We start from the raw sequence: 56992 nt of genomic DNA, 5'->3' as shown, positions 1-56992 counted from the left end.
ACTCTGTCAATGACATTTGCTTACTGTGTATCGCAAATGAAAGGACCAATCAAAGTCATTATTTACTTGGTTCTTTATGTTTCTACACAACACTACAGATAACGTTCATAATATTTAGCCGTCTTTGTTGAGTGTAAACATCTAAATAAACGAGTGCTTCTTGTAAACGTACACCAGCGTTCTTCCAGGAAGCACAGTGCATTCAGAAAGTATTCAGACCCCTTGACTTTTTACACATTCTGTTACGTTACAACCTTTTTCTAAAATGGATTAAATAAAAAAATCCTCATCAATCTCCACACAATAACAACACAACAACACTATACCCCATAACGACACTATACCCCACAACGACAGAGCTGAAACAGGTTTTTAGACACGCTGGCAATTTTTTTGTTGGCAAAAAAAACAAAACAGAAATATCTTATTTAAATAAGTATTCAGACCCTTTGATCATCCTTGAGATGTATTTACAACTTGATTGGAGTCCACCTGGGGTAAATTCAATTGACTGGACATGATTTGTAAAGGCACACACCTGTCTGTATAAAAGGTCCCACAGTTGACAGTGCATGTCAGAGCAAAAACCAAGCCATGAGGTCGAACAAATTGTCCGTAGAGCTCCGAGACAGGATTGTGTTGAGGCACAGATCTGGGGAAGGGTACCAAAACATTTCTGAAGCATTGAAGGACCCCAAGAACACAGTGGCCTCCATGATTCTTAAATGGAAGAAGTTTGGAACCACCAAGACTCTTCCTTGTGCTGGCCGCCCGGGCCAAACTGAGCAATCGGTGTTGAAGGGCCTTGAAGGGCCTCAAGGAGATGACCAAGAACCAGATGGTCACTCTGACAGAGCTCCAGAGTTCCTCTGTGGAGATGGGCAAACCTTCCAGATGGACAACCATCTTTGCAGCACTCCACCAATCAGGCCTTTATGGTAGAGTGGCCAGACGGAAGCCACTCCTCAGTAAAAGGCACACGACAGCCCGCTTGGAGTTTGCCCAAAGGCACCTAAAGGACTCAGACCATGAGAAACCATATTCTCTGGTCTGATGAAACCAAGATTGAATTATTTGGCCTGAATGCCAAGCATCACATCTGGAGGAAACCGGGCACCATACCTACGGTGAAGCATGGTGGTGGCAGCATCATGCAGTGGGGATGTTTTTCAGCGGCAGGGACTGAAAGTCTAGTCAGGATTGAGGGAAAGAAGAACAGAGAGATCCTTGATGAAAACTTACTCCAGAGCGCTCAGACCGGGGCAAAGGTTCACCTTCCAACAGGACAACGACCATAAGCACACAGCCAAGACAACGCAGGAGTGACTTCGGGACACATCTCTGAATGTCCTTGAGTGGCCCAGCCAGAGCTCGGAATTGAACACGATTGATCATCTCTGGAGAGAACTTCAAATAGCTGTGCAGCAACTCTCCCATTCCAACCTGACAGAGCTTGAGAGGATCTGCAGAGAAGAATGGCAGAAACTCTGTAAATACAGGCGTGTCATACCCAAGAAGACTCGAGGCTGTAATCGCTGCCAAAGGTGCTTCAACAAAGTACTGAGTACAGGGTCTGAATGCTTACAGCTGAAGTCGGAAGTTTACATACACTTAGGTTGGAGTCATTAAAACTAGTTTTTTAACCACTCCACAAATTTCTTGTTAACAAACTATAGTTTTGGCAAGTCAGTTAGGACATCTACTTTGTGCATGACAAGTAATTTTTCCAACAATTGTTTACAGACAGATTATTTCACTTATAATTCACTGTATTACAATTCCAATGGGTCAGAAGTTTACATACACTAAGTTGACTGTGCCTTTAAACAGCTTGGAAAATTCCAGAAAATGTCATGGCTTTAGAAGCTTCTGATAGGCTAATTGACATCATTTGAGTCAATTGGAGGTGTACCTGTGGATGTATTTAAAGGCCTACCTTCAAACTCAGTGCCTCTTTGCTTGACATCATGGGAAAATCAAAAGAAATCAGCCAAGAAATCAGCCAAGAAAGTGAGAAATTTCCAAATGCCTTAAGGTACCACGTTCATCTGTACAAACAATAGTACGCAAGTATAAACACCATGGGACCAAGCAGCCATCATACCGCTCAGGAAGGAGATGCGTTCTGTCTCCTAGAGATGAACATAGTTTGGTGCGAAAAATAACAAATCAATCCCAGAACAACAGCAAATGACCTTGTGAAGATGCTGGAGGAGTAAAACGAGTCCTATATCGACATAACCTGAAAGGCCGCTGCGCACGGAAGAAGCCACTGCTCCAAAACCGCCATAAAAAAGCCAGACTACGGTTTGCAATTGCACATGGGGACAAAGATTGTACTTTTTGGAGAACTGTCCTCTGGTCTGATGAAACAAAAATAGAACTGTTTGGCCATAATAACCATCGTTATGTTTGGCGGTAAAAGGGGGAAGCTTGCAAGCCAAAGAACACCATCCCAACCGTGAAGCACGGGGATGGCAGCATCATGTTGTGGGGTTGCTTTGCTGCAGGAGGGACTGGTGCACTTCACAAAATAGATGGCATCATGAGGACGGAAAATTATGTGGATATATTGAAGCAACATCTCAAGACCTCAGTCAGGAAGTTATAGCTTGGTTGCAAATGGGTCTTCCAAATGGACAATGACCCCAAACATACTTCCAAAGTTGTGGCAAAATGGCTTCAGGACAACAAAGTCAAGGTATTGGAGTGGCCATCACAAAGCCCTGACCTCAATCCGATAGAAAATATGTGGGCAGAACTGAAAAAGCGTGTGCGAGCAAGGAGGCCTAGGAGGAATGGGCCAAAATTCACCCAACTTATTGTGGGAAGCTTGTCGAAGACTACTCGAAACGTTTGACCCAAGTTAAACAATTTAAAGGCAATGCTACCAAATACTAATTGAGTGTATGTAAACTTCTGACCCACTGTGATGAAAGAAATAAAAGCTGAAGTAAATCATTCTCTCTACTATTATTCTGACATTTCACATTCTTAAAATAAAGTGGTGATCCTAACTGACCTAAGACAGGGAATTTTTACTTGGATTAAATGTCAGGAATTGTGAAAAATTTTGTTTAAATGTATTTGGCTAAGGTGTATGTGAACTTCCGACTTCAACTGTATGTAAATGTGACATTTCCGGGGAAAAAAGCCCCGTTTTTGCTTTGTCATTGCGGGTTATTGTGTGAATGTTGATGAGGGGGAAAAAACTATTTAATCAATTTTAAAATGAGGCTGTAATGTAACAAAATGTGCAAAAAGTCAAGGGGTCTGAATCCTTTCCGAAGGCACTGTATATATTTTACTTCAAGATGTTTAGGGTTAGTTCTTGTTTCCCCCCTTCCACCGTGCTACCGTTGACATAAGAGGATGCCTCCTCCTCTTCATCTATGATACTATTGGAGTCTTCAGTCTTGACCCCGCCAGCCTGGTCCTCAGGAAGTGAGATGTGGCGTCTCTTCTTGTGTCTCCCAAGACTCTGAGAAGTGGTAAATCTCTGGCCACATTCGACAAGGCTGTAAGTTCTCTCTACTGTATATGTTAAGGTCTGATGATCTTGTCAAACCCTTCCCACAGACAGAACAGGGGTAAGGTTTCTCCCCATGCGTCTCCTTTGTGTGTCCAAAAGTGTAGCTTCATGAGGTCTGCTCGTCTAAAACTCTTCCCACAAACAAAACAGCTGTGCGGTTTCTCTCCAGTGTGCATTGTCATGTGTCTTTTCAGATCAAATAACCGTTGCCAGTCTTTCCCACACACAGAGCAACTGTATCTCTGAGCTTTGAGATTCCCCTAGGTTTCTTTAGGTTCTCCTGATGTAGAGGCTCTCCCCTCCGAAATCCCGTCTGTGTGAATGAGAAAACATAGGTTAAAAGGTCCAGTGCAATCAAAAATGTGATTTCCTGTCTTTTATACACATTTCCACACTATGAGGTTGGAAAAATACTGTGAAATTATGATAATAATACAATTCTTGCTTGAGAATTTGCTCTTATCTACGAAGATATGTTTATTTTAATTGAAAACAATCACAGCAGGGTACTTAATAAAATACAATTTCATATGGAGTTAAAAATAGTGGCATTGGATTTTTAAATAAAAGAGCGATGTTCATTCAAAGTCAATATTGTATTAATGTTATTCATGGCTGTTCTGCTTCCACTTACCGAGACGATGAAGATCCCAACCAACCGCTTCTCCATCTGAATTAATCAGACCACCAACTTCCTCTTCTTCTCCCTCCCTCTCTCCTTCAATTGGAACAGGGTTTTGAAACTCAACAGGTGGTAAACCAGCATGAGTTTTCTGATGTCTCTGAAGTTTTTGAGAACTAATGAAGCTCTGGCCGCATTTAGTACAGCTGTAAGGTTTCTCTCCTGTATGATATCTGTGGTGGACTTTAAGGCTTGCTGATCTTGCAAAACTCTTTTTGCAGACAGAGCAGGAGAAAGGTTTCTCTCCAGTGTGTGTCCGGAAATGCTCCTTCAAGTAACGTGCTTCAGAAAAACTCTTCCCACACACAGAACAGGAGTGGGATTTCCCTTCTATGTGTAACAGTCCGTGTTTACGCAGGGATGAAGCACATCCAAACTTCTTGTCACAATCAGGGCAAGGATGTCGTTTCTCCCCAGTGTGCACTGACCGGTGGTCTTCAAGATACGCCTTCTCGCTGAAACTCTTCCCACACACAGAGCAACTATAAGGTCTCTTTCCTGTGTGAGTCTTCTCATGCTTCAGGAGTTGTTTAGACAAGGCAAAGCTTAGCTCACACACAGAACAGTGGTGGGGTTTCCCTGCATGTTGCAGAGAGTGGTCCTTTAACTGATCTGGACGGCTGAAACTCTTTCCACAGACAGAGCAGGAGTGGGGTTTTTCTCCTGAGTGCATCAGGAAGTGTTCCTTCATGCGTGATTGTAAGCTAAAACCCTTCCCACACACAGAGCAGGAGTAAGGTTTCTCTTCTATGTGTAACCACTGGTGCCTTTTCAAGGCTGAGGCGAAACCAAACCTCTTGTCACATTTGGAGCAGACATAAGGTTTCTCTCCAGTGTGCACTGTCTGGTGGTCTTGGAGATGTCTTTTTACACGGAACTGCTTTCCACACACAGAGCAAGGGTATGGCTTTTCTCCTGTGTGTATTCTCATATGTATTAGCAGTTTTGATAACTTTTTGCAGTCTTGTCCGCACACTGAACAGCAGTGAATTTTCTTAGCTGTGTGATTCCCCTGGTGTTGTTCAGGTAGTTCTGATGTAGAGGGACTCCCTTCACTGTCAGTGCAGTGGTCATGTCTCTCTGCTGTGGGATAAGATGGCATGGATAAACTATGCAAACATTTGGAACTGTAACAAAAAATATTTTTTCTCCTTTGAATAACTGAAAGTAATACAAAGATGTATAAAAAATGTTTTGCAATTCAACCCCTTACAGAATAAGTCCCTTTTAAACTTACCAAAAGCAGGATCCTTTTCCTCCTCTTTCACTTTGATAACCAGTGCTGATGTAAAACCACACTCTTCTACAGCTACAGACACTGGACTCTCTCCTGTGTGTGTTCTCTGGTGTTTGGTAAGATTTGACGATGAAGAGAAACTTTCCCCGCACACGGAGCAACTGTACAGCTTCTCTCCTGTGTGCAACGTCTGGTGTTTTTTCAGGTTTCCATTCTCACTGAATTGCTTCCCACAGACAGAGCAGGAGTACGGTTTTTCTCCTGTGTGAGTTCTCATATGTGTTTGTAGTTTTGATAACTTGTGACAGTTTTTTCCACACACTGAACAGCAATGAATCTTCTTAGCTGTGTGATTCCCCTGGTGTTGTTCAGGTAGTCCTGATGTAGAGGGACTCCCTTCGCTCTCAGAGCAGTGGTCAGGTCTCTCTGCTGTGGTAAAGACATAAGTATGGATTAACTCAAATTAGTCAACACCCTAAGTCAAAATGTTTGTTCCTGACTAAACAGAAAATAATAAATATTGTAAAATTATACGGTCCATACTTTTCCCGAAAATGCTACATGTTAGCTTTTCCCATGAGATAACCTGGCACAGTTAGCCCTAAGCTAACCACCAGAGGGATATTTTAAACTTCCAAATCAAGGTTGCTCCACTTAAAATCAAATACAATGTTATTGGTCGTGTACACACAGTATTCTGCCGTTGTTATAGCAGGTGCAGCTAAATGCTTATGTTTCTAGCTCCAACAGTGCAGTATTACCTAACAATACAAAACAATACATACAAATCCCACCAAAATGTATCAGAACAGTCCGGAATATATATAGAATGGTGTGTATAGACAGTATATACAGTATATGAATAGAAAAGGTGTGTACAGCAGTAGTTATATAGGATGGTGTGTATAGACAGTAGTTATATAGGATGGTGTGTATAGACAGTATGGACAGTAGTTATATAGGATGGTGTGTATAGACAGTATGGACAGTATATGAATAGGAAAGGTGTGTACAGCAGTAGTTATATAGGACAAACTACTGACTAGAATACAGTATATACATATGAAGTGGGTAAAACAGGATGTAAACATAATTAAAGTGACCAGTGTTCAATGACTATGTACATAGGGCAGCAGTCTAAGGTGCAGAATACAGGGCGGTAGCCGGCTAGTAACAGTGACTATGTACATAGGGCAGCAGTCTAAGGTGCAGAATATAATACAGGGTGGTAGCCAGCTAGTAACAGTGACTATGTACATAGGGCAGCAGTCTAAGGTGCAGAATAGAATACAGGGTGGTAGCCAGCTAGTAACAGTGACTAAGTTCAGGGCACGGTACTGGGCGGAGGCTAATAGTGGTGACTATTTAATGGTCTGATAGAAGCTGTTTTTCAATCTCTCTGTTCCAGCTTTGATGCACCTGTACCGTCTCCCCCTTCTAGATGGTAGCAGGGTGAACAGGCTGTGGCTCGGGTGGCTATAGTCCTTGATGATCTTCTTGGCCTTCCTGTGACACCGGGGGCTGTAGATGTCCTGGAGGGCAGTGTGCTCCCGGTGATGCGTTGGGCTGAACGCACCACCCTATGGAAAGCCCTGCGGTTGCGGACGGTGCAATTGCCGTAACAGGCGGTGATACAGCCCGACAGGATGCTCTCAATGGTGCATCTGTAGAAGTTTGAGGGTCTTCGGGAGCCAAGACAAATTTCTTGAGCCTCCCGGGAGGTTGAAGAGGCGCTGCTATGCCTTCTTCACCACACGGCCTGTGTGACTGGATCATTTCAGGTTGTCAGTGATGTGACGCTTCTCACCATCTTCACTTCTCTGCCGTCTCCAGGATCCGCTCCTTCATTTTGTTGACGTTGAGGGAGAGGTTATTTTCCTGGCACCACTCCACCAGGGCCCTCACCTGGTAGGCTGTCTCGTTGTTGTTGGTAATCAGGCGATCCCAACACAACAGGCTGAAATTTCAGGCGGCAGTTTCAAACAGCTCTTACACAAAAAAGGGTATTATCATAATTTTTACATTTTCACAGTATGATTCCATCCTCAGCGTGGAAATACAGGACCAGTCAAAGGTTTGGAAAACTACTCATTCAAGGGTTTTTCTTTATTTTTTACTAATTTCTACATTGTAGAAAAATAGTGAAGACATCAAAACTATGAAATAACACATGTGGAATCATGTAGTAACCAAAAAAGTGTTAAACAAATCAAATTATATTTTCTATTTTAGATTCTTCAATTTTCTGTTTGAGATTCTTCAAAGTAGCCACCCTTTGCCTTGATGACAGCTTTGCACACTCTTGGCATTCTCTCAACCAGCTTCGTGAGGTAGTCACCTGGAATGCATTTCAATTAACAGGTGTGCCTTGTTAAACGTGAATTTGTGGAATTTCTTTCCTTCTTAATGCATTTGAGCCAATCAGTTGTTATGACAAGGTAGGGGTGGTATTCAGAAGACAGCCCTATTTGGTAAAAGCAAGTCTATATTATTTAAAGAAAAGCTCAAATAAGAAAAGAGAAACAACAATCCATCATTACTTTAAGACATGAAGGTTAGTCAATTCAGAAATATTCAAGAACTTTGAAAGTTTCTTCAAGGACAGTGGCAAAAACCATCAAGCGCTATGATAAAACTGGTTCTCATGAGGACCGCCACAGGAAAGGAAGACCCAGAGTTACCTCTGCTGCAGAGGATACGTTCATTAGAGTTACCAGCCTCAGATATTGCAGCCCAAATAAATGCTTCAGAGTTCAAGTAACAGACACATCTCAACATCAACTGTTCAGAGGAAGACAGCGTGAATCAGACCTTCATGGTCGAATTGCTGCAAAGAAACCACTACTAAAGGACACCAATAAGAAGAGACTTGCTTGGGGCAAGAAACACAAACAATAGACATTAGACCGGTGGAAATCTGTCCTTTGGTATGGAGTCCAAATTTGAGATTTTTGGTTCCAACCTCTGTGACTTTGTCAGGCGTGGAGTAGGTGAACGGATGATCTCCGCATGTGTGTTTCCCACTGTGAAGCATGGAGGTGGTGGTGTGATGGTCCTTTGCTGGTGACACTGTCAGGGATTTATTTAGAATTCAAGGCACACTTAACCAGCATGGCTACCACAGCATTCTGCAGTGATACGCCATCCCATCTGGTTTGTGGTTAGAGGGACTATCATTTGTTTTTCAACAGGACAATGACCCAACACACCTCCAGGCTGTGTAAGGCCTATTTTACCAATTTTATACAGGACCAGTGCTCAGCATATGTGGGAAGACTGTTGGACAAGCATGCCAAGGGTGTGCAAAGCTGTCATCAAGGCAAAGGGTGGCTACTTTGAAGATTCTCAAATATAAAATAAATGTTTTGGTTCCTACATGATTCCATATGTGTTATTTCATAGTTTTGATGTCTTCACTATTATTCTATAATGTAGAAAATAGTGAATGTAAAGAAAAACCCTTGAATGAGTAGGTGTGTCCAAACTTTTGACTGGTACTATATCTATAAAGCACAATATGTATAAAAATAAAATATTGGCTGATGTTGAATTTGTTACAGGAAATAATCACGCTGTCAGCTGGTTGTGTTAGCATAGGGCTAGGTTTTCTCATGTTGTCAGCTGGTCGTGTTAGCATAGGGCTACGTTTTCTCATGCTGTCAGCTGGTCGTGTTAGCATAGGGCTACGTTTTCTCATGCAGTCAGCTGGTCGTGTTAGCATAGGGCTACGTTTTCTCATGTTGTCAGCTGGTCGTGTTAGCATAGGGCTACGTTTTCTCACGCTGTCAGCTGGTCGTGTTAGCATAGGGCTACGTTTTCTCACCCTGTCAGCTGGTCGTGTTAGCATAGGGCTACGTTTTCTCACCCTGTCAGCTGGTCGTGTTAGCATAGGGCTACGTTTTCTCACCCTGTCAGCTGGTCGTGTTAGCATAGGGCTACGTTTTCTCACCCTGTCAGCTGGTCGTGTTAGCATAGGGCTACGTTTTCTCACCCTGTCAGCTGGTCGTGTTAGCATAGGGCTACGTTTTCTCACCCTGTCAGCTGGTCGTGTTAGCATAGGGCTACGTTTTCTCACCCTGTCAGCTGGTCGTGTTAGCATAGGGCTACGTTTCCTCACGCTGTCAGCTGGTCATGTTAGCATAGGGCTACGTTTTCTCACCCTGTCAGCTGGTCGTGTTAGCATAGGGCTACGTTTTCTCACCCTGTCAGCTGGTCGTGTTAGCATAGGGCTACGTTTTCTCACCCCGTCAGCTGGTCGTGTTAGCATAGGGCTACGTTTTCTCATGGTTAAAGCTTAAGCAAGAGGTCACAAGTATGGACCCATTAAACATCAAAGCTACAGTACAAAATAAACACTTTTTCTCACCAAAAGCAGGATCTTCCTCATCTTTCACTTTGACATCCAGTACAACAGACTCCTCTACCGCTGCAGACACCTGCTGCCGTGATCCCTGTCCAGGAGCTTGGCTCAGGCTAGTCACAGCTCCGGCATGGAGACAGGACTCTTTTGCTGATGAGGAGAATTTCTCTCTGCAGAGAGAGCAGGGGTGAGGTTTCACCTTAGTGTGAACTCGTTGGTGTCTTTTGTGGAGTGGTGAAGCTGAGAAACTCTTATCACACTGAGAGCAGTGGTACGGGTTCTCTCCGGTGTGCTGTTGCATGTGTATCTTGAAAGTACACGATTGGCTGAATTCCTTCCCACATTCTGAGCAGCTGTATTGTGCGGCACTAGTGTGGGATTTTTTGTGTCTTGCTAGAGAGCTACGGTGAACAAAGGTATTTTTACAGGATGTACACTGGTAAGGTTTCTCTCTATCAGCATAGACAAAAACACCAATTTCCTCCTCCTCCTCCTCCTCTTTGACATTAATTGCCAGCTCCTGTTCCTCGTCTTCGATCTTGATATTCATAGTTCGACTGCCTGATGACGCCGTATCTGAAATTCCCAGTGTACACTGGTTGCTATGGTTACTGGCATGGCTGCATTGACATTTGAGAAGACCTTTGGTCGAAGCAAAATCCCTCCCGCTATCAGAGCACTCGTAAGGTTTCTCTCCAGTGTGCATAGTCTGATGCTGCCTCAGCCTCGATGGTGATTCGTATCTCTTCCCACACTGTGAGCATTGGTAAGGTTTTGGTGTGGGTGCTCCTGTATGGCGTCGTACGTGTCTCGATAGAGTTCCCTTACAGCCAAAGCTCATCTCGCAGTAGGAGCACTGGTGAGGTCTCTCCCCTGTGTGCTTTCTCATGTGCATCTTCAGTTCATATGCAGAGAAACATTCCTTTCCACAATCGGAGCACGGGTGCTTCTTTTTCGCGTCTGGCTGCTTCTCTCCAGGGTGGGTCATCTGATGTCTTTCCAGGTGGGGCTTCAGTGTGAATCGCTTCCCGCACACAGAGCACTGGTAAGGCTTCTCTCCTGTATGTGTTCGGAGGTGTCTCTTCAGTTTGGAGGGGTGAACAAAGTCTTTTACACATACTGGACAGACGGAAGACTCCTTAGCAGGTTTTGTGTGTGTTCTCAGGTGTCTGTTGAAATTAGATGGGTGAGCGATCTCTATTCCACATTCTGGGCAGCGCCAAAGCTTCTTAGCTCTAGGATTCTCCTGGTCCTGTTCAGGTTCTGCTGGTGCCCCATCACTGGAGTTAGAACTCTCTCCTCTTTCAACTGGAAAATAAGGGGGGGGGGGTCATTCAACCTCAAAAAACACACAAAAAAGGCTTTCAACACTCGCCCTCTCAGATTGTTCTGAAATCGTTTCTATAGTTACTAACAGATAAGAGAAGCGTTTCTGAAACGCAAATTATTTTTGTTCAAATGTAATTTGATCTCTGAGAAATTCAGCTAATTTGATTGCACCCAAATTGGCCATTCTAATTGAAGGGATTCATATAATTTTCAGTAAATATAGTACCGGACGTCCAATTTAAAATGGTCAAAAGTCATCCGCAGACACCAATCTCACCCAGACAGCCAGTGTTACAGTATCAGTTCTTTACAGTGCCTTGAAAAGTATTCACCCCCTTGGTATTTTTCCTATTTTGTTGCATTACAACTTGTAATTTAAATAGATTTTTGGGAGGGGGGTTTCATTTAACGGACAGACACAAAATAGTCCAAATTGGTGAAGTGAAAAAAAAATTACTTGTTTCTAAAAAATAAAAAACTGAAAAGTGGTGCATGCATATGTATTCACGACCTTTGCTATGAAACCCCTAAATAATATCTGGTGCAACCAATTACATTCAGAAGTCCACCTGCGTGCAATCTAAGTGTCACATGATCTCAGATATACACACCTGTTCTGTAAGGCCCCAGAGTCTGCAACACCACTAAGCAAGGGGCACCACCAAGCAAGCGGCACCATGAAGACCAAGGAGCTCTCCAAACAGGTCAGGGACAAAGTTGTGGAGAAGTAAAGATCAGGGTTGAGTTATAAAAAAAATATCAGAAACTTTGAACATCCCACGGAGCACCATTAAATCCATTATTTAAAAAATGGAAAGAATATGCCACCACAACAAACCTGCTAAGAGAGGGCCGCCCACCAAAACTCACAGACCAGGCAAGTAGGGCATTAATCAGAGAGGCAACAAAGAGACCAAAGATAACCCTGAAGGAGCTGCAAAGCTCCACAGCGGAGATTGGAGTATCTGTCCATAGGACCACTTTAAGCCATCCACTCCACAGAGCTGGGCTTTACAAAAGAGTGGCCATAAAAAAGCCACCGTTTAAAGAAAAAAATAAGCAAACATATTTGGTGTTCGCCAAAAGACATGGGAGACACCCCAAACATATGGAAGAAGGTGCTCTGGTCAGATGAGACTAAAATTGAGCTTTTTGGCCATCAAGGAAAACGCTATGTCTGGTGAAAACCCGACACTTCTCATCACCCCGAGAACACCATCCCCACAGTGAAGCATGGCCGTGGCAGCATCATGCTGTGGGGATGTTTTTCCATCGGCAGGGACTGGGAAACTGGTCAGAATGGAAGGAATGATGGATGGGGCCAAATACAGGGAAATTCTTGAGGGAAACCTGTTTCAGTCTTCCAGAGATTTGAGACTGGGATGGAGGTTCACCTTCCAGCAGGACAATGACCCTAAGTATACTGCTAAAGCAACACTCGAGTGGTTTGGTCTTGGAATGGCCTAGTCAAAGCCCAGACCTCAATCTAATTGAGAATCTGTGGTATGACTTAAAGATTGCTGTACACCAGCGGAACCCATCCAACTTGAAGGAGCTGGAGCAGTTTTGCCTTGAAGATTGGGCAAAAATCCCAGTGGCTAGATGTGCCAAGCTTATAGAGACATACCCCAAGAGACTTGCAGCTGCAAAAGGTGGCTCTACAAAGTACTGACTTTGGGGGGGGGGTGAATAGTTATGCATGCTCAAGTTCTGTTTTTTTGTCTTATTTCTTCTTTGTTTCACAATAAAAAATATTTTGCATCTTCAAAGTAGTAAGCATGTTGTGTCAATCAAATGATCCATTTAATAAACACAGTACACCAGTAAAATGTATAAAATTATGTGGCAGCAGTAGGAACAGCGGCATCTCGTGGGAAAAACCTGGTACTTGCACACAAATTTATGGTAAATAATGCAAGTTATTTAAATGGTTAATTTCAACGAACAGAGGAATAAAAACATCACTAGATTCAGAGGGAATGCATTACATAGTATGGAGAAGCAATACTCCAAGCCGCAGCTTCGTACTACTTGTCAGACAGAGAACTGATACTGTACACTGGTTAAGGTGAGATTGGCATTGGGGTGTCGGTTGGTGCCTATTTATCATTATATATTGGATTTCTCATACACTACATGTTCAAAAGTATGTGGACAGCTGATTGAACATCCCATTCCAAAATCATGGGCATTAATATGGACTCACTTCCACCAAACTTTACAGTGGGCACTATGCATTCGGACAGGTAGCGTTCTCAAACCCAAATTAGTCCGTCGGACTGCTAGATGGGGAAGCGTGATTCATCACTCCAGAAAACACGTTTCCACTGCCCCAGATTCCAATGGCGGCGAGCTTGGCATTGCGCATGGTGATCTTAGGCTTGTGTGTGGCTGCTCGGAACTCGGTAGTGAGTGTTGCAACTGAGGACAGATGATTTGTATGCACTCTTCAGCACTCTGCGGTCCTGTTCTGTGAGCTAGTGTGGCCTACCATTTCGCGGCTGAGCCGTTGTTGCTCCTAGACGTTTCCACTTCACAATAACAGCACTTACAGTTGACCGGGGCAGTTGAGCTCTTCAGTACGGGCCATTCTACTACCAATGTTTGTTTATGGAGATTGCATGGCTATGTGACTGATTTTATTTTATAAATGTTTCCAATTTAATTTTACATGTTTTATTTTTTTTTACCCCTTTTTCGTCAATATCTAATTCGTAGTTACAGTCTTGTCCCATCGCTGTAACTCCCGTACGGACTCGGGAGAGGCGAAGTTCGAGAGCCATGCATCCTCCGAAACATGACACCACCAAGCCACACTACTTCTTTTTTTTATTTTTTATAAATCTTTACCCCATTTTCGTGGTATCCAATCGCTAGTAATTACTATCTTGTCCCATCGCTACAACTCCCGTACGGGCTCGGGAGAGACGAAGGTCGAAAGCCATGCGTCCTCCGAAGCACAACCCAACCAAGCCGCACTGCTTCTTAACACAGCGCGCCTCCAACCCGGAAGCCAGCCGCACCAATGTGTCGGAGGAAACACCGTGCACCTGGCCCCCTCGGTTAGCGCGCACTGCGCCCGGCCCGCCACAGGAGTCGCTGGAGCGCGATGAGACAAGGATATCCCTACCGGCCAAACCCTCCCTAATCTGGACGACGCTAGGCCAATTGTGCGTCGCCCCACGGACCTCCCGGTCGCGGCCGGCTGCGACAGAGCCTGGGCGTGAACCCAGAGACTCTGGTGTCGCAGCTAGCGCTGCGATGCAGTGCCCTAGACCACTGCGCCACCCGGGAGGCCCGCCACACTACTTCTTGACACACTGCTCGCTTAACCCGGAAGCCAGCCGCACCAATGTGCTGGAGGAAACACCGTACACCTGGCGACCGTGTCAGCGTGCATTGCGCCCGGGCCTGCCACAGGAGTCGCTAGAGCGCGATGGGACAAGGACAACACGGCCGGCCAAACTCTCCCCTAACCCGGGTCAATTGTGCGACACCTTATGGGTCTCCCAGTCGCGGCCTGGGAACGAACCAGGATCAGTAGTGACACAGCTAGCACTGCGACACCTTATGGGTCTCCTGGTCGCGGCCGGCCACAACACAGCATGGGAACGAACCAGGATCAGTAGTGACACAGCTAGCACTGCGACACCTTATGGGTCTCCCGGTCGCGGCCGGCCATAACACAGCCTGGGAACGAACCAGGATCAGTAGTGACACAGCTAGCGATGCACTGCCTTATACCGCTGCGCCACTTGGGAGGCCCTGCCTGATTTTATACACCTGTCGGGTGCAGCTTAATTAGCCAAATCCACTAATTAAAAGTATGTCCATGTAGTGCATCTTACTCAATGGTAGGAATAGGTTTGGTCCAGATCAGATGTTGGTATTTATTGACTAGTATGTGAATCCTATAAATCAAAAGGGCCAATTTGGATGCAATCAATTAGCTTCATTTCTCAGAGATGAAATGTAATTTCAACAAAATAATGTTGCAGGAATGCTAATCTTACCTGTTACTAACTACAGACACTATTTCATAAGAATCATTGTGATGGTGGGTGTCATGGCTGAAATGACATGGAATGATTCAGGGGTAAACAAAATGTATTACTATTTTCCAGCTATTATCGGTCATTGTCCTGTGTTTTTATTCCATAAACAATTAACCTTTTATTGAATTAAACAGATAGTGTGACCATCTGTAGATGGACTATCAACAAACTCTTCTGTTGATAAGAAACTGCTTGCCAATGTTACGTTAGGGTTATGTTTAGAATAAGGGTAAGGTTAGGGCTAGTAGATAGTCTGTAGATTATATACAGGTGGATTTAAAATTAAACTGCTATGTGTGTAATGGAACTGTATAATCTCTGAGATTTCATTAATTAAGCATGTTTATTTACCAGTATTATCCACGTCCCAGTCTTCCTCCTCTTTGACTACAATGTTAAATCTGGGTATTTCACTGCAGTTGTCGATGTCTCTATGGTTAGAGTCAGGAATCAGTGACTCTGGAGGGTTGGGTTCAGTGGAGGAGCAGGAGAGAGGGGGGTTGGACGGGTCAGCAGAATGCTAAAACAAAGAATAAGACGTTAAAGGGGCAATCTGCGGTTGCTACATTCATTTCATGACATATGAATTACTTCTATGTACCCATTGATTCTTGAAGAATATAACTTATAAATGCCTCATGAGCGTAGTTCAACTGTGATGCCCCATCAGAACCCAAAATATAAACTTGTTTTACTCCGATGTTTGTAAACAAAGTACATGTAAACAAACACTATATAACCTCAAAACGTGGTTAAAACTATCATTTTCATATCATGGATGGTCAGTCCTTGCATCAATAGCCCTGTTTATGAATTTGAGAGTGGTTACATTTCTTCAGCCCATCCCTCAACTTTTTATGAGCTTTAAAGAGGGTAAGCAAGACGCTTTGTGATTGTTTCAACTTATGATTGCCGCTTTAATAAATAGCTAAATGATTTTGCTAAGTAGCTAATACTTTAGGCATAGCTATCCCGACTGGTTTAGCATTAGTTATAGTCATTCTCACCTCATTCATCGTGAATTCTTCAGAAATAGTTTCCTATGAAAGAGTTTGGTCACTGAATTAAACTAAAGCAGATTCTTCTCAAGTCCCCGACAGTTCACCACGAGGTCACATTAGCTAGCGGATTACTTTCCATACAAAACTATTCGACAACTCAGTTAGATAACTATTTAGGCCAACGGTAGCGATAATTTACTTTAGACCCGATAACAAAACTATATGAAATGGCCGTTGAAAACATCGCTAGCTCCACGTATATAGTCCAGGTTGGGCAATATCAAAGTCTAATTTAAACGGTATTAAATGATATCAGACACATTTCACACTAGCAAACTAACTCATCTAATGTTTGCTAGCTATCAACATGAGCATATTCTTTCTTCCAGGCCAGCTTCCGGGTTAGATTCTTCTGTCAATCTGCAAAACAGCTCTACGGGACACTAGCTTGTTACTAACGTTACAGTTAGAACATATTGAACATTTTTACCGGTACAATTAATAATATATGCATGGTTAGCTACCAGCTAGCTACATTCGTGTCTTCCTGCTTCCGGTCTTATTTCCGGTCCGTCCTAGACTCTGCTCCGACTCATTCTGCGTTACCGCCACCACCAGTTCATCTTAATCTATGGCATCTTGGCGGTACGCAAACAAACGTTTAAGTGCATGCCGCCACCTACTGTACTGGAATGTACGATCAATCCTGATCTGACCAATTCTGTACCACCATGAAAATATCATAACAACCAAATACTAACTTCTACCAGCCCCCCTCCCCTCCCCTCCCCCCCTCCCCTCCCCAACCCTCATTAAACTAAATCTACAGTACATTGGGAAAGAATTCAGACCCCTTGACTTTTCCACCTTTTGTTACGTTACAGCCATATTCTAAAATGTATTAAATATTTTTTTTCACTCATCAATCTAAACACACAATACCCCATAATGTCAAAGCAAAAACAGGTTTTTAGAACATTTTGGAAATGTATATAAAAAAAACTACTGAAATATTACATTTACATAAGTATTCAGACCCTTTACTCAGTACTTTGTTGAAGCACCTTGAACAGCGATTACAGCCTCAAATCTTTTTGGGTATGACGCAACAAGCTTGGCACACCTGTATTTGGGGAGTTTCTCCCATTCCTCTCTGGAAATACTCTCAAGCTCTGACAGGTTGGATCGAGAGCGTTGCTGCACAGCTTTCAGGTCTCTCCAGAGTTGTTTGATTGGGTTCAAGTCCGGTCTCTGGCTGGGCCACTCAAGGACATTGACTTGTCCCGAAGCCACTCCTGTGTTGTCTTGGCTGTGTGCTTAGGGTCATTGTCCTGTTGGAAGGTGAACCTTCACCTGAGTCTGAGGTCCTGAGCGCTCTGGAGCAGGTTTTCATCAAGAATCTCTATGTACTATGCTCCGTTCATCTTTGCCTCGTTTCTGACTAGTCTCACAGTCCCTGCCGCTGAAAAACATCCCCACAGCATGATGCTGCCACCACCATTCTTCACCGTAGGGATGGTGCCAGGTTGTCTCCAGATGTGACACTTGGCATTCAGGCCAAAGAGTTCAATCTTGGTTTTCATCAGACTAGAGAGTTTTGTTTTTAGTTTTTAGGAGCCTTATGGAAAACTCTAAGTGGGCTGTGAGGAGTGGCTTCCGTCTGGCCACTCTACCATAAGGGCCTGATTGGTGGAGTGCTGCAAAGATGGTTGTTCTTCTGGAAGGTTCTCCCATCTCCACAGAGGAACTCTAGAGCTCTATCAGAGTGACCATCAGGTTCTTGGTCACCTCCCTGACCAAGGCCCTTCTCCCCCAATTGCTCAGTTTGGCCGGGCAACCAGCACTAGAAAGAGTCTTGGCAGCTCCAAACTTCTATTTAAGAATGATGGAAGCCACTGGTCTTGGGGACCTTCAATGCTGCAGAATTTTTTTGGTATCCTTCCCCAGATCTGTGCCTCAACACAATCCTGTCTCGGAGCTCTACGGACAATTCCTTCGACCTCATGGCTTGGTTTTTGCTCTGACATGCACTGTCAACTGTGAGACCTTATATAGACAGGTGTGTGCCTTTCCAAATCATGTCCAATCAATTGAATTTACCACAGGTGGACTCCAATCAAGTTGTAGAAACATCTCAAGGATGATCAATGGAAACAGGATGCATCTGAGCTCAATTGCGAGTCTCTTAGCAAAGGGTCTGAATACATATGTAAATAAAATATTTCTGTTGTATTTTTATTTGCTAAAATTTCTAAAAACATATTTTTGCTTTGTCATTATGGGGTATTGTGTGTAGATTGCTGAGTTTTTTTGTTTTTTTTAAAATCCATTTTTAGATAAGGCTGTAACTTAACAAAATGTGGAAAAAGTCAAGGGGTCTGAATACTATCCGAAGGCACTGTATATCATACTGAAACACTCCCCCCTTAGTATTGTTCAGCAGGTCAAGAACCATTTCAACAGTAACATCCGTTACCCCCAATATCTCTGTCTCCACAATAACCTTCAATCTGGCATTTTTGCTTTCCACAACCCGAGCCGTATTGATAACCTTACCAATAAAAGCTATGAAGTCAACTTGAGTCGTATTGATAACCTTACCAATAAAAGCTATGACGTCAACTTGATTCATTATCAAAGTGTCCTGGTACCCATGCCAGGACCAGCAGAAACACCGGCCCCGACATCATGACTCATTTTATATCTCTGAGCCTCTTTCTGCACCTGGCATCTACCAAACGCTGCACAATTGTCACGCCCTGACCTTAGAGATCCTTTTTATGTCTCTATTTTGGTTGGTCAGGGTGTGAGTTGGGGTGAGCATTCTATGTTTTAGTTCTATGTTTTCTATTTCTATGTGTTTGGCCGGGTGTGGTTCTCAATCAGAGGCAGCTGTCTACCTTTGTCTCTGATTGAGAATCATACTTAGGTAGCCTTTTCCCACCTGTCTTTTGTGGGTAGTTGTTTTCTGTTTTGTGTCTGCACCAGCCAGAACTGTTTCGCTTTCGTTCTCCTGTTTGTTGTTTTTGTCAGATGTTTTTTTTTTTGTTGATTAAATCATGAACACTTTAAACACCTTGGTCCACTCTTCCTTCAGCCCACGAGAATCGTTACAACAATGCCCCTCCCCCCACACACAATTACAACACAACCTTCACATTGCTTCCACATTTGCAGTAATCATGTTCCCCTTCACACTTGGCACATCGCTTCCTTCCTTTACATTGAACAGCTACATGTCCCATTCTTTGGCATTTAAAACACTGCAATAGGGACAAATTCTCTGACATTGAAACTGATGAATCCTCTCTGTACATGTCTGAGCAGCACTGATAAGCTTTCACTTCTTTGACCCTCTTTCCTACTGATGAACCTTCTGGCCTCAATCTCTCTGCCTCCCTTCACATGTTCTTTAATATCATCTGTAGACAGAGATATTGGGACACCAGTGGCGACTCCCCTCAACCTAACAGAAGCACCAGGAACATGGTTTTTCATCTTCTTCTCGTCACCACTTTTCACTCCAACACATTACTGCTCTTACTTCCTACCTTCCCCACCAGTTCAGGAGCACATCAATGTGCCCCGTTACAGGAAGCTGGCTGCTCTTACTTCCTACCTTCCCCACCAGTTCAGGAGCACATCAATGTGCCCCGTTACAGGAAGCTGGCTGCTCTTACTTCCTACCTTCCCCACCAGTTCAGGAGCACATCAATGTGCCCCGTTACAGGAAGCTGGCTGCTCTTACTTCCTACCTTCCCCACCAGTTCAGGAGCACATCAATGTGCCCCGTTACAGGAAGCTGGCTGCTCTTACTTCCTACCTTCCCCACCAGTTCAGGAGCACATCAATGTGCCCCGTTACAGGAAGCTGGCTGCTCTTACTTCCTACCTTCCCCACCAGTTCAGGAGCACATCAATGTGCCCCGTTACAGGAAGCTGGCTGCTCTTACTTCCTACCTTCCCCACCAGTTCAGGAGCTCATCAATGTGCCCCGTTACAGGAAGCTGGGCGCATGACGCAACGTCACTATTTCACAGGAGAGACGTTTGAACGTCAACAAAATGTTTTTTCTTTTCTTCTTCTTGAACATGTCAACTTTTCATGCACCTTAATAACAAACGTATATAATATGTAAATATAAATACAATAACAAACGTATATAATATGTAAATATAAATACAAATGTGAAATCACAAAGCTGTTTAGACGCAGAGAAAATACAGAGCCTCGCCGTGATTGGTGGTGATTTTTGTATTAGCACTTCATCCCAACTGTAATATCTGTCAACCAGGGAAAAGCAGGTGGATTAAATTAGGGGACGCTGAGTTCAAAGTTCAAAGTTGGTTGAAGATTAATGTCCTGAATGGACAACAGTAGTGTCGGAAAAAAACTGGAACAACCAATGAAATTGTCTAAAATTGGAGTGGAGGTAAACGTCTATGGATGATAACGATTCGCTTCTTGTTCGGATGCATTTGTTGAGTGAGGATGCATATGTAGGGAAACCCGTTTGAGGTGTTGAAAACGTTGAATATGTGAAATACACACTGGGGAAAGTGGAGTCTGTCAGAGTGACCAGGAGTGGCCTTATTTTGATTCGTTGTTTTTCTGAAGAACAGAGGAAGTTTGCAGTGGGCTTCAAGAGAATCCGGACAACAGAAGTATCGTGCTTTGAACTTGGGAGTAGAACACTCGTCAGAGGAGTCATCTGGGGTGAAGACGGATGTTCAGGTTGAATACATGAAGACAATTCCTGGTGTGGTTGGTTCCCATCGTCTGAATGGAGAAACAGAAGAAAGTCTGTCGATCCTGTTGTTTTATGATGAAGAGCATCTACCTACACATGTGAAGCCTGGTTATGTCAGATACACTGTAAGAGCTTTCATTCCCAAACCACTGCAGAGGAAGTAAAGGATCTGGCCATGTTTCAAGTGTATAAGGAAGAACGGTGTGTAGAAGGACGACAGTGTGGCATTTGTGGTGGGGATCACAATCCTGAGTTCCTGGAGTGCCCTGTAAGGGTGAAGGAGATTGAGGGGGCATAAGTTAGAGCAGTCAATAGAATCTCCTATGATGGAGTGCTCCATCAGATGACCTGGCCTCCACAATCACCCGACCTCAACCCAATAGAGATGGTTTGGGATGAGATGGACCGCAGAGTGAAGGAAAAGCAGCCAATAAGTGCTCAGCATATGTGGGGATTCCTTCAAGACTGTTGGAAAAGCATTCCAGGTGACTACCTCATGAAGCTGGTTGAGATAATGTCAAGAGTGTGCAACCCTGTCAGCAAGGCAAAGGGTGGCTACTTTGAAGAATCTCAAATCTAAAATACATTTTGATCTATTTAGCACTTTTTTGGTTACTACATGATTCCATATGTGTTATTTCATAGTTTTGATGTCTTCACTATTATTCTACAATGCAGAAAATAGTACAAATAAAGAAAAACCCTTGAATGAGTAGTTGTGTCCAAACTTTTGACTGGTACTGTATATGTTTAAGTAAGAATAGATTTTTAGCATTTATAGCAATGGTTATCAACTGCATTGAAGGAATGTAACGTAAGTCACAGAAAATAGAGGTTGTGGTGGCAGCTGCAGAGGTATTTGTGTGTGAGAGACTTGACGTCAGAAAAGTTACAGGGTGTGTTAAGTGGTGGTGTCCCATCCTTTCAGGTTGTTGACCTGAAGTAGGACTAAATAGATTTAAATAGTGGAGTAGGGTGGTGTTTCCTTTTCTATTTTACTGAGTGTTAGATGGGATAGGGAATTTGTTTATTTTTCCAAGCAAAGTATAAGGGAGTTATACTCCAGTCCAGTAGGTGGCGGTAATGCATCATTTACTGGATGCCAACTGCTGTTAAACCTCATCGAAGAAGAAGCAGCCCATGATTGGTTGAGATAATAAGGGGGCTGGGACATTAACGAGAAAGAGTCCATTCTGTCGCTCAAGGCTTCTCTGTCAAATGGCACCTCCTGCTCTCTGTTACCGTGGAGATTTGAAAGATCCATTGGATTTAGTCACATGTTCATCGTGGACAACATGCAACGTGTAGCTACAGGTCTCAATAATAATGTTGTCCAGTGGTGACTTCAGCACATCAACCTTGTTGGGGAAAACACATTTTTTTAGATGAATGCCAGCAAAGCCACTACAATGTAACTGTAAACAATACATTAAAATGAACTATAAACGGTGACAAACGTTGCACACAAACTTTTAGGGTCTACACATGAATCTGTCCGAGTGGAACTGATGGCCGACTAGCTTCAATAAGGATGGTTTCTACTGACTCCTTGTGGATTTGTCTAACTGGATAAGAACGGCATTCTCCTTCAATAATAATGAACGTCGACACGAGTTTTAACTTTTGAAGCCATACACACACACATTAGTACATTCACGTTCAGTAAATTCACAAAATTATTGTTCTTTTATAATTAACACTTAGCTCTAAAGTATAAGCAACTGCAAGAAAAAGAGCTGCGATGTGGCCTATTCATTCAGCAATTACGAAATGGGCAGCGACAGAAATTCAGATGATGTTGAGGCCTTAACCGCAGAGAAAGACAGAAACCCAGACTCAGCGGTTAGCCTGCTATTTGAAGTATTTTATTAGGCCTACGCGGTCTAAAAAGGAAGGACAATACAATCACAAGGATTCACTTTTATAGACGGACAGACGCACTGAAAAGGGAAAACAACCCTGCAATATGAGCTGGAATTACATGGGTATATTACTGAACTTTTTGATTAACAAAAATATTTGAACGGGAAGAGACTGTCACTGGCAAACATGGTTACGAGGAAGGGATACTATAATATAATATGTTGTTGGGTCTCTATCTCAACCCCCCCATGGAGAAAATCACCAGAGATAATTATTACACACAAAGTAAGGAAAAACAATTAAATGCATCATTCTTATATTACCTAAAATTATTAATAAGATACTAATGAGATAGACCTATATAAGCAATATAACAACGCAGATGTACAAACTATGGCAAAAAGCTCTGGCTACATTCAGCACAGCTGTAAGGTTTCTCTTCTGTATGAACTGTATTGTGCATTTTAAAGGTCTGATCTTGCTAAAGCCTTCCCACAGACAGAACAGGGGTAAGGTTTCTCTCCATGCGTCTCCTTTGTGTGTCCAAAAGTGTAGCTTCATGAGGTCTGCTCGTCTAAAACTCTTCCCACAAACAAAACAGCTGTACGATTTCTCTCCTGTGTGCGTTGTCATTTTGTCTTTTCAGATCAAATAACCGTAGCCAGTCTTTCCCACACACAGAGCAACTGTATCTCTGAGCTTTGAGATTCCCCTAGGTTTCTTTAGGTTCTCCTGATGTAGAGGCTCTCCCCTCCGAACTCCCGTCTGAGTGAATGAGAAAACATAGGTTAAAAGGTCCAGTGCAGTCAAAAATGTGATTTCCTGTCTTTTATACACATTTCCACACTATGATGTTGGAAAAAAAATACTGTGAAATTATGATAATACCCTTTTAGTGTAAGAGCTGTTTGAATTTTCAGCCTGTTTTGGTGGGATGGAGTTTTGGCCTGCCTGGTGACATCACCAGACGGTAAAGTAGTTAACAGACCAATAAGAGAGTTCCAAACCTCTTTGCTAATAACAGCTAGTTTTCAGGTTTCCCCTCCCTACTCAGACAACTCCCTGACAGTCCCAGCAAAATCCTTGCATGAGATGTTGCTTGTTTATTTTTTACCATTTTAATTGAAAACAATCACAGTAAGGTACTTACTTTTTACCCAGAAATGATTTCATATGGAGTAAAAAATGGCTGCATTGGATTTTTAAATAAAAGAGCGATGTTCATTCAAAGTCAATATTGTATTAATGTAATTCATGGCTGTTCTGCTTCCACTTACCGAGACGATGAAGATCCCAACCAACCTCTTCTCCATCTGAATTAATCAGACCACCAACTTCCTCTTCCTCATATTCTCCCTCCCTCTCTCCTTCAATTGTAACAGGGTTTTGAAACTCAACAGGTGGTAAACCAACATGTGTTTTCTGGTGTCTCTGAAGTTTTTGAGAACTAATGAAGCTCTGGCCGCATTTAGCGCAGTTGTAAGGTTTCTCTCCTGTATGATATCTGTGGTGGACTTTAAGGCCTGCTAATCTTACAAAACTCTTCTTGCAGACAGGGCAAGGGTGTCGTTTCTCTCCAGTGTGCACTAACTGGTGGTCTTCAAGATACCCCTTCTCACTGAAACACTTCCCACACACAGAACAGTAGTGGGGTTTCCCTGCATGTTGCAGAGAGTGGTCCTTTAACTGATCTGGACGGCTGAAACACTTCCCACACACAGAACAGCAGTGGGGTTTCCCTGCGTGTTGCAGAGAGTGGTCCTTTAACTGATCTGGACGGCCGAAGCCCTTCCCACACACAGAGCAGGAGTAAGGTTTCTCTTCTGCGTGTAACCACTGGTGCCTTTTCAAGGCTGAGGCGAAACCAAACCTCTTGTCACATTTGGAGCAGACGTAAGGTTTCTCTCCAGTGTGCACTTTCTGGTGGTCTTGAAGATGTCTTTTTACGCGGAACTGCTTTCCACACACAGAGCAAGGGTATGGTTTTTCTCCTGTGTGTATTCTCATATGTATTAGCAGTGATGATAGCTTTTGGCAATCTCTTCCGCACACTGAACAGCAGTGAGAGCTCTTTGCTGTGTGATTCTCCTGTTTTGTTTTAGGTTCTCCTGATGTAGAGTGACTCACTTCACTGTCAGTGCAGTGGTCATGTCTCTCTGCTGTGGGATAAGATTGGATGGATAAACGATGCGAAAATGTGGAATTGTCACTATAGTTTTAAAAGTTATGTATACATTTTTTTTTTCTTCTATTCAACCCCTTACAGAATAAATCCCTTTAACTTACCAAAAGCAGGATCCTCCTCCTCCTCTTTCACTTTGATAACCAGTGCTGGTATAAGACCATGACTCTCTCTTGTGTGCGTTCTCTGGTGTTTGGTAAGATTTGACGATGAAGAGAAACTTTCCCCGCACACGGAGCAACTGTACAGCTTCTCTCCTGTGTGCATTGTCTGGTGTTTTTTCAGGTTTCCTTTGTCACTGAATTGCTTCCCACAGACAGAGCAGGAGTACGGTTTTTCTCCTGTGTGAGTTCTCATATGTATTTGTAACTTTGATAACTTGTGACAGTTTTTTCCACACACTGAACAAAAGTGAATCTTCTTAGCTGTGTGATTCCCCTGGTGTTGTTCAGGTAGTGCTGATGTAGAGGGACTTCCTTCACTGTCAGAGCAGTGGTCATGTCTCTCTGCTGTGGGATAAGATGGGATGGATAAACAATGTGTATTGTGGAACTAACTATATACAGTGGGGAGAACAAGTATTTGATACACTGCCGATTTTGCAGGTTTTCCTACTTACAAAGCATGTAGAGGTCTGTAATTTTTATCATAGGTACACTTCAACTGTGAGAGACGGAATCTAAAACAAAAATCCAGAAAATCACATTGTATGATTTTTAAGTAATTCATTTGCATTTTATTGCATGACATAAGTATTTGATCACCTACCAACCAGTAAGAATTCCGGCTCTCACAGACCTGTTCGTTTTTCTTTAACCTGTTATGGCTGCAAGGGGCAGTATTGAGTAGCCAGTTAAATCGTGCCCATTTCAAACGGCCTCGTACTCAATTCTTGCTCCTACAATATGCACATTATTATTACTATTGGATAGAAAACACTCTCTAGTTTCTAAAACCGTTTGAATTATTTCTCTGAGTGAAACAGAACTCATTCTGCAGCACATTTCCTGACCAGGAAGTGGAATGTCAGAAATCGATGCTCTGTTCAACTTCCTGCCTATACATGGGCATGATACGTAAGAGTCTACGTACACTTCATACACCTTCCCCTGGTTGTCAAGAGGCGGTGAGAGAAGAAATGTTGTGTTTATCTTGGTCTGAGGTGGAATAAAAGCTCTTTGTTTGACGTGACCGTCCACTTCCTGTTTCTGGAGCGCGCGAAAGGGGACATGGATTTGCCTTCTGTTTAGCTGTCGTTATGAACGACTAACATCTCCGGGATAGATTTTATTTGATACATGTGACCATATCATCGTAAAGTATGTTTTTTCAATATAGTTTCATCAGATTATTGAAAAATTTTCGGGAGTTTTGCCGTGTTCCGTTCTCTGACTTTGTTGACGTTGGAGAACTTTGTTCCACTTGGCAAGTGCGCTTCCTAAATCGAGAGGGAAAATGAAGGTTCTAAATCCAAACACCGACTGTTCTGGACAAAGGACACCTTGTCCAACATTCTGATGAAAGATCAGCAAAAGTAAGAAATATTTTATGATGCTATTTCATATATCTGTTGAACTGTGTACTAGTCGTGGGCGGCCAACGTTTTGGCTACTCTAAGCTATACCGAAGCTGCATAACGTAATGAAGTTATTTTTAGAATTCTAACACTGTGATTTCATTAATAACTAATGGATCTATCATTTCCTATACAACATGTATTTTTTAGTTATGTTTATGAATAGCTATTTGGTCAGAATATGTGTGTCAGAAAAAGTGTCAGTAAAATATCCGAACGTTGTGGGAAATAGTAGCTACGTTAGCATAATGGGTAACCACTGATTTCAGCTCTAAATATGCAAATTTTTGAACAAAACATAAGTGTATGTATAACCTGATGTTATAGGACTGTCATCTGAGGAAGAAAATCAAGGTTAGTCAAAAATTATATATCTTTTGCCTGTTTGTTACGATCGCTTACTTTTGCTACTGGGAAATTGCTTGTGTTTTTGGCTATTGTGGCTACGCTAATATAACGCTACATTTTGTTTTCGCTGTAAAACACTTGATAAATCGGAAATATTGTCTGGAATCACAAGATGCCTGTCTTTCAATTGCTGTACACTATGTATTTTTCAGAAATGTTTTATGATGAGTAATTAGGTATTTGACGTTGGTGTCTGTAAATATTATGGCTGCTTTCGGTGCAATTTCTGATTGTAGCTGAAATGTAAACTATGATTTATACCTGAAATATGCAAATTTTTCGAACAAAACATATGCTATACAATAAATATGTTATCAGATTGTCATCTGATGAAGTTGTTTCTTGGTTAGTGGCTATTTATATCTTTATTTGGTCGAATTTGTGATAGCTACTGATGGAGTAAAAAACTGTTGGAGTAAATAAGTGGTGTCTTTTGCTAACGTGGTTAGCTAATAGATTTACATATTTTGTCTTCCCTGTAAAACATTTTAAAAATCGGACATGTTGGCTTGATTCACAAGATGTGTACCTTTCATATGCTGTATTGGACTTGTTAATGTGTGAAAGTTAAATATTTAAAAAAAAAAAATTTTGAATTTCGCGCCCTGCACTTTGAGCTGGCTGTTGTCATAAGTGTACCGGTGTCGGGCTTGCACGCCAAACAGGTTAAGAAGCCCTCCTGTTCTCCACTCATTACCTGTATTAACTGCACCTGTTTGAACTCGTTACCTGTATAAAAGACACCTGTCCACACACTCAATCAAACAGACTCCAACCTCTCCACAATGGCCAAGACCGAGAGCTGTGTAAGGACATCAGGGATAAAATTGTAGACCTGCACAAGGTTGGGATGGGCTACAGGACAATAGGCAAGCAGCTTGGTGAAAAGGCAACAACTGTTGGCGTAATTATTAGAAAATGGAAGTTCAAGATGACGGTCAATCACCCTCGGTCTGGGGCTCCATGCAAGATCTCACCTCGTGGGGCATCAATGATCATGAGGAAGGTGAGGGATCAGCCCAGAACTACACGGCAGGACCTGGTCAATGACCTGAAGAGAGCTGGGACCACAGTCTCAAAGAAAACCATTAGTAACACACTACGCCGTCATGGATTAAAATCCTGCAGCGCACGCAAGGTCCCCCTGCTCAAGCCAGCGCATGTCCAGGCCCGTCTGAAGTTTGCCAATGACCATCTGGATGATCCAGAGGAGGAATGGGAGAAGGTCATGTGGTCTGATGATACAAAAATAGAGCTTTTTGGTCTAAACTCCACTCGCCGTGTTTGGAGGAAGAAGAAGGATGAGTACAACCCCAAGAACACCATCCCAACCATGATGCATGGAGGTGGAAACATCATTCTTTGGGGATGCTTTTCTGCAAAGGGGACAGGACGACTGCACCGTATTGAGGGGAGGATGGATGGGGCCATGTATCGCGAGATCTTGGCCAACAACCTCCTTCCCTCAGTAAGAGCATTGAAGATGGGTCCTGGCTGGGTCTTCCAGCATGACAACGACCCGAAACACACAGCCAGGGCAACTAAGGAGTGGCTCCGTAAGAAGCTTCTCAAGGTCCTGGAGTGGCCTAGCCAGTCTCCAGACCTGAACCCAATAGAAAATCTTTGGAGGGAGCTGAAAGTCCGTATTGCCCAGCGACAGCCCCGAAACCTGAAGGATCTGGAGAAGGTTTGTATGGAGGAGTGGGCCAAAATCCCTGCTGCAGTGTGTGCAAACCTGGTCAAGAACTACAGGAAACGTATGATCTCTGTAATTGCAAACAAAGGTTTCTGTACCAAATATTAAGTTCTGCTTTTCTGATGTATCAAATACTTATGTCATTCAATAAAATGCAAATTATTTACTTAAAAATCATACAAATGTGATTTTCTGGATTTTTGATTCCGTCTCTCACAGTTGAAGTGTACCTATGATAAAAATTACAGACCTCTACATGCTTTGTAAGTAGGAAAACCTGCAAAATCGTCAGTGTTTCAAATACTTGTTCTCCCCACTGTATATTTTTTCCCTTTCAATAACTGAAAATAATGCAAAGATTGATTTTTTTTTAAAGTTAGGCAATTCCTGCCCTTACAGAATAAGTCCCTTTAACTTACCAAAAGCAGGATCCTCTTCCTCCTCTTTCACTTTGATAACCAGTGCTGATGTTAGACCACACTCTTCTACAGCTACAGACACTTGACTCTCTCCTGTGTGCAACGTCTGGTGTTTTTTCAGGTTTCCTTTGTCACTGAATTGCTTCCCACAGACAGAGCAGGAGTAAGGTTTTTCTCCTGTGTGAGTTCTCATATGTATTTGTAGTTTTGATAACTTGTGACAATTTTTTCCACACACTGAACAAAAGTGAATCTTCTTAGCTGTGTGATTCCCCTGGTGTTGTTCAGGTAGTCCTGATGTAGAGGGACTCCCTTCACTGTCAGAGCAGTGGTTAGGTCTCTCTGCTGTGGGATAAGATAGTTTTTCATTTCAATCCTATGTAAAAATGTGGAACTGTAACGATATATACTTTTCCCTTAGAATAACAAAGTAATATAAAGATTGATAAAAACAAATGTTTTTCTATTCAAACCCTTACAGAATAAGTCCCTTTAACTTCTCTAGGGTAGGGGACAGCATTTCCACGTTTGGATGAAAAGCATACCCAAATTCAACTGCCAGTTACTCATCCCCAGGAGATAAGATATGCATATTATTAGTAGATTTGGATAAAAAAAACACTCTGAAGTTTCTAAAACTGTTTGAATCATGTCTGTGAGTATAACAGAACTTATTTAGCAGGTGAAACCCCGAGGACAAACCATTCAATGTTTTTGTTGTTGTTGAGGTCACTGTCTTTTCAATGAGTTTTCATTGGGAAACCAGATTTCTAAGCGAATTGCTTGCAGTTCCTACGGCTTCCACAACAGTCCTGAGAAATAGGTTGAGGTTATTCCTTTGTGTAATGAAGAAATACGGCCATCTTGAAGTTTAGGCACTCCAGGTGTCCTGGACATGCGCTTCAATCAAACAGAAGGCATGCTACATATCGTTTTAATCCTGTATGGAATTGTATCGATTATTAACGTAAAAATACCTAAAGTTGTATTACAAAAGTAGTTTGGCAAAGTTTACAGGTAACCTTTGAGATATTTTGTCGTCACGTTTGAGCAAGTTGGAACCGGTGTTTTTCTGGATCAAACGCGCCAAATAAATGGACATTTTGGATATATATCGACGGAATTAATCGAACAAAAGGACCATTTGTGATGTTTATGGGACACATTGGAGTGCCAACAACAGAAGCTCGTCAAAGGTAAGGCATGAATTATATTTTTATTTCTGCGTTTTGTGTGGCGCCTGCTGGGTTGAAATGTTTTCTCTCTTTTGTTTACTATAAGTGCTATGCTCAGATAATAGCATCGTATGCTTTCGCTGAAAAGCCTATTTGAATTCTGACATGTTGGCTGGATTCACAACCAGTGTAGCTTTAATTTGGTATCTTTCATGTGTGATTTAATGAAAGTTTGATTTTATAGTAATTTTCATAGTAAATCATTTTAATACAGTAGCGTCTTGCCTAAACTCAGATTTTTGGATATAAATATGAACTTTACCGAACAAAACATATGTATTGTGTAACATGAAGTCCTATGAGTGTCATCTGATGAAGATCATCAAAGGTTAGTGAATCATTTTATCTCTATTTCTGCTTTTTGTTACTCCTCTCTTTGGCTGGAAAAATGGCTGTCTTTTTCTGTGACTTGGCTCATACCTAATATAATTGTTTGGTGTGCTTTCGTCGTAAAACCTTTTTGAAATCGGACACTTAGGCTGGATTTACAACAAGTGTAGCTTAAAAATGGTGTAAAGTACTTGTAAGCTTGAGGAATTTAAATTATGGGATTTCTGTTGTTTTGAATTTGGTGCCCTGCAGTTTCACTGGCTGTTGACGAGGTGGGACGCTACCGTCCCACATACCCTAGAGAGGTTAACTTACCAAAAGCAGGATCCTCTTCCTCCTCTTTGATAACCAGTGCTGATGTAAAACCACACTCTTCTACAGCTACAGACACTGGACTCTCTCCTGTGTGTGTTCTCTGGTGTTTGGTAAGATTTGACGATAAAGAGAAACTTTCCCCGCACACGGAGCAACTGTACAGCTTCTCTCCTGTGTGCATTGTCTGGTGTTTTTTCAGGTTTCCTTTCTCACTGAATTGCTTCCCACAGACAGAGCAGGAGTAAGGTTTTTCTCCTGTGTGAGTTCTCATATGTATTTGTAGTTTTGATAACTTGTGACAGTTTTTTCCACACACTGAACAAAAGTGAATCTTCTTAGCTGTGTGATTCCCCTGGTGTTGTTCAGGTAGTCCTGATGTAGAGGGACTTCCTTCACTGTCAGAGCAGTGGTCAGGTCTCTCTGCTGTGGTAAAGACATGAGTATGGATTAACTCAAATTAGTCAACACCCTGACTGAGTCAAAATGTTTGTTCCTGACTAAACAGAAAATAAATACTGTAAAATTATAGGATCCATACTTTTCCCGAAAATGCTACATGTTAGCTTTTCCCATGAGATAGCTTAGGGCTAACTGTGCCAGGTTAACCACCAGAGGGATATTCTAAACCTCCAAATCAAATAAAATCAAATGTTATTGGTTGTTTACACAGAGTATTCTGTCGTTGTTATAGCAGGTGAAGCTAACTGCTTATGTTTCTAGCTCCAACAGTGCAGTATTACCTAACAATACAAAACAATACATACAAATCCCACCAAAATGTATCAGAACAGTCTGGAATATATATAGAATGGTGTGTATAGACAGTATGGACAGTACATGAATAGAAAAGGTGTGTACAGCAGTAGTTATATAGGATGGTGTGTATAGACAGTAGTTATATAGGATGGTGTGTATAGACAGTAGTTATATAGGATGGTGTGTATAGACAGTAGTTATATAGGATGATGTGTATAGACAGTAGTTATATAGGATGGTGTGTATTGACAGTATATGAATAGAAAAGGTGTGTACAGCAGTAGTTAAATAGGATGAGCATTGACTAGAATACAGTATATACATATGAAGTCGGTAAAACAGTATATAAACATAATTGCACATCTATCACTCCAGTATTAATGCCAAATTGTAATTATTCGCCTCTACGGCCTACCTCACTTTATTAAATTTTTTTTTTTTTTAATTTGACCTTTATTTATCCAGGTAGGCCAGTTGAGAACAAGTTCTCATTTACAACTGCGACCTGGCCAAGATAAAGCAAAGCAGTGCGACACAAACAACAACACAGAGTTACACATGGAATAAACAAACATACAGTCAATAATATAGTAGAAAAGTCTATATACAGTGTGTGCAAATGAGGTAAGATAAGGGAGGTAAGGCAATAAATAGGCCATAGTTGCGAAGTAATTACAATTTAGCAATTAAACACTGGAGTGATAGATGTGCAGAAGATGAATGTGCAAGTAGAGATACTGGGGTGAAAAGGAGCAAAAACAAAATGGGGATGAGGTAGTTGGATGGGCTATGTACAGGTGCAATGATCTGTAAGATGCTCTGACAGCTGATGCTTAAAGTTAGTGAGGGAGATATGAGTCTCCAGCTTCAGTGATTTTTGCAATTCGTTCCAGTCATTGGCAGCAGAGAACTGGAAGGAAAGGCGGCCAAAGGAGGAATTGGCATTGGGGGTGAGGAACAGTGAACGGAGGAAATGTCATGCTGAAACAGGAAAGGGCCTTCACCAAACTGTTGCCACAAAGTTGGAAGCACAGAATCGTCTAGAATGTTATTGTATGCTGTAGCTCTAAGATTTCCCTTCACTGGAACTAAGGAGCCTAGCCCGAACCATGAAAAACAGCCCGAGACCATTATTCCTCCTCCAACAAACTTTACAGTTGGCACTATGCATTCCGGCACAATTCATCAATCCAGAAAAAGTGTTAGCACTGCTCCAGAGTCCAATGGCAGCGAGCCTTACACCACTCCAACCGACGCTTGACATAGCGGATGGTGATCTTAGGCTTGTGTGCGGCTGCTCGGCCATGGAAACCCATTTCATGAAGCTCCCGACAAACAGTTATTGTGCTGAAGTTACTTCCAGAGGCAGTTTGGAACTCGGTAGTGAGTGTTGCAACTGAGGACAAGACGATTTTTACGCTCTACAGCACTCGGCAGTCCCGTTCCGTGAGCTTGTGTGGCCTACCACTTCGCGGCTGAGCCGTTGTTGCTCCTAGACGTTTGCACTTCACAATAACAGCACTTACAGTTGATCGGGGCAGTTGAGCTCTTCAGTACGGGCCATTCTATTACCAATGTTTGTTTATGGAGATTGCATGGCTGTGTGCTTGATTTTATACACCTGTCGGGTGCAGCTTAATTAGCCAAATCCACTAATTAAAAGTATGTCCATGTAGTGCATCTTACTCAATGGTAGGAATAGGTTTGGTCCAGATCAGATGTTGGTATTTATTGACTAGTATGTGAATCCTATAAATCAAAAGGGCCAATTTGGATGCAATCAATTAGCTTCATTTCTCAGAGATGAAATGTAATTTCAACAAAATAATGTTGCAGGAATGCTAATCTTACCTGTTACTAACTACAGACACTATTTCATAAGAATCATTGTGATGGTGGGTGTCATGGCTGAAATGACATGGAATGATTCAGGGGTAAACAAAACGTATTACTATTTTCCAGCTATTATCGGTCATTCTCCTGTGTTTTTATTCCATAAACAATTAACTTTTTATTGAAATAAACAGATAGTCCATATGTAGCTGCTATACAGATGGTCACACTATCTGTTGATAAGCAACTGCTTGCCAAGGTTACGGTTAGGGTTATGTTTAGAATAAGGGTAAGGTTAGGGCCAGGGTTATGTTTAGAATAAGGGTAAGGTTAGGGCCAGGGTTATGTTTAGAATAAGGGTAAGGTTAGGGCTAGTGGATCAGAGTCTGCTAAATGACTCACTACTGTAGAGGCTCTGGATCAGAGAGTCTGCTAAATGAATCACCACTGTAGTGGCGTTGGATCAGAGAGTCTGCTAAATGACTCACTACTGTAGTGACTCTGGATCAGAGAGTCTGCTAAATGACTCACTACTGTAGTGGCTCTGGATCAGAGAGTCTGCTAAATTACTATGTAAATGTATTAGTTGACATGCTACTGATAGTCTGTAGAAAATCAACAGGTGGACTATCCAAATAAAGTGTTACCAATTAAACTGCTATATATGGAATGGAACTGTATAATCTCTGAGATTTAATTAATTAAGCATGTTTATTTACCAGTATTATCCATGTCCCAGTCTTCCTCCTCCTTGACTACAATGTTAAATCTGGGTATTTCACTGCAGTTGTCGATGTCTCTATGGTTAGAGTCAGGAACCAGTGACTCTGGAGGGTTGGGTTCAGTGGAGCAGGAGAGATGGGGGTTGGACGGGTCCGCAGAATACTAAAACAAAGAATAAGAATGAATTAGTTATATATACCCATCAGAACCCAAAATCTAAACTTGTTTTACTCCGATGTTTGTAAACAAACTAAATGTAAACAAACACTATATAACCTCAAAACATGGTTAAAACTATCATGTTCATATCATGGATGGTCAGTGCTTGCATCAATAGCCCATATCATGGATGGTCAGTGCTTGCATCAATAGCCCTGTTTATGAATTTGAGAGTGGTTACATTTCTTCAGGCCACCCCTCAACTTTTTATGAGCTTTAAAGAGGGGAAGCAAGATGTGATTGTTTCAACTGATGATTTCCGCTTTAATAAATAGCTAAATGAATTAGCTAACTAGCCAATACTTTAGGCATATCCATCCCGACTGGTTTAGCATTAGTTATAGTCACTCACCTCATTCATCGTGAATTCTTCAGAAATAGTTTCCTATGAAAGAGTTTGGTCACTGAATTAAACTAAAGCAGATTCTCCTCAAATCCCCGACAGTTCACCACGAGGTCACATTAGCTAGCGGATTACTTTCCATACAACTCAGCTAGCTAACTAGCTAGGCCAACGGTAGCTATATAATTTACTTTCCTATACCAGATAGCAAAACTGTATGAAATTGTCGTTGAAAATATCGCTAGCTCCACTTATATAGTCCGAGTTGGGCAATATCAAAGTCTAATTTAAACGACATCAAATGATATCGGACACCTTTCACACACTACCAAGCTAAGCTAGCTATCTATCAACAGAAGCGTCTTCTTTCATCCCGGCCATCTTCCGGGTTAGATTCTTCTGTCTATCCGCATTACCTCAAATCAGCAGAAGGCTCTTTGGGACACTAGCGTGTTACTAACGTTACAGTTTGATAGAAACCTGAGGAATTATTGACAATATTTACCTGTACACTAAATAATATATTCATGGTTAGCTACCAGTTAGCTACATTAGTCATTTCCTCTTTCCGGTCTAACTTCCGGTTCATACTAGACTCTCCTGCCGACTCATTCTGCATTACCGCCACCACCAGTTCATCTTTTTCTATGGCATCTTGGCGGTCCGCAAACAAACGTTTAAGTGCATGCCGCCACCTACTGTTCTGGACTGTACGATCAATCATGATCTGACCAATTCTGTACCACCATGAAAATATCATAACAACCAAATACTAACTTCTACCAGCCCCCCTCCCCTCCCCTCCCCCCCAAAACACTCCCCAACCCTCCTACCCCATTAAACTGTATGTATATCATGCTGAAACACTCCCCCCTTAGTATTGTTCAGCATGTCAAGAACCATTTCAAATGTAACATCTGTTACCCCCAATATCTCTGAGGAATGATGGAACTACAGTGGAATGATGGAACTACAGTGAGGAATGATGGAACTACAGTGAGGAATGATGGAACTACAGTGGAATGATGGAACAACTGTGAGGAATGATGGAACTACATTGGAATGATGGAACAACTGTGAGGAATGATGGAACTACAGTGAGGAATGATGGAACTACAGTGAGGAATGATGGAACTACAGTGGAATGATGGAACAACTGTGAGGAATGATGGAACTACAGTGAGGAATGATGGAACTACAGTGAGGAATGATGGAACTACAGTGAGGAATGATGGAACTACAGTGAGGAATGATGGAACTACAGTGGAATGATGGAACAACTGGACCTAATGTTGGTTGTGTTTCTGCTGGTCCTGGCTGGTGTTTCTGCTGGTTTGGAGGCCTGTTCAGAAATCTTGCTCTCATGAATGCCTGGTGTCAAAGGACACGTTGAATAATGAATCAAGTTGACGTCATAGCTTTTATTGGCACGGTTATCAATACGACTCGGGTTGTGGAAAGCAGAAATGCCAGATTGTGGAGACTATATACAGGGGGTACCGGTACAGAGTCAATGTGGAGGCTATATACAGGGGGTACCGGTACCGAGTCAATGTGGAGGCTATATACAGGGGGTACCGGTACCGAGTCAATGTGGAGGCTATATACAGGGGGTACCGGTACCGAGTCAATGTGTGGGGTTACAGGTTAGTCGAGGTAATTTGTACATGTAGATAGATGCAAAGTGACTATGCATTGATAATGAGCAGCGAGTAGCAGCAGTGTAAAAATAAAGGAGGAGGGGGTCAATGTAAATAGTCCGGAAGGCCATTTGATTAATTGTTCAGCAGTCTAATGGCTTGGTGGTAGAAGCTGATAAGGAGCCTTTTGGACATAGACTTGGTGCTCCGGGTACCGCTTGCCGTGCGGTAGCAGAGAGAACAGTCTATGACTTGGTGCTCCGGTACCGTTTGCCGTGCGGTAGCAGAGAGAACAGTCTATGACTTGGTGCTCCGGTACCGTTTGCCGTGCGGTAGCAGAGAGAACAGTCTATGACTTGGTGCTCCGGGTACCACTTTCCATGCGGTAGCAGAGAGAACAGTCTATGACTTGGTGCTCCGGGTACCACTTTCCATGCGGTAGCAGAGAGAACAGTCTATGACTTGGGTGACAGGAGTCTTTGACAATTTTTTGGGGGCCTTCCTCTGACACAGCCTAGTATATACAGTACCAGTCAAAAGTTTGGACACGCCAACTCATTCAACCTGTCAAATGTCAGTGAGGACACTTGCTAGTTGGTCCGCGCATGCTTTGAGTAGATGTCCTGGTAATCTGTCTGGCCCCGCGGCTTTGTGAATGTTGACCTGTTTATAGGTCTAGCTCACATCGCGTACGGAAAGCGTGATCACACAGTCATCCGGAACAGCTGGTGCACTCATGCATGCTTCAGTGTTGTCCCGCTCCTTGAAAGTGGCAGCTCTAGCCTTTAGCTCGGTGCGGATGTTACCTGTAATCCATGGCTTCTGGTTGGGACATGTATGTACGGTCACTGTGGGGGCGACATCGTCAATGCACTTCTTGATGAAGCCGGTGACTGAGATGGTATACTCCTCAATGCCATTGTCTGAATCCCGGAACATATTCCAGTCTGTGCTAGCAAAACAGTCCTGTAGCGTAGCATCTGCGTCCTCTGACCACTTACGTATTGAACGAGTCACTGGTACTTCCTGCTTTAGTTTTAGCTTGTAAGCAGGAATCAGGAGGATAGAATTATGATTTGCCAAATGTTGTATGTGTATTTATTAGGGATCCCCATGTTGCCACGGCAGCAGCTACTCTTCCTGGGGTCCAAACACAGCAAAGCGTCCACATTACATATAAAACAACAGATAACGCAGGGAACTATGTTTGTACTGAATGAACTAAAGATAAAACCGTACATCATATAACATCCCTACACCACCACATGTCCACAACACATGTTCAATACCACCATACAACAACATCACAATGTGTCTGTACCTTTGTGTGTGTCTCTTCAAAGTCCCAGTTGTTCCATAAGATGTATTTTTACCTGCTTTTTAAAATCTGATTCTACTGCTTGCATCAGTTACCTGACGTGGAATAGAGTTCCATGTAGTCATGGCTCTATGTAGTATTGTGCGCCTCCCATTGTCTGTTCTGGACTTGGGGACTATGAAGGGACCTCTGGTGGCTTGTCTTGTGGGGTATGCATGGGTGTCCAAGCTGTGTGCCAGTATTTTAAACAGACAGCTCGGTACCTTCAGCTTGTCAACACCTCTTACAAAAACAAGTAATGATGAAGTCAATCTCTCTTCCACTTTGAGCCATGAGAGATTGACATGCATGTCATTAATGTTAGCTCTCCGTGTACTTTTAATGGCCAGCCGTGCTGCCCTGTTCTGAGCCAACGGCAATTTTCTCAAATCTCTCTTTGTGGCACCTGACCACACTACTGAACAGTAGTCCAGGTGCGACAAAATCAGGGCCTGTAGGACCTGCCTTGTTGATAGTGTTGTTAAGAAGGCAGAGCAGCGCTTTATTATGGACAGACTTCTCATCTTAGCTACTGTTGTATCAATATGTTTTGACCATGACAGTTTACAATCCAAGATCCCCCTAGGTTTCTTTAGGTTCTCCTGATGTAGAGGCTCTCCCCTCCGAACTCTCGTCTGTGTGAATGAGAAAACATAGGTTAAAAGGTCCAGTGTAGTCAAAAATGTGATTTCCTGTCTTTTATACACATTTCCACACAATGAGGTTGGAAAAATACTGTGAAATTATGATAATACCCTTTTAGTGTAAGAACTGTTCGAATTTGACATTTCAGCCTGTTTTGGTGGAATGGAGTTTTGGCCTGCCTGGTGACATCACCAGACGGTAAAGTAGTTAACAGACCAATAAGAGAGTTCCAAACCTCTCTGCTAATAACAGCTCTTTTTCAGTTTTCCCTCCCTACTGAGACAACTCCCTGACAGTCCCAGCAAAATCCTTGCTTGAGATGTTGCTCTTACCTAAGAAGCAATTTTTTGACCATTTTAATTGAAAACAATCACAGCAAGGTACTTCATTTTTTTACCTAGAAATGATTTCATATGGAGTTAAAAACGGCGGCATTGGATTTTTAAATAAAAGAGCGATGTTCATTCAAAGTCAATATTGTATTACAGTTTTTTTGCGATTGCTTACACACTTGTTGCGGAATTTGGCTCATTGTGTCAAAACTCTACACACGAGCCAAATAAGACACAACACTTGGAGATAAACATGTCACTTCTATGGCAAAATGAAACTCTGCAATCAAAACCTAACAATCCTTTTTCAAAATGGAACTCTGCCATCAAAACCTAACAATCCTTTTTCAAAATGGAACTCTGCCATCAAAACCTAACAATCCTTTTTCAAAATGGAACTCTGCCATCAAAACCTAACAATCCTTTTTCAAAATGGAACTCTGCCATCAAAACCAAACAATCCTTTTTCAAAATGGAACTCTGCCATCAAAACCAAACAATCCTTTTTCAAATTGGCATTTTTGCAACAAAATGATACACACATGCACCATTTGAATGACTCTTTCGAAGCAGCAACAACACACTGATGTACTTTATACAAAACACTGCTGTCTTTAGTACTTTGTATACCTTTTTAATGTTCTCATACAGGCTTCTCTGAAAGATTGTTCCAGTACAGGACATCTACTCACATTTCAATGAACACAAAAATAGAAAAGCTTCAGAAAAAAATATATACAGCTGATTTTTTTGCCATTGCAGGTTTTTACAACAACAAAAAAACACAAAAGAAAATTAGAATTACAGTACAGCAATCAATACAATATGTTACTGTAAAATAATTACAGTAAAATTACAGTGCAATGGTAAAAATAAATAAATATTGTAAGGTATTTTCAAGGCACATTATCTTCATACTGTAGATGCCGTTGTCTAATGAGGAGAGGGCTGCATGGCACAGACAAGAGATTAACGCAGATCCAGTTGCTAGAGGGGAGGAAAGACGAGCCAGAAGAAAAGCAAGGTATTGTTTTCATGGTTTCATGCTACTGTCAGCAACAGAACAGGATATAATAGGATATAAAGCTGAGTGGAAACACTTAACATTAAGTTGCACTATTACACTGTAGTCAGTGTTTTATTTAAGTTAAGGTATAACTGATGGATTATATTAGTTAATATAATATTACACACACAATGATGGATTAAAAATGGATTACGAATTATATTAGTTAACAGCTGCTTCATATTTGGGGCATTTTATGAAAAGTCGAGACTGTACAAGTTTGAATTGAAGTAGTTTGATGGGCATTTTATGTAGCAATTTTGTTTAGGTATCTTGAAATTTAATTTGTGTTCCTGCATTGAATAGAAATGTACCAGTTACAGTGTAACAATGCATAATTACAACATTAACTATCATGTAATAAATCATGTAATAATGCACCTTAATGCAACGTAAAGTGTTGCCGCAGGCTCAAATTATAGTAAAGGGATTATTATTAACATTAGCAATGAAATAGTAACAAAACATGTTTGAGAGAAAGGCGAGAGGGAGTTGATTTAACTTTTAAACCTTGATGAAGTGTTATCATTGTATAGCCTACTATTAATAGACTACTGATAACATTTAATGGATGAGAATCCTATTATGTGCCAGTGTCATTCAGGGTAACAACATATTGTCATACAGTATAACACCAGTATTTTATATTACGATACAATAACTTTGTTTTGTTGACTCAGAGAAGACAAAAACAAGTCTCAAAAGATGAAGTGAAAGATATTTTTGTAGATTTCTGGATTTTTTTCCCCAGTGTAACGCAGGAAGTTTTTGTAAAAAACCTTCAACAAATTTTGAGTTGTACCCATGACACGTCAAATAAGTGGTATTCAAAATAAAATAATGTTATTTTTTCTGGGTAGTTATATTTCTGCCAGTCTAAGAATGGATAGATAACCTTGTGATTATTAAAAATGGGCATAAAATAAAAACTGAAAAACTGAATACTGAATGACATTTTACTAGGGTACATTCATATGAATCACAATAAAAATGTATTATTGGCTTTATTCTTGAATATAACTAATATAATTTTTTGCTACTTATAAAACCTTATACGTCTTTGACCCTTATACGGTAATTGAACACCAATTAGTCTGAGCATTAGCACTACAAATAGACCTCAGGTAAGATCACCTCTGTTGTGAGAACTTTGCAAACATGGAGGCAGTGAGAGCGAGAGGAAGAGGAAGAGAGAGAGGAGTAGGAGGAGGACAAGGACAAGAACAAAGAAGGGGACCAGGCAATAGACGGAGACATATTTCCGACGACATTTGGGCCACTTTGGTGGACCATGTCATAAATCATGGCCTGACGATGAGGGAGGCTGGGCAGAGAGTCCTGGACTTCGATGCAGCTGCACAGCCTCATGAGTTCATTTTCATTGATGAAGCTGGATTCAATCTAGCTAAAACCAGGCATCGGGCCGAAATGTTATAGGACAAAGAGCCGTTGTGAATGTCCCTGGGCAGTGTCGGGTTCACCTAGGGGTCATGATATGGACTGTACAAATGTTTGATGTATTAGAATAATTGATTATGCTTATGTTATATTAATAGTTATAAGACCCCTCCTTACATTTATAGGGTCCTAGACTACAGATTAACAATATATATACATTATGAGGTTTTAATATTGTTCCACAGTTGTTTTCTAATTCTCTCTCTCTGCCTCATTATAAAGAGGCTCCTCTGAGAAATGTGTGACTGTGAAGAAGGAGCTCTGCAGGGGAGTGTAGGAGATAAGAGACTAGTCAGACATTCCACAATAAATCAACTTGGGGGAGTGGACATTTACTGCCGAGGCCTTAGAAAACACTGGAACTATTGTATCTCTCTTGCAAGTTAGTATAGCTGTGTATGCATGGGCTTGGTATGAGGAGTAGAAGGTAATGACGTATGCAGTGACATCACAGGGGGTTGACTACGAGCATGATAAAAGCAACGTGGACCTATAGTGCAGAACTTACTCGGAAACATGCGTGCTACGTTCCTGATTGTCAACTTCTGTCTGCAATTGCATTAATAACGGTTGTTGAATGATTTAATTAAAGACATTGTCATAATGCTAATTTCACCAATGAACCAATGACTGACAAGGACGAAAGGAACGAACCCTAACAGCAACGCGGGGGAAATATCACCTTGTGTGCAGCCATTAGTCTGCAAGGAGTTCTCCATCACCATGCCACCCATCACCATGCCACCCATCACCATGGCACCCTGGTTCCCTACAATACTGCAACACATGATCATATTTCTGGAAGCACTACATAATGCAGCTGTACAGGACGGACCAGAGCAGCCCGGGTTTGTGGTCATCTGGGATAATATGTACAGGACGGACCAGAGCAGCCCAGGTTTGTGGTCATCGTGGATAATGTTAGTTTCCACCGGGCTGCTCTGGTCAGGGACTGGTTCACCAACCACAATAACTTCACAGTTGTATATTTGCCCCCTTACTCCCCATTTCTCAATCCGATTGAGGAATTATTTTCAGCTTGGCGTTGGAAAGTGTATGACCGCCAACCACATGCCCGCCTGCCTCTTCTGCAAGCAACGGAAGAGGCATGCGGAGACACTGAGGTGGGGTCAGTCCAGGGTTGGATACGGCAAGGAGATTATTTTCCCCGTTGCCTAGCCAGGGATGACATTGCTTGTGATGTGGATGAGGTGATGTGGCCAGACCCTAACAGAAGGTGGGATCCATAAACCATCCACCCTATCCCTTACAATGCCATAAAATAGTTTAAAATGATAATATTCAGTATTCATACAACAAGTAAATATGAATTGCATGATTAAATGTTGTAAACTAGTGAAAACATGGGATAACAAAGCTACTGTCCTTCAGCATAACGGGTGACATGGTATAACATGAAACTTTTGTTGTGCTGAAGGACAAAAGCGTGATACCGAAGGACGAATTTCATACATAAACACATTTAACAGGCAGTTCCCTTGGCCACCTATATAAAGTAATGACCTTGACCTATAAAGATTATCCTACCTTTTCATATTTAATATAGATTTTTATAAAATAATAACATTAAAAGTATGTTTTCTGTGTTGTACTGAAGGGACATGTGTTTTTGTTACAAAGGTTACTAGAGGATGAAAAGGTGAACTCATCAAATATTTCAGAGAGATTTACTCACCTCATCACGTTGATAGAGGGTCTTCAATAGGTCTTCTTTGTGATGTCACACACGGTCACATGATCATGTGATATGCTTTAAAATGGCTTTTTACCTTTGTTATACTGAATGACATTGATGAAGCGCCAAAGTCCGGACAAAAGTTATTCAAGTTTTTAAATATTTTTTTAGATCCAGTATGTGCCCATTATTTAATATATCGTTGCAAACACTAACACAATTATGCCATGGGTGTTCATTTATATTTTTAGGATGAATTTCTACATTTTAAAAACACTTTTGTCATTAGATTTCTAACCCAGTTACACTGAAGGACATTTTGACACTTTAGGGCTCAATAACTCTCTTAATTTAATAGTTTGCAACACAAATATTTTGGGGTCAAAAGAAGGGTAAGAGTTGAGTGATTTAATATTATATTTATACATATTTATCTTTTCTTATCTAGTCTTTGACCCACAAGTGTTTTCATGTGTGTGTGTGTGTGTGTGTGTGTGTGTGTCAGGGCAAGGGTGTCGTTTCTCTCCAGTGTGCACTGGAGATAGATACGCCTTCTCGCTGAAACTCTTCCCACACACAGAGCAACTATAAGGTCTCTTTCCTGTGTGAGTCTTCTCATGTCTCAGCAGTTGTTTAGACAAGGCAAAGCTTTTCCCACACACTGAACAGTAGTGGGGTGTCCTTGCATGTTGCAGAGAGTGGTCCTTTAACTGATCTGGACGGCTGAAACCCTTCCCACACACAGAGCAGGAGTAAGGTTTCTCTTCTGTGTGTAACCACTGGTGCCTTCTCAATATTGAGGCGAAACCAAACCTCTTGTCACATTTGGAGCAGACGTAAGGTTTCTCTCCAGTGTGCACTTTCTGGTGGTCTTGAAGATGTCTTTTTTCACGGAACTGCTTTCCACACACAGAGCAAGGGTAAAGCTTTTCTCCTGTGTGTATTCTCATATGTATTAGCAGTTTTTATAACTTTAGGCAATCTCTTCGGCACACTGAACAGCAGTGAGAGCTCTTAACTGTTTGATTCTCCTGGTGATGTGCAGGTTCTCCTGATGTAAAGGGACTCTCCTCTTGGTCAGAACTCTGATATGGATTCTCTCCTGTTTGAATAAGACAAGATAGATTTAACAAATGAGCTAACGACCCAACAATATATTGTCATGGGAGTCAAGGTCTTTGACACACCATTCTAGGGTTGTCCCGATACCAGTAACGCAACACAGAAGTATCGTGACTACAAAACAAAACATGAAGCAGACTTAAATTCTTTAGGAAAACAGTCCTAATGTTGTCACCCAGAGTCCTGTATGTTCATTTTCTAAGGTATAGCACACAACTTTTTACATAAAGTACGTTTATTAAGGACCATAGAGTTTAATCTGCTTTGTGTTGTTTTTTTCTGCCATGGATAATCTTGTGTCATAGTATTGCGATATTGGTATTGCGAAAACCATCTCCATGTACCATGATGAGGATCCAATCCAGCTTCTTCTCCTTCAGCATTCATCAGACCACCAATATCCTCCTCGTCTTCATCATTTTCTTCCTCTTTCATTCCTTCGATTGTAGCGTTCATCTCAGCTATTTGACTGAGGTCCTCAAACTCAACAGGTGCTCTATCAGCATGAGTCTTCTGATGTCTACGGAGGTTTTGAGGACGTATGTACCTCTGGCCACATTCAGCGCAACTGTAAGGTCTCTCTCCTGTGTGTGCCAGGCATTGGAGCTGAAAGGGTCTTGGATAACTAAAACACTTGCCGCAGACAGAACAGGGTTTATCTCCTGAATGCGTCCTGAAGTGATCCTTCAAGGTGGATGATTGAGTAAAACTCTTCCCCCACACATAGCAGGAGTGGATTTTCTCTCCTGTGTGTAATTTATGGTGTCTTTTCAAGGCTGAAGTGAAAGCAAAGCTCTTGTCACAGTCGGGGCAGGCATAAGGTTTCTCTCCAGTGTGCACTTTCTGGTGGTTTCGAAGATGTATTTTTTCACGGAACTGCTTCCCACACACAGAACAACTGTACGGCTTATCTCCTGTGTGAGTTCTCATGTGTCTTTCCAGTGATGAAAGCTTTTGGCAATCTCTTCCACACACTGAACAGCAGTGAGAGCTCTTAGCTGTGTGACTCTCCTGGTGTTGTTCAGGTTCTCCTGATGTAGAGGGACTCTCTTCCTGGTTATTCTCTCCTATGGGAATAACAAAGCATTGGTTAAACAAAGCAGCAAACTAGTTCATGTTGGATCATTCATAGAAATAGAATCCAATCATTCAATTCAATGATGTCACAATGGGTGGACTGAAGATACCCAGGTTAGGACAAGAGGATTCTAATATCCCGTTATTGCATAAAATGCAGAAGAATTCTAAAATACGGGACCAACAATGCAAGCAAATATGGCTGAGAGTGAATGTTAGCAGTGCAATCCAGCATCAGCTGATAGAACATTTCAAAATGGAAATGATTGCATCACAATACAAGGCAGCCATTGCGAGTGTACCCATGAGTTTACCAGTCAAATTGCCAGGGTTAGAGGTTCCAAACCCTTCCTAGGAATTCTATTTTTTATGGTATTGTTGTTTGACTGCAGTCTGACTGTCACATTCTCATACTCGGACCAACGTGCAGCGTGATCTGGATTCCACATCTTTATTTATTTAAAGTAAGTGAACCACATAACAAAACAATAAAGAATAACGAAACGTGACGACAATGGAGTGCTGACATACAACTACACATAAACAATATCCCACAAAACACAGGTGGAAAAATGCTACTTAAATATGATCCCCAATTAGAGACAACGATAGTCAGCTGCCTCTAATTGGGAATCAAAACCAAAACCCCAACATAGAAAAAACAACCTAGAACCCCACATAGAAAATATAAACTAGACTAACCCCCCTAGTCACACCCTGACCTACTCTACCATAGAAAATATAAACTAGACTAACCCCCCTAGTCACACCCTGACCTACTCTATCATAGAAAATATAAACTAGACTAACCCCCCTAGTCATGCCCTGACCTACTATACCATAGAAAATATAAACTAGACTAACCCCCCTAGTCACACCCTGACCTACTCTACCATAGAAAATATAAACTAGACTAACCCCCCTAGTCACACCCTGACCTACTATACCATAGAAAATAAGGACTCTCTATGGTCAGGACGTGACACTGATTCCCCACCATTATTCCCCCAAACTATACACCTGCTCACTCCCCCTCATGGATTTACAAAATACTGGGTCAGTGTAAGCATTGGCTAGTGGGAGTTTTTTACATCACTCTATTCCTATTGAATCCATAAGAGGGACTGAATTAACGCACCCTTAATGAAGAAAAGGAGAGAATGGGATCTCCACTTACCATGATGAGTAGGATCCAACCCAACTTCTTCTCCATCAGAATTGATCAGACCACCACCAACTTCTTCTTCTTTTACCTGCAGTTCCTCTAAGGCATCACTAATCCCAGGTATCTGACGGAGGCCCTCGGGGGTGCTCAGGTAACGTTGACACATGGTCGTTGGAGGTACAGTCAGTCGGTGGATCAAGAGCATCACCGTCACCAGGGACCAGGCTAGCATCAGGGACCTGGCCAGCTTCGCTAGAGTGGATCTGCTGATGTCTTCTCAGACTTCCTGATTGCGAGAAGCCCCTCCCACAGTCAGGGCACTGGTAAGATTTCTCTCCAGTGTGCGTCCTCTGATGGTCCCTCAGGTGTGTGGATTCAGAGAACCCTTTCCCACAGACGTCACAGACGTGACCCCTTTCTCCTGTGTGTCTTTTCTGGTGTTTAGTGAGATTCCACGATGTAGAGAAAGCCATTCCACAGATAGAGCAAGAGTGAGGTTTCTCTTCTGTGTGCATCCACTTGTGTTTCAGGAGTACTGTGTGCTTCAGCAGGTGTATCTTCATGGCTCCTGTGTGAGCAAACCTCTTCCCACAGTAAGGGCAGGGGTAAGATTTCTCTCCTGTGTGTATTTTCTGGTGTTTGTTAAGGTTTCCCCTCTCACTGAATTGCTTCCCACACACAGAGCAGGAGTATGGTTTGTCACCGGTGTGTGTTCTCATGTGTTTGTGAAGGTCTGATAACCTTTGCCAACATTTTCCACACACAGAGTGTGTGTATCCTCATATGTATTTGCCGTTTTGATAACTTTTTGCATTCTTGTCCACACACTGAACAGCATTGATAGCTCTTAGCTGTGTGATTCTCCTGGTTTTGTTTAGGTTCTCCTGATGTAGAGGGACTTGCTTCACTCTCAGAGCAGTGGTCATGTCTCTCTACTATGGGAAAAAGATTGTATGGATGAACTCAAATTAGTCAACACCCTGACTAATTCAAACTGTTTGGTCCTGACTAATTAACTATGTTTCTCCTACTCCTAAACAACATAAATAGTACAAAATAACCCCTTTGAACTCACCAAAAGCAGGACCTTCTTCCTCTTCTTTTACTTTAACATTGAGTACCAGCCTGAGACCAGCCTCCTCTACAGCTACAGACACCTGCTGTTGTGATCTCTGTCCAGCCTGTTGTCTCTCTCCTGTGTGCATTCTCTGGTGTTTTGTGAGACTTGACGATAAAGAGAAACTCTTCCCACACATAGAGCAACTGTATGGCTTCTCTCCAGTGTGTACTTTCTGGTGTCTTTTCAGAATTCCCTTCTCACTAAATTGTTTTTTTTACTCCTGATGTAGTGGGACTCTCCTCACTGTCAGAGCAGTGGTCAGGTCTCTCTGCTGTGGTAAAGACATGAGTATGGATTAACTCAAATTAGTCAACACCCTGACTGAGTCAAAATGTTTGTTCCTGACTAAACAGAAAATAAATATTGTAAAATTATACGGTCCATACTTTTCCCGAAAATGCTACATGTTAGCTTTTCCCATGAGATAACCTGGCACAATTAGCCCTAAGCTAACCACCAGAGGGATATTTTACACCTCCAAATCAAGGTTGCTCCACTTAAAATCAAATACAATGTTATTGGTCGTGTACACACAGTATTCTGCCGTTGTTATAGCAGGTGCAGCGAAATGCTTATGTTTCTAGCTCCAACAGTGCAGCATTACCTAACAATACAAAACAATACATACAAATCCCACCAAAATGTATCAGAACAGTCCGGAATATATATAGAATGGTGTGTATAGACAGTATATACAGTATATGAATAGAAAAGGTGTGTATAGACAGTAGTTATATAGGATGGTGTGTATAGACAGTAGTTATATAGGATGGTGTGTATAGACAGTAGTTATATAGGATGGTGTGTATAGACAGTAGTTATATAGGATGGTGTGTATAGACAGTAGTTATATAGGATGGTGTGTATAGACAGTAGTTATATAGGATGGTGTGTACAGACAGTAGTTATATAGGATGGTGTGTACAGCAGTAGTTATACAAGATAAGCATTGAGCATCAATACCTCCTCCTTTAGACTATTTGTCAGAACACCCAGAATCCCCTGTATCACATCCGGCCGTTCTATAAGTGAAGATAAGAGACGGTGTCAGACAGGAACCAACCCTATGACTTATGCCTATGTGACGTGTCTGTAACCAGTATAGAAGGGAACTAAACGGCCCCGTCAGAGCTCACTTCAGACAGGTACTTTATGCTCACTTCAGACAGGTACTTTATGCATCTAAGTTTGACTGTGACCCTCCAGCTTGCTGACAATAAAGAGGGATTAATTGAATATTGACTTTGAGTGTCCCTGTGTAAGGTTTTCTACAACAAGCTCTTACACTAAAAGGGCACTATCATCATTTCCACAATTTCACAGTATTATTCCAACTTCATAGTGTAGAATTATATACACTGCTCAAAAAAATAAAGGGAACACTTAAACAACACAATGTAACTCCAAGTCAATCACACTTCTGTGAAATCAAACTGTCCACTTAGGAAGCAACACTGATTGACAATAGATTTCACATGCTGTTGTGCAAATGGAATAGACAAAAGGTGGAAATTATAGGCAATTAGCAAGACACCCCCAATAAAGGAGTGGTTCTGCAGGTGGTGACCACAGACCACTTCTCAGTTCCTATGCTTCCTGGCTGATGTTTTGGTCACTTTTGAATGCTGGCGGTGCTTTCACTCTAGTGGTAGCATGAGACGGAGTCTACAACCCACACAAGTGGCTCAGGTAGTGCAGCTCATCCAGGATGGCACATCAATGCGAGCTGTGGCAAGAAGGTTTGCTGTGTCTGTCAGCGTAGTGTCCAGAGCATGGAGGCGCTACCAGGAGACAGGCCAGTACATCAGGAGACGTGGAGGAGGCCGTAGGAGGGCAACAACCCAGCAGCTGGACCGCTACCTCCGCCTTTGTGCAAGGAGCAGCACTGCCAGAGCCCTGCAAAATGACCTCCAGCAGGCCACAATATGTTAAAAACAAATATTGGCTGTTGTGGAATTTGCTAGAGGAAAATAATCACGTTGTCAGCTGGTTGTGTTAGCATAGGGCTACGTTTTCTCATGTTGTCAGCTGGTTGTGTTAGCATAGGGCTACGTTTCTCATGTTGTCAGCTGGTCGTGTTAGCATAGGGCTACGTTATCTCATGGGAAAAGCTTAAGCAAGAGTTCTCAAGTATGGACCCATTACATATCTACGCAACAAAATAAACAGTTTAGCTCACCAAAAGCAGGATCTTCCTCCTTTTCTTTAACACCCAGTACTAGAATAGACAACTGCTGTTGTGATCCCTGTCCACGAGATTGGTTCAGGTAAGAAGCAGCTACATTTTTGGCATGGACATGATGTCTTTGACTGTATTGGTTTGCTGATGAGGAGAATCTATTCCTACAGATAGAGCAGGGGTAAGGTTTCACCGTAGTGTGAACTCGCTGGTGTCTTCTGAGGAGTGCCAAAGCTGAGAAACTCTTATCACACTGAGAGCAGTGGTGCGGTTTCTGTCCGGTGTGCTGTTGCATGTGTATCTTGAAAGTCCACGATTGGCTGAATTCCTTCCCACATTCTGAGCAGCTGTATTGTGCGACACTAGTGTGAGATTGTTTGTGTCTTGCTAGAGAACTACGGTGAACAAAGGTATTTTTACAGGATGTACACTCGTAAGGTTTCTCTCTATCAGCATAGACAAAAACACCAATTTCCTCCTCCTCCTCCTCTTTGACATTAATTGCCAGCTCCTGTTACTCGTCTTCGATCTTGATATTCATAGTTCGACTGCCTGATGACGCCGTATCTGGAATTCCCAGTGTACACTGGTTGCTATGGTTACTGGCATGGCTGCATTGACGTTTGCGAAGATCTTCGGTCGAAGCGAAACCCCTCCCGCAATCAGAGCACTCGTAAGGTTTCTCTCCAGTGTGCATAGTCTGATGCTGCCTCAGCCTCGATGGTGACTCGTATCTCTTCCCACACTGTGAGCATTTGTAAGGTTTTGGTGTGGGTGCTCCTGTATGGCGTCGTACGTGTCTCGATAGAGTTCCCTTACAGCCAAAGCTCATCTCGCAGTAGGAGCACTGGTGAGGTCTCTCCCCTGTGTGCTTTCTCATGTGCATCTTCAGTTCATATGCAGAGAAACATTCCTTTCCACAATCGGAGCACGGGTGCTTCTTTGTCGCGTCTGGCTGCTTCTCTCCAGGGTGGGTCATCTGATGTCTTTCCAGGTGGGGCTTCAGTGTGAATCGCTTCCCGCACACAGAGCACTGGTAAGGCTTCTCTCCTGTATGTGTTCGGAGGTGTCTCTTCAGTTTGGAGGGGTGAACAAAGTCTTTTCCACATACTGGACAGACGGAAGACTCCTTAGCAGGTTTTGTGTGTGTTCTCAGGTGTCTGTTGAAATTAGATGGGTGAGCGATCTCTATTCCACATTGGGGGCAGCGCCAAGGCTTCTTAGCCGTAGGACTCTCCTGGTGTTGTTCTGCTGATGCCTCTTCACTAGAGCTGGAGTTTGGACTCTCTCCTGTTACAATAGGACAAGAAAAGTTAAATGACAAATTAGGGATGCACGATATAAATCGGTGAACATATCGGAATCGGCCGATATTAGCTAAAAATGACAACTAGTTTAACGCCGATGTGCAAAACTGATGTCAAAGCTGACGTGCCAAACCTATATAACGTAGGTACATGACGTAATGACGCCACGTAACATTTTGCGCTACACGTGCAAAACACAGCATTCCTAACCTAGCCCACAATGTCTGCTGTGTGGATCGAGCAGTCAACAAGTCGAGCAGTCATTTGAAAGAGTAAGTCAACTCAAAAGCGAAATCCATTCACGCCAAGATAATGGAATTCATTGCCCTTGACAATCAACCGTTCTCTGTCGTGGGGGTTGTTGGCTTTCGCTGACTGGTGGGCACCGGTATACATGTTGCCCTACCGGAGTTACACAGTAATGGCGTCACTGCTATTAGCTTCACAACATACTATGGAACGCCGTTTGGGTCTTTGTGTGTCAAAAAAGATACACGTCAAATAACACTATTCGACCCGTTAAATAAGCGTTTAATTTGACACGTCAAATAACACAGTTCTATTATAGAATGTTGTGTGCTCTGAATTTGCACGTTGCAAGCCAAGCGCCACCACTACTATCAGTAGCACTGTCAAAGCTGTACAAAAAAAGTCTGCAAACAAGCAAACACCGGCCACGAACGATGTGTTTACAATACTGCGTTGGTAATAAAGCATTATTTGTTCGACCGCAACTTCTGGGGCAGCTAGCTAGCTTTAGTTTGGTACCTAGCTTTAGGTTTGTATCTAGCTTTAGCTTGGTAGCTAGCTTTAGCTTGGTAGCTAGCTTTAGTTTGGTATCTAGCTTTAGCTTGGTAGCTAGCTTTAGCTTGGTATCCAGCTTTAGTTTGGTATCTAGCTTTAGCTTGGTATCCAGCTTTAGCTTGGTATCTAGCTTTAGCTTGGTAGCTAGCTTTAGCTTGGTAGCTAGCTTTAGCTTGGTAGCTAGCTTTAGTTTGGTATCTAGCTTTAGCTTGGTATCTAGCTTTAGCTTGGTATCTAGCTTTAGTTTGGTATCTAGCTTTAGCTTGGTAGCTAGCTTTAGCTTGGTAGCTAGCTTTAGCTTGGTATCTAGCTTTAGCTTGGTAGCTAGCTTTAGCTTGGTATCTAGCTTTAGCTTGGTATCTAGCTTTAGCTTGGTAGCTAGCTTTAGCTTGGTATCTAGCTTTAGCTTGGTATCTAGCTTTAGTTTGGTATCTAGCTAGCACCAATACAACCATCCTGAAAACAATGACCAGTAGAAACTGCAGTCATTTTCATTATTTTTAGCATTATTCTTGTGAGTAAGTATTAGCTAGGTAGCCACTTGTTTTTCGCTTTTTGAAATTGAACTTCAGTTCATGAAAATAAATAGCTAGCCAGCTACTTAACCTTGTTGCCCAAAGCTAACGTTGTAAGCAGCCAGCTAGCTTCATCTGGCTAGTGTCGCTCGATCGGACCTGGTGATGTGTTGTAAAGCTAGCCACAATAAGGATTAGGCACAATAGAGGAATTTGTGGTTTGCCTTCAAAATAAAAGTACCCCTTTGAAAGTGATGCAGAAGGTTACAATTGGTGGAATCATGCCAAATGTAAACTAGATAATGTTAAACAAGGTTGGAATGTGAAGCAATGAAATGGGGTGTCAGTCTACTCGGTGACACCCACAGAACACAACTGTGAAGAGTTTACACAAATATTAGCATTGTAGTTCTTATCGCGGGACTGTGACTGTGTGAAATCCCCTCCCCAGTCAGCCTGTTGTGTGTATTGACATTTTATATTGCCATGTACAGCTTTACCTAAGGATTGGGGATCAATGAAATGGGGTATCAGTCTACTTAATACCTAATATATTTTTCCCAACATCCTCCTCAGAGTTATCAGACTACAAAACATCCACGCAGTATTGTTTTTCCTCTGGAATTGTGTTCAATACACAGAGTAGGTTGACAATAAATGTGGCTCAATTCACAGTTGTTTCAGAGTCGCGCAATAAGAGCTACGACTCTAATGTTCTCTGGGTGTCACTGAGTAGACTGATACCCCATGTCATTGATCCACAATCCATAGGTAAGGCTGTACAGTGAAATAAGTATGCCCCCAATGCAACTATAAAGTCTAATACATCCAGTGTGATTTAAACAGATTTTTGTCAAATTAACAAATTATTCCAACCTCATTTAGGATGATCTATTAAATTATGGCATAATTCTACTATTTGTATTCATTTGCATCACTGTCAATGAAATACTTTTATTTTGAAGGCTAACAGCAAAGTCCACTATTGTGGCTAATTCTTATTGTGGTTAGCTTCACATAGATGGGTCCGACCATTAATCAAATAAAACAGTTTTATAGATTAGGGTTATTTTAGATGATGACACCTAGCTATATAGTTAGCTAACTAACTGTAGCTACTGAAACAGATGTCGTTTTACTATGTTTTTGGGGAAGAACATTGTTTGCATCCATGAGCTAGCTAGCTTTTTTTATGACCAGCACTGTAGGTGCGCGAGACAACTTTACCAGCATCATAGCATACGTATCGATGAATCGTTGTGACATATGAAATACGAGTGATAGTGTAATCAATGTGTAATAACTAGGTAAAAAATGTATGAACGAATGATATTATTATGTGACGTGCAGTCATATTCAGGTCCTGATTGGTCAACAAGCTTATTTGACACATCTAATAGTGTTATCTGACACGCAAAGACCCAAATGGCGTTCCGTAGCATGAGAAATCCTGGTTGAGAATGAAACGACGAAACAACAAAATAGCACAGCAAGTAAGTGAAATAAATAGGTTTGATTATGTTTTACTGGTAATGAGGACATAGGTAAATGCCAACAAAATTACTTGTTGGTCAGTGTGGTATGTGTGTGTGTAACCTTTATTTAACTAGGCAAGTCAGTCAAGAACAAATTCTTATTTACAATGACGGCCTACACCCGGCCAAACCTGGACGACACTGGGCCAATTGTGTGCCGCCCTCTGGGACTCCCAATCACGGCCGGATGTGATACAGCCTGGATTCGAACCAGGGACTGTAGTGACGCCTCTTGCACTGAGATGCAGTGCCTTAGACCGCTGCATCTTTGTGTGTGTGTTAACTGTTTAATTGTGCTAGAATGCTTAAAAGGCCGCTAAAATTTTAAATATCGGTTTCGTTTCTTTTGGCAAGGAAAATATCAGATATCGGTATCGGCCAAAAATGTCATATCGGTGCATCACTACGACAAATACATTATTCTATTATTTGTAATTGTCCTGTGTTTCTATTCTGCAAACGATTCACCTTTTAGTGAATTAAACTGCTATATATGGCAGTGTTTTCACTATATTCATTTAAAAGTCTTGACAGAAATATTTGTATGCTGCAAAATCGTTTCCGCCACTCCAAAATATATGATAATTATTAAAATTAAAATGTTTTACAAATATTTCTGCCAATGAAGGCCATTTTCTTCTTCCCCGGGGTCAGATGAACTCTTGGATACCATGTTTATGTCTCTGCGTGCAGTTTAAAGGAAGCTGCTAACCAGCGTTAGCGCAATGAAACTTCCCTCAAAACTGTGGCAGAAACATAAACATGGGATCCAAGAGTTCATCTGACTCTGGGGAAGTAGATTGTCCAAGATCTCACACTTTCCCTTTAAGATCAGAGTGAGACGTTACAATGTATATTTGAACAGTGGTAGGAATGAGAGCCATAAGGGCACTTTCCCTTTAAGATCAGAGTGAGACGTTACAATGTATATTTGAACAGTGGTAGGAATGAGAGCCATAAGGGCACTTTCCCTTTAAGATCAGTGTCACGATCGTCGTAACTTTGTATAGAGGACCAAGGCGCAGCGTGATAGAAAGACATCTTCTTTTTATTTTGAAGACGAACAAACGAACAAAAACAACAAACAGATGACCGTGAAGCCATTCAAACAAATAGTGCTGACACTAAACACTACACATAGACAATTACCCACAATAGCCTAATGCCTATGGCTGCCTTAAATATGGCTCCCAATCAGAGACAATGAATGACAGCTGTCTCTGATTGAGAAACATTCAGGCAACCATAGACATACCTAGACACCTACACTCAACACAAACCCGTACACTCTACCCAAAACCCCCTATACCATACAACCACCCAAGACGAGACAAATACACAAACATCCCCCCTGTCACACCCTGACCTAACCAAAATATTACAGAAAATAAAGATAACTAAGGCCAGGGCGTGACAATCAGAGTGAGACGTTACAATGTGTATTTCGTTCAAATATTTTTATTGAACACACACAAGAATGGTGTATAGGTATAAAAGACAGGTATACAATTCTTATCTAAACATAAAAGAGCAGACAGAAACAACAAGACCCAGAGTTCTGGGTACAAAACAAATATTACAAAACAAGACATACAGAACCAGGACAGGTAGAAAGAAAGAGGGTAGGTGTCACCCCCCACTTATCCCTCCCCCACTTCTTCCCCCCCTTTATCCCTTCCCCTTATTCCCCTCCCGACTGCTCGGGTGGCGGTGCCAGCACATGCTGCCCAAAGGTGGATTAAAATATTACAATTGAGAGTGCGTTAAAAAGTACAAATTCACAGCGCCGAATGGTCCAAGTAAGAGAGGAAAGGCTGCCAGATTTGATCAAATGTTGATAATTTATTGTTCAGAATATATCTAATTCTTTCTAAGTGTACAGTGTTTGCCAATTCGCTGAGACATAATTTGGTAGTGGGCGCTTCCCTCTTTTTCCAAAACAACAAGATTCGTTTTTTTGCCGAAATGAGACTGTAAGAGATGAGTTGTTTTTGAGGGTTGGTTAATCCGTTTAGGGAATCAGACACTCCCAGGATTATCAGAAGCGGGTCTGGGTCAATTGAAGTCTCCAGAACTTCAGAGAGGATCCTAAAAATTCCACACCAGTAACCATACAAGCTAGAGCATAGGGCAAAGCAGTGGAGTAGTGTACCCTGTGCAGCCTGACATTTATCACACATAGGGGATGTATCAGGAAATATCCTATGCAGTTTGGTTTTGGAATAGTGTAATCTGTGTAATACCTTGAATTGTATGAGACGATGTCTGGAGTTAATGGAGCAGGTGTGGATATACTCCAAGCTATCTTCCCAGTCTGCCACCGAAATGTCAGTCCCTAGTTCTTCCTCCCATTGTGCTTAATGGCATCTGTAGAAGGTGTGCTAACAGATTGAAAAGCATCATATAAACGAGATATCAGTTTGTCTGAGATGGGGGATGTTTTTATGCATCCGTCAAACATGGAAGGCTTAGCGTTCCCAAATGTCGGGAGGTGTTTTCTAACATAGTCTCTGATCTGTAGGTATCTGAAAAAGTTACTTCTGGGAAGATTATACGTTTCCCTCAGCAACTCAAGGGAGGCAAAGGTCCCTTCTATATATAAATCCCCTATGGTACTTATCCCCAACTCTCCCCATTGCTCAAAGGTGTTATCAAGGTTAGAGGGGGCAAAGGAGGGGTTCCTGGCAACAGGGAGCATGAATGACATTGGTCTAAGCTCAAAGTGGGTTTTAATTTGCTTCCAGAATCGGACTGTGCTATGTATAATAGGATTGTTACGATAAAGTGACCTCTCCAGATTGACAGGCGACAAAATCACAGCACCAATAGAGAAGGGGTGACACTCCTCCCGCTCCATACTAAGCCAGCTGGGTGACGGACGTGCGTCATCCAGCAAAAACGTAACAGCGCGGAGGTTAGCTGCCCAGTAATAAAATATAAAATTTGGGAGACAATCCTCCTTCCATTTTGGATTTGCAGAGGTGTTTTTTACCTATCCTGTGTGTTTTATAATCCCAGATGAAAGGATTGATAATTGAGTCCAGTTGTTTATGAACGGATTTAGGTATGAATACTGGGATGTTCTGGTATAGGTAGAGCAGTTGTGGGAGGAAGACCATTTTAATGGCATT

General features: G+C 42.1%; 2 protein-coding genes and 1 long non-coding RNA gene across 5 annotated transcripts; all 3 read right to left on the bottom strand.

The window, feature by feature from the left end:
- Positions 1-3802: 3802 nt before the first annotated feature.
- LOC120039570 (zinc finger protein 658B-like) lies at positions 3803-11107 on the bottom strand. Its single transcript, XM_038984989.1, has 4 exons — positions 9818-11107; positions 5452-5880; positions 5009-5297; positions 3803-3845 (listed from the first exon to the last, which is right to left on the bottom strand). The coding sequence occupies exons 1-4, from the start codon at positions 10797-10799 to the stop codon at positions 3803-3805; spliced, it is 1743 nt and encodes a 580-aa protein (XP_038840917.1). The 5' UTR covers positions 10800-11107.
- Positions 11108-22797: 11690 nt separating this feature from the next.
- On the bottom strand, positions 22798-35408 carry LOC120039568 (zinc finger protein 883-like). Of its 3 annotated transcripts, none has more exons than XM_038984986.1 (7): positions 35349-35408; positions 34278-34443; positions 30970-31392; positions 29090-29434; positions 25095-25499; positions 24086-24967; positions 22798-23573 (listed from the first exon to the last, which is right to left on the bottom strand). In XM_038984986.1, exons 1-7 carry the CDS (start codon positions 35370-35372, stop codon positions 23521-23523), a joined length of 2298 nt encoding a protein of 765 aa, XP_038840914.1. In that variant the 5' UTR covers positions 35373-35408; the 3' UTR covers positions 22798-23520. The 3 variants fall into 3 exon arrangements, with proteins under 3 accessions (XP_038840914.1, XP_038840915.1, XP_038840916.1); XM_038984987.1 differs by having other exon boundaries at positions 34853-35383; XM_038984988.1 differs by lacking the exon at positions 29090-29434.
- A 6092-nt stretch (positions 35409-41500) lies between these two features.
- On the bottom strand, positions 41501-46513 carry LOC120039563. Its single transcript, XR_005475445.1, has 3 exons — positions 46414-46513; positions 44504-45226; positions 41501-44139 (listed from the first exon to the last, which is right to left on the bottom strand). It is a non-coding gene; the product is annotated as an uncharacterized LOC120039563 (long non-coding RNA).
- Positions 46514-56992: the final 10479 nt, after the last annotated feature.

Source organism: Salvelinus namaycush, unplaced genomic scaffold (genome assembly GCF_016432855.1).
Source record: "Salvelinus namaycush isolate Seneca unplaced genomic scaffold, SaNama_1.0 Scaffold28, whole genome shotgun sequence".
Classification (NCBI taxonomy): Eukaryota; Metazoa; Chordata; class Actinopteri; order Salmoniformes; family Salmonidae; genus Salvelinus; species Salvelinus namaycush.
This window is presented reverse-complemented; position numbering and strand designations above follow the sequence as displayed.

Bases quoted from the DNA above. Each gene is read 5' to 3' on its own strand.
- LOC120039570 (XM_038984989.1), bottom strand. From the start codon at position 10,799: ATGACCCACCCTGGAGAGAAGCAGCCAGACGCGAAAAAGAAGCACCCG. The intron at 5,298-5,451 runs GTAAGTTTAAAA...CTTATCCCACAG, and splicing joins GGAAAAGGATCCTGCTTTTG to CAGAGAGACATGACCACTGC. The intron at 3,846-5,008 runs GTTTGGTTTCGC...TCATTCACACAG, and splicing joins TGCTCCAAATGTGACAAGAG to ACGGGATTTCGGAGGGGAGA.
- LOC120039568 (XM_038984986.1), bottom strand. From the start codon at position 35,372: ATGAATATATTATTTAGTGTACAG. The intron at 31,393-34,277 runs GTAAATAAACAT...TCTTTACCACAG, and splicing joins CTGGGACATGGATAATACTG to CAGAGAGACCTGACCACTGC. The intron at 24,968-25,094 runs GTAAGTTAAAGG...CTTATCCCACAG, and splicing joins GGAGGAGGATCCTGCTTTTG to CAGAGAGACATGACCACTGC.